The sequence below is a fragment of the Heterocephalus glaber genome, unplaced genomic scaffold, assembly GCF_053883595.1.
Source record: "Heterocephalus glaber isolate CG9 unplaced genomic scaffold, H.glaber_assembly_v1.0 deba00001538, whole genome shotgun sequence".
Lineage (NCBI taxonomy): Eukaryota > Metazoa > Chordata > Mammalia > Rodentia > Bathyergidae > Heterocephalus > Heterocephalus glaber.
In genome coordinates this window covers 34,742,927-34,815,015 of record NW_028258333.1, presented here as the reverse complement: position 1 = coordinate 34,815,015, position 72,089 = coordinate 34,742,927, and the positions used below count along the sequence as shown (strand labels likewise).

At 39.1% G+C, this 72,089-nt stretch overlaps 1 long non-coding RNA gene across 2 annotated transcripts; it reads right to left on the bottom strand.

Annotated features, from left to right (window-relative positions):
- Positions 1-28,605: 28,605 nt before the first annotated feature.
- LOC147824557 (uncharacterized) lies at positions 28,606-59,530 on the bottom strand. Of its 2 annotated transcripts, none has more exons than XR_015442270.1 (3): positions 59,344-59,530; positions 35,659-35,808; positions 28,606-32,119 (listed from the first exon to the last, which is right to left on the bottom strand). It is a non-coding gene; the product is annotated as an uncharacterized LOC147824557 (long non-coding RNA). The 2 variants fall into 2 exon arrangements; XR_015442271.1 differs by lacking the exon at positions 28,606-32,119 and adding an exon at positions 33,314-33,667.
- Positions 59,531-72,089: the final 12,559 nt, after the last annotated feature.

Below are 72,089 nucleotides of genomic sequence, written 5' to 3'. Positions count from 1 at the left end.
CTTGGAACCAGGTGCCTAGAACGTAAACACCACATCTGCAGTGGTGGTTCTGCCACATTAGTTCTAGGATCTCCTCTGAATTTTTTCTTAATGTGGCTACTGTTCTCTCTTTGCTCCATAACACATTGCTGCATTCTGAACACTCACTTGCCCTATTTCAGCTTCCCAAGGTGCCCATAAGCCAAGCCAGGGTGGGTAGCCAACTTGTACTTTGATGGTAGTTAGGGAAGGTTGGATGTTTGCATGTTCCCCAATTTCATGTGTTGAAACCCACATCCTCAATGTGATGGCTTTTGGGAGGTAATTAGATCATGAGAGTGGAGTCCATAAGAAGAGAGTCAATAGAGCTTGCTACCTTTTGGCATGTATGTATCAAGGAAAAGCCATGTGAAGACATAACCAAGAAGAGGCCATTCTGGCACTTTGATCTTGGACTTTTAGACAAAACCATGGAAAACAAATGTTTATTGTTTTAGTCACCAGTCTCTGGTAATTTGTTTCTTTCTTTTTTTATTTTTTGGTATTGGGGATTGAACCCAGGACCTTGTGCTTGCGAGGCAGGCATCAGAACCACTGAGCTAAATCCCTTGGCCCTCTGGTAATTTGTTATAGCAGCCCAAACTAAGAAAATAAGGAAGTTATTACACAGTATCACTGAAGAGACAAAAGGAGAAATAAAACATTAATCTTTACTTCTCAAACATTCACTAATGATTTCCTAATCTTCCACATTTTTTTTGCTGTCTATATGTCTTCCTGAAGTTTTGCCTGACCTTGGTTCTATCTTTGGTACCACTCTAACTTCTAGCCTTCAACTCCCAAATTCTTGTTAATTTTTTGTCAATATAATTTAGCTTCCTGCCCCCAGCCCTTAACTAGGTATATGATTGAGCATGTTTTAATATAAAAGGCATTCTACTATGGATAAATGCTACAGCACAGCACAAAAGTTTTTCAGAACTCTGCTAGTCTCAAAGGCTCTCTGTCACAGATGTAAAAAATCTAACAATGTAAAAACCACACAAAAAGTCAAACAGAGGTTCTGAAATTTTATTTTGTTTTAATTTTAACATAATCTATAACAGACAAGAATCCCTCTACTTGGTTAGAGCACAAGACATGGAGTAGTGTGTTCCTTTCTCTGTAATCATTTTTCCTTTTTGTCATAATGGATTTTGGGTTTAGTTAAAGAGTTTTTTTCTGCATCTATTGAAATGGTCATGTAAATTTTGTCCTTGTTTTTGTTTCTCTGGTGTGTTACATTTATTGATTTTTCTGTGTTGAACCATCCTTGCATCTCTGGGATGAAGCCTGCTTGGTCATGTTTTATGGTTTTTTTGCTGATTTGTTGCATTCTCTTTGCCAGTATTTTTTTGCTGGTTCATTTAAATCAACACCCATTTATTATCTCACAGACTCTGTAAGAACAAGAACAAGTATGGGTTAGCTTGTCTTTTGTTCAAGGTCTCAAAATGCAGAAGTAAAAGAGTTGGCCAATGCTGTTATTCTATCTAAAACTTGGGGTACTTTTCCATCTCATTCAGATGATGAAATTAAAGTCTTTGACTTCATTAAAATTTTTGAAAAGTACTGGTGTTTTATCCTCCCTGAAGGTCTTGTTGAATTCAGTGGTGAATTCATTAGGTCCTTGGCTTTTCTTAGTTGGTAGGTTTTTTTTTTATTATTGCCTCAATTTCATTGCCTCTTATTAGGTTGTTCAGAGTTTTTCATGTCTCCTTGGCCCAGTTTTGGTCATTCATGTGTGTCTAGGTAGCTTTCAATTTCTTCATGATTCTCCTAAAAATTTTCATAGAAGTTATTAATGATCTTCTGTATTTTCACAATGTCCATCGTGATTTCAACATTTTCATTTCTAATTGCTTTGATGTGGGTCTTTTCTTTCTTCTGTTGTTAAATTTGGCTAAAGGTTTTTTTTTTTTTAAATGTATTAAATTCTTTTATTGGTACATTGTAGGTATACAACACAATTACATTTCTCTTTGGGAATTGTACCTTTACATAATGCATCTTGGTTCTTCTTTTTCCCCATTCCTAGCCCTCCCTTCACACCCTCCACCCTTCCCTATTTACAAAGACTTTATTTCCATTTTTTCCATTTCTCAGCATTTTTCCTTTCCCTTCTTTCCTTTCCCCTGACCCTCCCACTACCCCTACCCCTTTGGACCTTTTCTTCCTATTTTACATTATCGATTATTCATTCTAATCATTGTACATTTTAGGTATACAATATAATGACATTCATCATTGGAAATTTGCACCTTTACATAGTCTCTCTTGGTTCTTATTTTTCACCCTAGCCCAGCCCTCCCTTCAACCCCTCCATTCCTCCCTATTTACAAAGATTTTGGTCCTATTTTTCCATGTTCTCATATTAATCTCATTCCCTTCTATCCTTTCACCTAGCCCTCACACTTCCTTCCCCTTTGTCCCTTTTCTTCCTATTTCACATGCCCTATTATACATTTAGTCCTTATTTACACTTTCAGTTTTGCACACCAGAGAAACTATTCGGTATTTATACATGTGTGCCCTATATATTTCACTTAAGAGTATCGCCTCAATGTCATCCACTTAGCTCTAAATGTCTTTAATTTCTCATTTTTTATGGCTGAGTAGTACTCCATTTTATAAAAAAACCACATTTTCTTTAGCCTCCAGATGATGGGCATTTGGGCTGTTTTCAAGTTTTAGCTATTACAAACTGTGCTGCTATGAACATGGGCACACATATATCACTGTGGTATGATTCTTTTAATTCTTTGGGGAAGATCCCAAGCAGTGGAATAGCGGGGTCAAATGGGACTTCCAGTCCTAGTTCTGTGAGGTATCTCCATACTGATTTCCACAGTGCTTGCACCAGTCTACATTCCCACCAGCAGTGGAGCAGGGTTCCTCTTTCCCCACAGCCCCACCAGCATTTGTTATTGGTTGATTTCACGATAACAGCCATTCTTTCTGGAGTGAAGTGGAATCTCAGCGTTGTTTTCATTTGCATCTCTCAAATGACCAGTGATGTTGAATATTTTTTCATGTATCTATTTGCTATTTCTACTTCTTTGTCTGAGAAATGTCTGTTCATTTCAGATGCACATTTTTGGATTGGGTCTTTAAATTTGGGAGGTCTGATCTTTTTAAGTTCTTTATAGATTCTAGATAGTAGACCTTTGTCTGAGGAAGAGCAGGTGAAGATTTTTTCCCACATTGTGGGTTGTCTCTTCACACTGCTGGTGGGTTTTCTTGCTGTGCAGAAGCCTTTTAATAAGAAGAGATCCCACTTGTTGATTGTTTGTGCTAGTTCACGGGCAACTGAGGTTTTGTTCATAAAATCTTTTCCTACACCAATGTCTTCAAGGGTTCTACCTAACCTCTGTTCCAACTGGTTCAGAGTTTCTATTTTAATATTTAGATCTTTAATCCATTTTGATTTTAGTTTAGTGCATGGTGAGAGATACAGGTCTAGTTTTAATCTTTGGCAAGTTGAAGCCCAGTTCTTCCAGCACCATTTATTAAAGAGGCTATCTTTCCTCCAGTGAGGGTGTTTGGCTCCTTTATCAAAGATGAGATGGCTGAGTGTGTCTGGCATTGTTTCTGCATCTTCTAATCTGTTCCACTGATCCTCAAGTCTGTTTCTTTGCCAGTACCATGCTGATTTTATCACAGTACATTTGTAGTATAGTTGCAGGTTGGGGATTGTGATACCTCCTGCCACGTCCCTGTTACCTAGAATTGCTTTTGCTATTCTGGGTCTCTTCCTGCTCCCAATGAATTTTTGGATTGTTTTCTTGAGGTCTATGAAGTATGCTGCTGGGATCTCAATTGGAATTGCATGAAATCTATATAGCAGTTTTGGAAGTATGGCCATTTTCACTCTATTAATCCTTCCTACCCAGGAGCAGGGGATGTCTGTCCATTTTCTGATATCCTCTTCAATCTCTCTTTTCAGAGTGCCCCAGTTTTCAGAGAAGAGGTCTTTGATTTCTTTCTTTAGGATGATTCCTAGGTATTTCAGTTATTTGGATGCTATTGTGAAAGGAATTATTTGCCCTGTTTCTCAGTGACTCTGTCATTAGTGTAGAGGAAAGCTATTGACTTTTGTGTGTTGACTTTGTAACCAGCTACTTGACTGAATTTGGTTATTAAGTCTAGAAGACTTTTGGTGGAGTTCTTGGGGTCTTCTATATAGAGTGTCATGTCATCTGCAAATAATGACAATTTGACTTCTTCATTACCTATCTTTATTCCTTTTATTTCTTTCTCTTGTCTAATTGCTGTGGCTAATGTTTCCAGAACTCTATTGAACAAGAGTGGTGATAGTGGACATCCTTGTCTTGTTCCTGATTTGAGTGTGAAGGATTTCAGTTTTTGACCATTTAGTATGATATTGGCTGCTGGGTTTTGAAAGATGGCTTCTATCAGTTTGAGGTAGAGACCATCTATTCCAATTTTTTGTAGGGTTTTTATCATAAATGCATGTTGGATTTTGTGAAATGCTTTTTCTGCATCTATGGAGATAATCATATGGTTTTTGTCCTTGGCTCTCTTGATATAGTATATTACATTGATTGATATTCACATATTGAACCATCCCTGCATCCCTGGGATGAATCCCACTTGATCAGGGTGTATGATCTTCTTGATGATCTTCTGCATTCTGTTTGCCAGTATCTTATTAAGGATTTTTGCATCTATGTTCATTAGTGAGATTGGCCTATAGTTCTCTTTTTCGGTTGGGTCTTTCTCTGCTTTGGGGATCAAGGTGATGCTTGCTTCCAGGAATGAATTTGGGAGTATTGCTTCCCTTTCAATTTCATTGAAGAGTTTAAACAGTAGTGGCAGCAGTTTCTCTCTAAATGTCTTGTAGAATTCAGCAGTGAAGCCCTCAGGGCCCGGGCTTTACTTAGTTGATAAGTTTTTAATTACATTTTCAATTTCATTGCTTGATATTGGGTTGTTCAGAATTTTTAGGTCTTCTTTATTCAACTTTGGTAATTCATATGTATCTAGGAATCTGTCCATTTCTTCTGTGTTGTCCACCTTATTGGCATATAGGTTCTCGAAGTAGGTATTGATGATCCTCTGGATTTCTGCTGGGTCTGTTGTAATTTCACCCTTTTCATTCCTAATTGCATGGATTTGGGCCTTTGCTTTCCTCTTTCTGACAAGGTTGGCTAAAGGTCTGTCAATTTTGTTGATTCTTTCAAAGAACCAACTCTTGGCTTCATTGATTTTTTGTATCGTTCTCTTAGTCTCCATTGCATTGATTTCTCCTCTGATCTTTATAATTTCCTCCCTTGTATGAGCCTTGGGGTTGTCCTGCTCTTCTTTTTCTAGAAGCTTGAGGTTCAGCATCAGGTTGTTTAATTGGGCTCATTCTGTTTTCCTAATATGAGTATTCATTGCTATGAATTTCCCTCATAAGACTGCTTTCATTGTGTCCCATAGATTCTGATATGTTGTATTGTCATTGTCATTTAATTGAAGGAACTGTCTGATTTCTTCTTTCATTTCCTCTGTGACCCATTGGTTATTCAGAAGTGTGTTGTTCAATTTCCACGTGTTTATGAAATTTTTTTAGTTTCTTTTGCTATGGATCTCTAATTTCATCGCACTATGGTCTGATTATATACAGGGGATAACTTCAATTCCTTTGCAGTTACTTAAACATTTTCTATGTGTGAGTATGTGGTCTATTTTTGAGAATGACCCCTGTATAGCTGAGAAGAATGTGTATTCTGATTTTGTGGGGTGGAAGACTCTGTAAACATCTGTTAAGTTCATTTGTTCAAGAGTTCGAATAAGTTCTAGCATTTCATTACTTATTTTTAGTCTAGTTGATCTATCTATTTGTGACAGTGGGGTGTTGAGGTCCCCCACTACAATTGTATTAGTGCATATATGACTTTTCATGTCTGTTAGTATTTGTTTTATATAGTTGGCTGCACTAGTGTTTTGTGCATAGATATTTATGATTGCCATCTGTTCCTCTTGGATTGTTCCCTTTACAAGGATGTAGTGCCCTTCTTCATCTCTCTTCATCAGTGTTGGTTTGAAATCTACTTGATCTGCCAAGAGGATAGCTACTCCTGCTTTTTTTTAGGTTCCTGTCACATGCAGTATTGTTTTCCACCCTTTAACTTTCAGTCTATGAGTTTCCTTTTGAATGAAGTGTGTTTCTTGTATGCAGCATATTGTTGGATTTTGCTTCTTCACCCATTCTGCCAGTCTATTTCTTTTGATTGTTGAATTGAGACCATTAACGTTGATGGTTATAACTGAAACGAATTGACTTGTCATTGCCATGACTTTTTCTTTTTGTTAGGTTCTCCCCCTTTCCATTTAATTTCTTGTCATGCCAGATGGGTTCATTCTGCTTTGCTTCCTGGGGTTGTGATCCTCAATGTCTGTTCCTAGGATATTGTGTCAAATTCTTTGGAGTGCCGGTTTGGTATTCACAAAGTTCCTAAGGTGCTCTTTGTCATGAAAGTATCTTCTTTCTCCATCCAGTTTGAAAGATAGTTTTGCAGGGTACATCAATCTGGGTTGGAGGCTGTTTTCTTTTAGGGCTTGGAATATGTCACTCCAAGCTCTTCTTGCCTTGATGGTTTGTGTTGAGAAGTCTGCTGTGATTCTGATGGGCTTTCCTTTGTATGTGATTTGTTTCTTTGCTCTGATTGCTTGGAGAACTTTGTTCTTCTGTTGTGTTTCTGGAATCTTAACAATTATATGCCTATGTGTAGATTTTTTTTGATCAAGGCTATTTGGAGTCCTATATGCCTCACTTATCTGTATGTCAAGCTCTTTTCCCCTGCTTGGGAAGTTTTCTGCCTTTATTTCTGTGAAGAGATTTTTTATGTCATCTGCACTCTCTCCTGTTTCTTCATTGAGCCCAGTCAGTCTTATATTATTCTTCTTTGCATCATCTAGCAGCTGCTGGATTGATTTCTCATGTTCCCTTATAATTTGGAAGCAATTTTTCTTTTCCTGGTCACTAATTGCATTCTTATCTTCTCTATCTGAAATTCTGTCCTCACATTGGCTCATTCTGCTGTGTAGACTTTCAATGGAATTTTTCATCTCCTGGAAATCTATTTGCATCTGTTTTAAGGATTCCATTTGTTTCTTATGTTGTGATTCCATCATGTTCCTGAGCTCCTCTCTAGATTTATTAATCATGTCTTGCACTAGGGGCACAATCTTTGCTGTTATCTGAGAAATTATTTCTGATTTCATTTTTTCCAGATCCCCTTTTTTTGCCAGTTCAGTGGGTCCAGGTGGTTGAGTATCAGAGTGTTCCATCTCATTTCCCTTTGGGGTTGGTGTAGGTGATCTGGAAGTCTGGTTTTGAGACTTATTTATGTGTTTTCTCATTTCACCTGGGGCGGGGGGCTGTTAGTGCCTGCACAGATTACCTCCTCTAAGCTGGGAGAGGTGGGTCAGGGGCCGGGAGCAGCCATAAAGATGGTGACCCAAAAGCCCTTTCCTGTGGGCTGGGAGCAGCGGGAGGGATTATGGCTGGGAACCCCCTTCCTCTGGACCAGGAGCAGTGGGATGGTGGCTTAGAAACCCCTCCCTCTGGACTGGGAGCAGTGGGAGGGATGGTGGCCTGTAAGCTGCTTCCTCTGGGCCAGGAGCAGTGTGACAGAAGGTGGTCCAAAAGCCCTTTCCTCTGGGCTGGGAGCAGCAGAAGGGATGGTGATCGGGAAGCCCCTTCCTCTGGACCAGGAGCAGTGGGACGGCAGCTCAGAAGCCCCTACCTCTGGGCCGGGAACAGTGAGACTCAGTACCTTGGTCTGGTGGTGTGTCGTCCTCTGCGTCTTTGTAGTGTGGAACCAAGTGGCTGCCTGTCTGCAGTAGGGTGATTCAGTGTCTTCTGCATGACTCAGGACCTTGGTAGGGTGTGCACAGACCTTCCTGTGTGCAGTGGATTTGACATTTTCTGCATGACTGGGGACCTCGGTAGGGCATGGGCAGACCTGCCTGTCTGCAGCAGAGTGATTCTGCATCTTCCACGTTACTTTTGGCCTGGGATTTAGCTCAGTGGTTCTGCCACCTGCCTTGAAAGCTCAAGGTCCAACAGTCAGTGGTCAGGTTGACTTTCACCACAGTCCTTGTCACCAACTGACTAGAGCACAGATACAGACTGTCTGTGGCTGGAGGCAGTGCTGATTATAAACCTGGCATGCACAAGGCACAGGGTTCAATCCCCACCACCAGGCTCAGCTCCCCCTCCGTTTCCACCCACGTCACAGCTGCCCACAGCCACTGTGGCTCTCAGCTTGGAGACACTGGGCAAGGGGTCCCGTGCTCCCACAGAGGGCTCCCGCCTCTGTCTTTTTTTTTTTTTTAAAGAACCAGCACTTTGGTTCATTGAATTTTTGTTTTTGTTCTTAATCTCAGTTTCATTCATTTCTACCCTGATTTTTATGATTTTGTTCCTTGTATTAAGTTTGAGTTTGGACTACTCTTGTTTTTCTAGGATCTTGAGATGCTTTATTAAGTTATTTATTTCAGTTTGCTCTATTTTTGTAATGTGATCATTCACATCAATAAATTTGCCTCTTAGGACTATTCTCATTTTGTCTATAGGTTCTAGTGTGTTGTACTGGCATTATTATTTGATTCTAGGAATTGTTTAACTTCCTCCTTGATTTCTTCTGTGACACATTGAGTGTTCTGTAGTGTGTTATCCAATATCCAGGTGATCATAAGATTTCTGTGGTTTCTTTTGTGATTAATTTCTAGTTTCAATGAGCTATGCTTTAATAGTATGTATGGAATAATTTTGATTATTTTGTATTTAATTAAACAGGCTTTATGGACTAATATGCAGTTTATGTTGGAAAAAGTTCCATGTGCTGCTGAGAAGAATGGATATTCTATTGTAGTAGGGCAGAACACTCTCTAGATATCTTTTGAGTCTATCTGTTTGAAGGTGTGGTTCAGCTCTGATATTTCCATATTCATTTTTTGGTTAGTTGATTTGACTATTTATGAAAGTGGGGTATTGAGTTCACTCACTATGATAATGTTGGTATTATTTGACTTTTTATTTCCAGTATTGTTTGTTTTATGAAATTGGGTGCACTAATATTTGGTGGATATATATTTAAAATTGTTATCTCTTCCTGTTGGATTGCTTCCTTAACTAATATGTAGTAGTGGCCTTCTTTGGGTCTTCTAATCAGTTTTAGCTTAAAATTTATTTTGAAAATAAAATTACTACCCCTGCTTGTAACAGTATCAAGAGGTATTCTAGGGAATAAATGTAATTAATATGAGTGAATAGTCCTTTCCTTCATCTACAAGAGGGTTGAATTACTGATGTGCAGTTGGGATATGTCAATACTAAATGTATATTTATACTTTGTTCCCTGATCTCACTCTCATTTTGTGTGTGTGTGTGTGTGATTCTTGTTTTTTGCATCAATTTCTGAGCTCCCCTTTGCAGTACATATTTTTATTGGTAGGTAAAATGGGGAAAATAGAGAAAGAAATTCATGAGGTGGAGTTGTTTTACACCAGTTGCTTTACACAAGAGAGAGAATGTGAAGGGATAAGAAAGAAAGCAAAAACTTTACGTGCTTTGTGTCAGAGATAACATATTTTGTTTCAAAGTTGTGAGAAGCAAACTCACAATTATATAGAAGAGTGTTAGTGAGAGAGAACTGGAGACCAGAAGACCAGGTGGTAGGTAGCTTAGAATTAGGAGTAAGACAAGGAAAGAACAAAATTTATTTCAATGATTCTTGTTTACTTTACTGTTCTTTTTCTTTGAATGAGACATCTTGGCAAGGCTTGGTGCTCTGAGGTTTGTTTGGATATATATTGTAGGAAAGATACACTGTTCCTCAAGATTGATTCATGTGGGGCTGGATCAATGGGGATGTGGCCAATGCAGTAGTACAGGAACTTGTGCTCAAAAAGATCGCATGTGTTGCTGATTACAGTGCTGAAATCTTTAATAATTTTACCTTTGAATTTATATTCTGTAACTTCAATGCCATGAGACCAGGGTACCTGAAAGGGGATTTGGGCTGGACACAGTAGGGATCTTGGGCTGGAAGATTGCAGGCAGATGGCAAATGGAGATGGAGGATGTCCCAGCAAGTGTGATAAGATACTTTAGGAAATAACATGGCAGGGTCTAACCTCATGTTCACCCCTGAGCTTTTCTTTGTGTAAAGCAGGAAAGATCATATGGGTTGCCTGTCTGCCCTGAGTTGGGCTAACAGGAAGGAGAGATTCCTGAATGGACTTCCTCCACAGCATCTGGTGGGAAGAGAACCCAGCAAAGCTGGGTCAAATGTGTATCACATGCTGCTTGTCACAGTATTGGGCTTCTAGAGCCTGGAAGTAAGGAGTTGGAGTAGTGTAGAATACATCTGGCTGCTCCTGCCAAAGATTCATGTAGTTTGATTGCTAGCTTGATGATTTTTTTTTTGAGAGATAGGCTCTTCCTATTTTCAACCTCCCTGAGTCTAGCTTGTGTTTGTCTCTTCTGGTCAGCTCAGAGGACTTCCAAAAATAAACCACTCAATATAAATAGTAATTTTGATGAATTCTTTACTAGTTACATATTCTATTTGTATTTACAATTGGTAGTGTAAGACACAAGGATGGATGTTAAAATTTATGTTAATAATTTAATTTAAATTTTTTCTTTATGTCTGATTACATTAGATTGAAAAATTTTAAAATGTCAAGTGGAGAGATCATTAGAAGAAGAAAAGGTTTATACTCTAGTACCTGGAATGACACCTTTTCTCTTTTTTTTGAAAAGAAGCCCTGGGTTTTCACTTTGTACTGGGACAAATTATGTAGTTGGCCTTGAGGAGGGAAATTTGTAAAACATAAGATGTGGGAGTGCTGGAGGAAACTGCTTCAGGCTTTAAATGGAAATGGAGTCAATAAGCTTTACCGCTGAAATTGATGGGACTACATTGGGTAGATAAAGTGCTGTAAAACACAGAATCTCTCTTGAAATCTGAGAAAGGTAAATGTATTAGCCAGATTTTGTTGCTGCAATCAACACATAACCTAAAGGAAGAAAGTCTTAATTTTGCTCACAGTTTCAGAAGATCCAGTCCATAGTCAGCTGGCTCCAAGGCAGGAACATTATAGTAGAAGAGCACAGTGGAGAGCAGCTTCTTAGTTCATGGTGGCTGGGAAGTGGGGGAGGGAAAAAGCACTAGAGAAGAAGGGCCTAAGAATGAGATAGAGTACCTAAGATCACACCTATACAACCCATCCATATACACCCAGAAGTGTGCTTCACTAATCCCCTATATGAGTCTCAAACCAACCAATTCAATAATTAACCTTAACTGTCATACTATACCCCTTGTCAACTTGACAAACAATCAAACCTCCTTAAAGCATACTTAATCTGCAAATAAACAAAAGGCCATAATTCCTCCTCTAACATAATATAATAATCCTGAGTACAACTGAACTGTAATAATCCCTTCTCCAAAGTATCTAAAGTTCCAGTATTACTCAAAAATACAGATCAAAAGTCTCTTCTAAGACTCAAGGTAAACTCTTAGCTGTGAACATCTGTAAAATTCAAAAGAAAGTTAATCCCAAATACAGTGGCATAAGGTAAACATTCCCCTTCTAAAAGGGAGGAATAGGGGATAGAAAAGAATTGGACCAGAGAAAGACCAAAACCCTGAAGGACAAGCATTAAATCCTGTAGCTTTATGTCCAGCATCCAGGGCACATAGTTGTAAGATGTGATTCCCATAGAGGATGGGCAACTTCACTTCTATGACTTTGTTGGGTTCACCTCATACAGCCACTTTCTTAGGCTACCCATGTTTTCATGCACGGTCCTTCATGAGCTCCTTGCTTAGCCTCACAGGTCTTCCTTTAAACTGTGGGTGAAGCCTCCATGACCATACAATTATTACATTCTGCATGCCTGTAAAACAAGCATACTGTGGATGATGTGAAGGTCTGCCAGTAGCTTGATCAGTAGCCTGGCCTCCCTTGGACTATAGATGCAGTGGCTTCTGAGCACTTGGACAGCCAAGCAGAGTAAATGACTCCCAGGGGGTTATTCCTTAGGCAGCCTTTTGGGAATAGGGAAGCCAGCAACTTTCTTCTCAAATGAATGGCTTATGCATTTGCACCCTTGATTCTGAAATTATTTGGGTCTTGCTGATTCTTGAGGCGCCCTCAGAGCATCTTTATTCTTGTCCATGTTCAAAGTTTTTGGTATCTTTTTAATGGTGGTGATCTTATTAGCAACTATACTATTCTTGGCCCCAATTTTACAGGTACTTCCTTTCTGGCCAGGCTGCAAATTTCTTCCATTTTTGGCTCTGCTTTTTGTGCCTGATTCTACTGTAGAGCCAGTTAAAAGTACCCAACTATATCTGTGACATCACCTGAATGTTGGGCTACCTTGATATTTCCTTTACCAGGACAAGTAGTCTGTTGCCCTCAAACTCAGCCTCCCTTAAAGTTTCAAGACATGGGAAAAAGGTAACTTTTTTTTTTGCCAAAGTGTAACATACATGGTGTCTAGCACAATTTCCAGTAAAATCCTCATTCTCAACTGAAAAGTTATTAACCTGGCCTTTACTGTTCACGTTCATATCAACATTCACCTCTTTTGAGCTACAGCCAGAATCATCCATTAAACTCTGTGTACAGCATTCTAGGACTTTTCTAGCCCACCTGTCCAAACCTTTCCCAACCCCTCCTGGAAACCAGTTTCAAATGTTTGTGAACCACATGGTTACGTATAGTTACAACAACTACTCCACTTTTCTAGTACTAATTCTGTATTAGTCAGCTTTTCATTCCAGGGACTAAATATTCAACACACTACTTAAAGAAGAAGGGTTTATTTTTGCTCATAGTTTCAAAGGATTTAGGCCATGGTTGGCTGATTGCAATGTAGGAACATCATGACATAAAGGAATGGTGGAGGAAAGCTGCTTAGCTCATCAGGTCTAGGAAAGAAAGCAAGGGAACAGCAACAGAAAGGAAAGGGCCAGGGACCAGATGTAGCCCTCAAGATCTTGCCTTCATGACTCACCCAGATACCAAGAAGTGGGCTTTAAAAATCCCCCAGGTGGCTCCCAAGCCGATGAAGTTTATAATTAAGCTTATTCATTGCATCAGAAAGCAGCTCAAACCTCAACTTTCTACATGTTTTTATAGAGCTTCATATTTGTTGGGAAGTGAACCATTCCATCAATTGCAACACAAGATGTTACTTGAGTATAGCAGTTATTTGAATATGTAAGTACTTACAATTTTCTGAAGACCTTTGCTTTTTTACATAGAATTGTGGACTCTAAAATGGTATTTGTAGGTTTGTTAGTATTTGTTTTCCACTTTCCATAAAATACATTATCACTGCAAAGTGGCAGGACATTCACAAACATTTCCTGATGCCACTTAAAACTAGATAGGATCACATAATTAATTCTGTCTAATAGAAAGTAAATAAAAATAGATACATTGTTTCTACATAAAGATATTTAATAACTGTTCTAGTCTTGCTTTGTTTTTATTCACCCTTGGGCCAGATGCAGAAGAATCCAAAGATCAGGAAATGGGAATGTTACAAGATTATGGAAACCTCAGTTCCTCAATCAACACACAGAAGAGAGCTTCCTGGAACATACTCACTAGACTTGGTCATGTAAAGACCATGAAATAAATACTTGTGTTAATCTGTGAAATTGGGAGATTTGTTGTTATGACAACTAGCTGATTCTAAACAGTTTTCTCTGAGACCAATTAATAGACTGACTCAAGTGTTTCAAATAATCTTTAAAAATTTTTAATCCAAATTTCTAATTTTACAGCTGAGGAAATTGAGATTTTAGAAGTTAAGTTACTTTCTCACATAAGTGTAAATGACATAGCAGAAACAAAAATAGATGTGTGAATTCCTGTCCTGTGGTCTAGCTCAGTTTCCTCTTTGTTAGTGACAAGTTCTAAAGGAAATTCTTGCAGTAAATATTTGGATGTGCCACAGTTTCAGAGCTATTATTGAATACAGAATTTCAATAACATTCTTTACTTTAAAATACAAATAGAAGCTAGTAAATATGTATTTTTATGCTATATTGAATATTTTGTTAATCAAAAATAACTTTTTCCTTTAAATGTAATTTTAAAGGTTTTGTTGAACTCTAACCTCTTGATATGCATGTTTAATTTTAAATGAAAATCAGAGGACAGCTTGGTTCATTTCCAGCTGTAATAAATTTTGTTAGAATATATTTATTAAGTTCTCCCAATTGAAAAATAATGCCAGTTTTTAATGTCATAGTTTAAAGTTGAATAGCACTTTTGGAGAATGTCAAGAAATTTCTATGAATTCCACCACCAAAGACCTTGGTCCTAAAAACAAAGGAATTAGAGAAAGAAAAGAAGGAAAGAAGTGAAAAAAAAGCACAAAAGAAATAATATGGAAGTTTTCTTTCTCTATTTGAAAATTTTATGAGGAAGGGTAAAAGTATTCTAGTGCTTCTAAATTTTTTGTAAAAAATCTTGACCAAAGAATAATTTTATAGAAAAGGGAAATATTAATATGTAGGACATGTGTAGAAATTGATATACAGTGAATGTTGAGAATAATTCTGTATTAAGAGGAAAGATTAGGAGGTTTTCATCTCCTATGTTAAGTGTTTCTGTAAAAATAGAATTTACAAGAAAAATACTGTCACCATGAGACCCAAATCAGACCAAGCATCACATCAGTTCTGTGGGGAACTGATTGAAGGGTTCTCAAAATGTCTGTCATTCATACCTAAGAAAACTATATGACAAGGTCATAAGACAAAGGTATCTATGCAGGTGAATTTAAAAGCTTGTGATATAGGGAGGCTTCTGCAAAAAATAAAAATTTGCTAGGACTGTATTCAAATCTTTTTTCTGATTATTCAAATTTTCTCATAACTATTTTCATAGTTAATACCAGTTTTACTACACACTTGGTTGGGGGTGGAGATGGAAACAGGAAGAAGGACTATTAATGGTGGGAGAGAGCATTCCTCAAGGCAGGCCATGATCTGCAGAAATATCTCAGGAGTGTCTCTCTGAGGCACTCCTGGTCTTAATTTTGGTTGAAACCATGCATACCCTTTGATGTACTGGGTTTAGCAACATTCACTTTCTTCCTTTCCAGCCAGCCATATGAACTTATTTATATCACAAGCTTCTGCCAGAGGCAAAGAAGGAGATGTGTACAGTAATTCTAAACATGGTCAAAAAAGCAAGTGGCCCAGTGGTTTTCATAAGTCAATAACATGTATCATATGGTATTAGAAATATTTAGGAAAGAATATTCACAGTTACTTCAAATTGACATGATAGTACCTGCCTCAAATGAAACTATACTTTACTGGATGGTCTTTTAAACATTCACTCAAAATCATGTAGTCAGCAAGATAGTTTCAACTGCTTAGAAAAACAGATGTTAAGTACTGATTTTGCTTTACTGATCTTACTGATTTAGAAGTGAAGTTGAGGGTCTTTTATTGCTGTTGAGTAAGTCAAGCTGCCTGAAAAGAAGAACAATTTAAATAAAGAACATTCTTTTTAATGGTGTTGTCTTTGTGTGCATCACTATCTAATATAATTAAAGATAATTCTAAAAGCAGGGATTGAATATAGAATTACTTGTAAGCCTAATGGTACAACATTGGGCTCCACCTACTTTGTTGTGTTATACTAGAAGGCAAATATTAATTATAAAAAAAACTTCTCTAGCTGGTGGATAAGCATAAAGTTATTTATTACCTGTTAAAAAATTTTATATTAAACAACAATTAATATACCATTTTGCTATACATTGCATTTTTTAAAAAAAGATTCTTTTTAATTTATAAAAAGAAATGGATTCTCAAAATAGTAGTTCTATTTTTTAAAAAATTTTATCATATTACTAATGCTTTAGTGCTGAGTTCAAAGATGCTACAAAGTACCAGGAAGCAGTTTGCTACTGAGCATATATCTTTGCTCAAAAATTTGTATTCTTTTAATAAGTCTTAGGGTACAAGTCCTCCAAATTTAGTTTGCTCTTATATTCTATTCTCTATAATATATAAGTCCGACAGCTTATAGCATCTCTCATTCACTCTATGTATAGAAATCACCGTCAGGCTTTACTAAATAAGAACAGAAGATTCATTCAGCTTTGGTTTCCAAGTATGTAGTAATAGTGACCTTTCCTCTTTGAGAGCAGCCCAACCTCATGATTAAGATGAAAAACTATTTTCATGAATGTAGGACTAATGTCTTGTTCCAGCATTGACTACCCAAGACAGCCTATTCAACTCATGTGTATGTATGTATGCATACATATTTTATGCATCTGTATCCTTAGATAAGCAACAGAGATTTATAGATTATACTGATTTTAAAGGATCAGTTAATTTTTAAGTATTAATATATTCACCATGAGTATACAAACCTCTGAGGTCCAATTTAGTCTAATACTATTTGGACTAAATTGCAAGGCACTAACAGCCAAAATCCTGTTTACCAAATCTTGCGCTGTTATTCACATGTTTAAAACAATATTCCATATTTTAAAACTGAATTGCAGCACTCCCTTAGAGACTGAATATTTTCAAAAATTTGAAAGCCAAAACTTTAAAATAATCTGCTTGATATTTTCAAATACCCAGATGTTTGGCATTATATAGCTGAAATGTCTGGCTATTGTTGAAAAGAACGCTTCATCCCATTGCTTGAAGTCAGGTAGCAATGGTCTAAGTCGACCGTCAAATAACCATGGGGGCAGAGTTTACCCAAAGTTTAGAAGTGATCAGTGTGTACTCAAAGGAATCAAGCAAAGTACTTAATGAGAATCCGGTGTCATTCCCTAGAGACATGAAGTAGATGCTCTTCATCTCTAAAATATAGAATTTTATGTTTGGAGGAAGCACAGACTGCTATTGCCACCCATACATAGTAGTATTTTATTACATTAGGTTCTATTAAATGATAAATGTATAATATCTTTTTTAAATCAGGTGACAATTTTAACAGTTGTATTCCTCCCCTTGTGTCTCCCTTTCATAAAATTTGGCTGGAAATTTCTGTTCTGTTTTATGTTCCAAACTTAGAGAACCAAAATCATCATTGGGAACTTGTACCTTTACATGATGTATCTTGATTCTTATTTTTTCCCCGTTCCCCTCCCCTCCCTTCAATCCCCCCCATCCCTCCCTATTTACAAAGACTTTGTTTCCATTTTTTCATTTTCTCATATAAATTCCATTCCCTTCTTTCCTTTCCCCTACCCCTTCCATTTTCCCTTCCCCTTAGCCCCCTTTCTTCCTATTTCACATTATCTATTATACATTTTAGTCTTTATCTACACTTTTAATTTCTCACATGAGAGAAACTATTTGGTATTTACACGTGTGTCCTATTCATGTCACTTAAGAGTATCACCTCAATGTGAATCCATTTAGCTATAAATATCTCTAGTTTCTCGTTCTTTATGGCTGAGTAGTACTCCATTTTATATTTAAAAAAACCCATCTTTATCCAGTTTCCAGGTGATGGGAATTTGGGCTGTTTCCAAGCTTTAGCTATTACAAACTATGTTACTATAAACATGGGTACACACATATCGTTGTGGTATGATTCTTTTAATTCTTTTGGGAAGATACCCAGCAGAGGAATAGCTGAGTCAAATGGGACCTCTAATAATAATTTTTTGAGGTATTTCTATATTGATTTCCACAGTGCTTGCACCAGTCTGCACTCCACCAACAATGGAGAAGAGTTCCTTTCTCCCACAACCCTGGCAGCATTTGTTATTGGTTGGTTTCTTGATAGAAGCCATTCTTTACAGGGTGAGGTGGAATCTCAGTGTTGTTTTCATCTGCATCTCTCTAATGACCACAGATGTTGAACGTTTTTTCATATGTTTATTTGCTGCTTTTACTTCTTTGTCTGAGAAATGTCTGTTCATTTCAGATGCCCATTTTTGAAATGGGTCTTTATATTTAGGGGGACTGATTTTTTAAAGTTCTTCATGTATTCTAGATAGTAGACCTTTGTCTGAGGAACAGCTGATAAAATTTTTTCCCACATTGTAGGTTGTCTCTTAACTCTGTTGGTGGTTTCTCTTGCAGTGCAGAAGCTTTTTAATGAGATCCAAGTTGTTGATTCTTTGTGCTAGTTCCCATGTTACTGAGGTTTTGTTCATAAAGTCGTTTCCTATGCCAATGTCTTCAAGAGTTCCATCTAACTTATCTTCCAGCAAGTTTAATGTTTCTGTTTTATTATTTATTTATTTATTTATTTATTTATTTATTTATTTATTTTTTGGTACTGGGGATCGAACTCGGGTCTTTGTGCTTGGGAGGCAGGTGATGGAACCAGTGGGCTAAATCCCCTGCCCTCTGTTTTAATTTTACTCTTTACAGAGTGCTATAGTTTTCAGAGAAGAGGTTTTTGATTTCTTTGGTTAGGTTGATTCCTAATAATGCAAATAATGACAATTTGACTTCTTCAATTCCTATCTTTATTCCTTTTCTTTCTCTTGTTTAATTGCTGTGGCTAATGTTTCCAAAATTATATTGAACAGAAGTGGTGATAGTGGACATCCTTGTCTTGTTCCTGATTTTAGTGTGAAAGTTTTTAGTTTTTGACCATTTAGGATGATGTTGGTTGTTGGTTTTTCATAGATAGCCTTTATCAGGTTGAGATAAAGACCTTCTATTCCAATTTTCTGTAGAGTTTTTATCATGAATGGGTGTTGGGTTTTGTCTCATGATTTTTCTGCATCTATTGAGATGCTCATATGGTTTTTGTCCTTGGCTCTATTGATATAGTGTATTACATTTATTGATTTATGTATGTTGAATCATCCTTGCACCCCTGGGATAAATCTGACTTGGTCCAGGGGCATGATCTTTTTGATAACCCTCTGTATTCTGTTGCCAGTATCATATTGAGGTTTTTTACGTCTTTGTTCATTAGGAAGATTGGCCTGTAGTTCTCTTTTTGGGTTGGGACCTTCTCTGCTTTTGGAATCAAAGTAACACTTGCTTTCAGGAATGAATTGGGAAGTATTGCTTCCATTTCAATTTCATTGAAGAGTTTAAAGAGTAGTGGCAATAGTTCTTCTCTGAATGTCTTGTAGAATTCAGCAGCGAAGCCATCAGGATCTGGGCTTTTCTTTGTTGGTAAATTTTTAATTATGTTTTTAATTTCACTGATTGTAATTGGGGTGTTTAGAATTTTTATATCTTCTTCTTTCATCTTTGGTAATTCATATGTATCTAGGAATCTGTCCATTACTTCTGTGTTTTCCATTTTATTCTAGTACAGGTTCTTGAAGTACTTAGTGATGATACTCTGGATTTCTGCTGGATCTGTGGTAACCTCACCTTTTTATTTCTAGTTGCATTGCTTTGAAGTTTTTCTTTTCTTTTTTTGATAAGGTTGGCTAAGGATTTATCAATTTTTTTTATTCTTTCAAAAAAACAACTCTTTGATTCATTGATTTTTAAAATCATCCTCTTAGTCTCCATTGCATTGATTTCTGCTCTGATCTTCATATTTTTTCCCTTGTAGAAGCATTGGGTTTGTCTGGGTCTTCTTTTTCTAGGAGCTTGAGGTTCAGCATTAGTTTCTTTATTTCAACTCACTTTGTTTTACTAGTATGGGCATTCACTGCTATGAATTTCCCTCATGGAACTGGTTTCATTATATCCCATGGATTCCTGTATGTTTCATTGGCATTATCTTTTAATTGTAGGAACTGTCTAATTTCTTCTTTAATTTCCTCTGTGACTCATTGGCTGTTCAGGAGAGTATTATTGAATTTCAATGTGTTTATGGAGTTCTTGATGTTTCTTATCCTATTGCTCTCCAATTCAGTTGCACTATAGTCTGGTAATATACAGGGGATAAATTCAATTCCATTACATTTTCTTAAATATGTTCCATGAGCTAGCATGTGGTCCATTTTGGAGAATGACCTGCGTGCAGCCAAAAAAAAATACATATTCTGATTTTGTGGTGTGAAACACTCTATAGATATCTATTAAGTCCATTTGTTCAAAAACTTGGTTCAGTTCTAGTATTTTGTTGTTGATTTTTTGTCTAGATGATGTGTCTGTTTGTGACAGTGGGTTATTGAGGTCCCCCACTATAATTGAATTAGTGCTTATTTGGTTTTTTATGTCCATTAATATTTGTTTTGTATAGTTAGGGGCATTCGTATTTGGTGCATATATATTTAGAATTGTCATCTCTTCCTCTTGGATTGTTCCCTTTGCAAGGATGTAGTGACTGTCTTTGTCTCTCTTAATTAGTTTTGGTTTGAAATCTACTTTTTCTGCAAATAAGATAGCTACCCCTGCTTTTTTTCTGGTTCTTGTCATATGAAGCACTGCTTTCCATCTTTTTACTTTCAGTGTATGAATTTCTTTTTGAATTAGATGTGTTTCTTATATACAGCATATTCTTTGATTTTTCTTCTGAATCCATTCTGGCAGTCTATTTCTTTTGATTGGTGAATTGAGGCCATTAACTTTGATGATTATAACTGATATCTATTGACTTATCTTTGTCATGTTATTTTCCTGTTTATGGCTATTTTATTTGTTTTTCCCTCTCTCCATATAATTTCTTGCCTTGCCTGATGGCTTTGCTCTGTTGGGTCTCATGGAGTTGTGACCTTCATTTTCTTTTCCTATAATATTGTTTAGAATTGTTTTGAGTGCTAGTTTACTTTTCATGAAGTTTCTCAGGTGTTCTTTGTCATGGAAGAATCTTATTATCCCATCAATTTTGAAAGACAGTTTTGCAGGATACACCAATCTGGGGTGGAGGTTGTTTTCTTTTAGGGTTTGTAATACCTCACTCCAGGCTCTCCTTATCTTGAGGGTTTGTGTTGAAAAGTCTGCTGTGATTCTGATGGGCTTTCCTTTGTATGTGATTTGTTTCTTTTCTCTAACTGCTTGTAGTATTTTGTTCTTCTGTTGGGTTTCCAGGATCTTGACTATTATATGTCTAGGTGTAGATTTTTTGATCATGGCTAGTTGGAGTCCTATATGCCTCACTTATCTGTATGTCAAATTCTTTTGTTCTGTTTGGGAAGTTTTTTGTCATTAATTCTGTGAACAGTTTTTAAATGTCATTTGTACTTTCTCCTGCTTTTTTGTGAACTTCTATCAGTCTTATGTTATTCTCCTTTGCATCATCTAGGAGCTGCTGGATCAATTTCTTATGGTCCCTTACTGTTTTTCCTTTTTTTTTTGGTACTGGGGATTGAATTTGGGACCTTGCACTTGTGAGACTGGTGGTGGAGCCACTGAGCTAAAACCCTGGCCCCTGATCCCTTACTATTTTTAAGAGATTGCTCTTTTCATGGCTAATAACCACAATCCTGTCTTCTGTATCTAATATTCTGCCTTCATATTGGCTCATTCTGCTTTGAATACTTTCAATAGAGTCTTCTTTATATCTGATTGAATCTCTTTCATGGATTCCATTTCTTTCCTGTTGGGCATTCATGGTTTCCATTTCTTCTATATGCTGGACATTCATGGATTCCATCATGGTTCTGAGCTTATCTTTTTATTTATTTTTCTCTGTTTCTGTTCTAGAGTCTCTAATCATGTTTTTCATTTTTCTCACCATCTCTGTAGTTATCTCAGAAAGTATTTCTGTTTTGAATTTTTCTAGAGCCTTGTTCATCTGTTTTGTTACTCCACATGGTATCAGTTCATGGTGTCCAGGTGGTTGATTATCAGATTTTTCCACCTCCTTTCCCCCAGAATTTGCCTTTGGTGAGCTGGAAGTCTGGGTTTGCACCTTCCTTAGATGTCTTCTCATTTTTATTTTTGTAGTTGGTGCTGTTTTTGGTTTAATTCCTGGGTTGATACTTCAATATTGCTTATTGTAAGTATCTTTGTTGCTTGTATTTAGAACCCTTATGGAATGACTCCTTTCTCAGAGGTGTCATCCCAATATAGCTGGTCTTTTTTATTTTCCCCATTAAGTTTATTGGTACATTTTAGGTATAAAATACGTCTACATACATCATTGGGATCTTGTACCATTACATGAATACCTTAGTTCTTATTTTTTTCCCCTTCCCCTGCTCTCCCTTCACCCCCTCCACCCTTCCCTATTTTCAAAGACTTTGTTTCCATTTTTTTCCTTTTCTCATATTTTTTCTTTTCCCTTCTTTCCTTTCCCCTACCCTTCCCGCTTCCCCTGCTTCTTTAGACCTTTACATCCTATTACACAATATCAATTATACATTTTAAAAATTACAATATCAAGATCTAGGAGACAGGACCACAGATTTTACAGAATTTAAAAGGATATAGAAAGCATATTTCAAAAATCAACAACTTCTAAGAAGTACCTTAGAAGACAAATTAATGAAACTGACTCTGGAGAAAATATAAAATTTGAATAGCACCTATTAAAGAAAGTATATTCCTAGCTTGAAAACCTTCCTATATGACAACAGGCTTGTATATATTTTAACTGATAAGTTATATCATACATTTAAAGCAGAAAAAAAAAAGAACACTTCTCCCCCCATTTTAGGAAATCAACATTGTGCTAGTCCTAAAACTGTATAAAGATAATAGAAGAAAAAAGTATGAATATAGATAGAAATTTGTTTAACACAAAAACTGTTAGAAGTCAGACCTGACAGTATGTAGAAAGTGGTTTTATTATAGGGATGGCAGTGTTGGTTCAGCATTGGAAGATCCACCCCCAAAAGTCATCATTTTAACAGAAGAAAGGGAAAAGCCATATGATCCTGTCACTAGTCAGAGAAAAAGTATTGGACTAAATTCTACAGCTGTTTATGGTAAAAGCTATCAGGAGACTAGAAGTAGAACAGAACCTTCTCAACAGATTAAAGACATGTACTCCATACTTCCAGCAAGAATGCCTTATATGAATGGAGAAGATACAATGTTTTCTCCTTAAGGTGGGGAACAAGGGCAGATATGGCTACTCTTCATCTGTCCATTAAACTTTGAAACATAGGCCCAAACCAAAATAGTCTGGCAATAAAATGACACAATTATGATAGGATTGGCAAGGTAGAAGTAAAATCTTTATATGTAGATGAAATGATCATCTACAGAGAAAATACTAAGAAATCTCTAGGAGCCCCTAGAACTTGTATTTGAATTTAGCAGGATTAGAAAACATAAAGTATATATAAAAATTCAGATCTGTGTATACTTGCTATAAATGAAGAATTGGATATTGAAATTTAAAAGTTATGTAGAAGTACAAAGGACCTAGAAAAGTAAAAAAAAAAACACCAAAAACATTGTTGGAAGATGTTTAGTACCTAATTTTAACACTTCCTCTAAAGCTACAGTACTCAAGGCAGTGTTGGTGTAAGGAAGGACATATAGATCATTGGAATAAAACAGAGAATCCAGAAATAGAACCACACATATATGGTCCACTGAGTTTTGAAAGATTACTTAACATTAACATTTTATAGAATATAAACTCAATTCAAGAACAGAGGAAAAAATAGTGTTTTCAGCAAATGGCACTGGAACACCTGGTATCTGTATATAAAAAATTAACCTCAACCCTTTATTTCCATACATAAAAATAACTTGAAAGGATCTATGAACCTAAATATGAAAGCCTAAAATTGTAACACTTTAAGAAGAAATTATAAGGGAAAATGTTTATGAATTTAGGGTAGGCAAGAACTTCCTAGGATACAAAAAACAAGATGTATAAAATAAAACATTGATAAATGAGATTCCATCAAAATTTAGAACTTTAGACATCGTTAAAGTGAAAAGTAGTCCTTAAACAGACCATATTTACAATGAATATAACCTATGACCAGAATATATAAAGAACTCTTACTGCTCATTAATAGACAACCCAATTAAAAAGTAGATACAAGAAGATGATAAATAGTACAGCACAAGGAAAGGTGTGCAACACTAGAATCAGAAAAATACTAATCATGAACAATAACAGGATTGAATTATACACTCATTAGGGAGATGAAGTTAAAAGTTTTAAAAGCCTTGTCATGAATTTTTCTTTTTGTTGGATTCTCCCCCTTTGCATTTAATTTTTCACACCCAACGGATTCATTCTGCTGGGCTTCGTGGGGTTGTGATCCTCATTGTCTTTTCCTAGGATATTGTCTAAAATTTTTTGGAGTGCTGATTTGGTATACATGAAGTTCCTAAGGTGCTCTTTATCATGAAAGTATCTTATTTCTCCATCAATTTTGAAAGATAGTTTTGCAGGGTACATCAGTCTGGGTTGGAGGCTGTTCTTTAGGGCTTGAAATACATCACTCCAAGCTTTTCTTGCCTTGAAGGTATACATTGAGAAATCTGCTGTGATTCTGATGGACTTTCCTTTGTATGTGATTTGTTTCCTTTCTCTAACTGCTTGTAGAACTTTGTTCTTCTGTTGGGTTCCTGGAATCCTAACTATTATATGTCTATGTGTAGATTTTTTTTGATCAAGGCTATTTGGAGTCCTATATGCCTCACTTATCTGTATGTCAAGTTCTTTTCCCCTCCTTGGGAAATTTTCTGCCATCACTTCTGTGAACAGCTTTTTTATGTCATCTGCACTCTCTCATGTTTCTTCATTGACTCCAATCAGTCTTATGTTATTCTCCTTCACATCATCTAATGGCTGCTGGATTGATTTCTCATGGTCCCTTACAATTTTGAAACAATTTTTCTTTTCCTGGTCATTAATTGCAATCTTATCTTCTATATCTGAAATTCTGTCCTCACATTGGTTCATTCTGCTGCTTAAACTTTCAATGGAGTTTTTAATCTCCTGGAAATCCATTTGCATCCATTTTATGGATTCCATTTGTTTCCTATGTTGGGATTCCATCATGTTCCTCAGATCTTCTGTTGTTTTTTATCTGTGTCCTCTCTAGATTTATTAATCATATCTCGCACTATGGGCACAATCTTTGCTGTTATCTGATAAATTATTTCTGATTTCATTTTTTCCAGATCCTCTTTTGTTGCCAGTTCAGGGAGTCCAGGTGGTTGAGTATCAGATTGTTCCATCTCATTTCCCTTCGGGGTTGCTTTAGGTGATCTGGAAGTCTGTTTTTGAGGCTTGTTCATGTGTCTTCTCATTTCCACGGGGGTAGGGAGGTGGGGGGGGTTGGGGGAGGTGCCTCTGGCTCCTGCGCGGCTCACCTTCTCTGCCCTAGGAGCATGGAATGGCAGCAGGGGGCCTTTTCCCAGGAGCTGGGATTGGCTCACCTTCTCTGCCCTAGGAGTATGGAGTGGCCTGATATAGCTGGTCTTTAGGTTTTGAGTCTCTAATGGCTCTTTGGCAATCTCGTTTTCAGTATACCAGGAAGGACAATTGCTCAGCTCAATTACAACACCTTAGCCCAAGTGATACAATTGGCAACAACTATAGCATCAAGAACAGCTTAGCAAATGACAATTTGTAGTAGCTATTAATCTATCACCTTTAACCATGTGAATTAAATCAAAATTGAGGACCAGCCCAAAATGTATTTATAGAGAATAAACTCTTCAATATAGTAACTTTATCCTTCAGGATGAGCACTTAGAAGAAGTTGAGGAGGAAGGGCTAGATAAGTAGAAGGATAGGAAAAGTTTATAAGTGAGGCCAGAGGGCACATGAAGATCATGCAAACTTTGGGGAACTGTTGAAAACAAGAGGAAAAGACAGAATGAAAGAACAAAGACAAAAAAAGAACAAACTAGCAGCATTAGGGAAACTAGAAACTGTATCCAGTTTCCTATAAAACTAATGACAATTGAGAGAAGGAAAAAGAGAGAAGAAAAGAAAAAGGAAGGAAAAAGAAATTCAAATTAGGACAGAAACAGGAACAAAATGGGAGAGAGATGAAGAACAAGTTGGGGGGGGAGAAGAAAAAAGAAAAGGAAAGGGAAAATATAAATTTAAATTAAAAATTAGAATTAAAAATAAGAGAAAAATAACTTTAAAAAACATTAAAATGAAAATAAATGCTCTCCTTCAGAGTTTGTTTCTGCTGTCAAAATAGACAAGGTGGGCAGCAGTGTGCACATCTGAGTCAATTAGTCTCAGCAAGCCAGCTGCAGTCCACTGAGATTCTGGCTGATTTCTGGCTGCAAGTTGAGCTCCCTGATCTCCTGCTGGATTGAACTCTGCAAGGTTCTACTGCAGGTTCCACCTGCCCTTACCCTGAAGATAGTCCACGTTCTGATGGGAGGTGATAATCCCTCCAACTTAACAATTATGGTGGTCTGGTGTGCCTTTATTGCAGAGATTTTCTTCACTTTCCCAGTGGGCTTCAATTTTCATCAAGGAGGCTCAGAGAAGCTCTCTCTCTGTTGTTCACTTCTGCTCTATCTTCTGGAGCTCAGAACAATGGCCTTTATGACCCCTTGCACCTCTGCAGTGTGGATCCTGGTAGTAGCATGACCCAGCAGCCAGAGGCCCAGAGGGTGGTACTGCTGGCAGCCCACTGGGCTTGGCTCCCTGGAGGCCTGAGGGGGTGATTAGTTGGTAGCTAAATTTTAAAGACAATACTCTCTACATCAGCTTCCAGAGAGTTTATAGAGTGGAACTGAAAAAACGCAAAGTATAGCTAAAATATTTGGGTTAAATTCTGATTTTTCTACTTCATTCTAAGATGCAGCCTTGCAAATGTTCAGTGTTCTCATCAATAAAACAGACAATTATACTTCCTTCAAATGTAGTGAACATATTTTGGGGTTATCTGTTTATAACCATCCAACTGTTCTGCAGTTTTTTCTTGTCCACGGGTGTGTTTGCAGTGTGTCTCCACCTTGGTGGTCAAAGACAATTGAGCAAAGAAGCCATACCTCTACACTGTCCTGGGACTTTAGGATTGAGAACAATTGTCATTCAGTTGGTCCAGTCACTTGGCCATAGAAGTGATCTGGGAGGCACTAGTCCAGTTGGGTTCAGTGAAACAACTATACAGAGAAAAGAAGAGCAAGGGATGAAAACCATTGCTCTTGGTTCCTTCCAGCCTGACGGATCCAGTTTTCAGCCTTTCTGGAGACTGAATACCTTTTAATTTTCATGAAATGATGACGATAATGATAAAATATATTTTTCTCATAAAGTTTGACAGAAATTTCTTTTTCTTTGTGCCTAAAGGGCTTGAGTAAGACAACATACTATGATGAGCAAATGATATAACATCTGAAAGACTTTGCAAATCATGCAGAACTATGTAAATACTTTTTATGATTATTATTAGAAAATATCCTATACTTGGGAGGTAAATATGAGATATTCAGTGCAGTAGTTACTTGGAGGGGCAGATAAGATCCTCCATTAGAACCTCTTCAATATGACATATAGATAGGTGTTACTGTACCCCTTCAGGTTAATTTCGTTTAGTGATGATATAAGAAGAGAAAACAAACTCAGTCTAGATGTGGAGGAAAGTAGCCCTAAAAAATTGAGGAATGGCCTAATTTAACATTTTCAGTCAAATAATTCATGTTATCAGCATATTTTAAGTGATTATAAAATCTAAAACCAAAGCAACCCAAGAGAAGTAATAAAAGTCCTAAGCCTTTATATATCAGAATAAATAAATTAATGAAACTGAAATTAGTGATTAAGAAATGAAGCATAATAATAATTGATAAGTATACTCCTATTTAGTTTATTAATCTGTGACATAAATATATTTCATGTCAATAGTTTTCAACCTGAAGATCAAAGATGTCTGTCCTAAAGTCAGGAGGGAAGAGTGGATTAAAAGAAAATGCCTCTTAAACCCATATTTATTTATTTCTTCAGGCATTGTCCATACATAAAATAAATACTTTGTTTTATGTGAAATAACCAACATTTATTAATTATTTACATAAGAAATATAATTTAGTTTTCACAACCAGCCAAGATAATATCCCCATGTTATAAAAATGATGTCAGAGCCTAGACTAAATTAGTAACTGGTTCAGTGTCAAACAGCTAGTCAGTGGAAGAGCTGATTCACATTTATTAGGCATGGCTTCCAACCTCCATAACAGAATTCATACCTTATAACTAGCAGCATAAATATCAATAGGTCAAACCATATGATATTGTCATATCTTACAAAAAGAACACTTAGACACTAGCAATTTTGTTATTCAATCTCATTATGTTTTAACTATTAGGTTATTTAGAAAAAAAATTGAATTTTATCATTTTAGCTACATGTAATTTCTCATAATGCAGAAATTTAAAATGTAACTACTATCTTATGGGGGGGTCTTATTCTGGGTTTCCTAAAAATTAGAATCGACCACAAAGATTAACTGCTGTGGCTTTATTGTAAGTGATAATTCCATTATAGCAAGAGTAGGGGGACGTGAAATGAAGTAATATTAGGAGGAAAAGCACTGAGTTGGTCCTCTGTCTACTCAGGGTTTATGTCTGGATTTAACTCACCGTAGAGACAATTGAATATATTCAGCAAACAATTGTATCTGTACTGAACATGTAGAGACATTTTTCTTTGTCACTGTTTCTCAAACAATACAGGATAACAACATTAACATAACATTTATAATGCATCTGTATGAGAATTATGGTTGAGGTAATTTAAAGAATACAAGAAGATGTGTGTTGATTATACACAAAGGTTTTATTTTTTATAGGTGGGACTTGAGCATCATCTGATTTTGATATTTTCAGGGGTCCTGGAAGAAATCCCCTGAATATACTATACTAGATTGTAAATTTCTGGACTAGCCACAGTTTAAATTACATACAGACAAATACACACACATACACACACACACACACACACACACACACAGCAGGTTCATCAGGAATTTATTTTTTAACAAACTATCTCTAGAACAATCTCTCAGGGAAAAAAAGGCAAGGAATTTGTCTGGTGATTCTTTTCCATTTCTTGATTCTCATTGTTGAACTCTTCCAGGTTATCTACCCTCTGTGAAGAGATCCCATTTTTATCATCTCAGTCTGGAAGTTGTGGGAGAATCTAGAGTCCACCATGGGTTGGGTTGAACTGGCCCACAAACTGCTGTGGCTTCTGATAGAGCAATTTGGCTGCACTTGTGCTAATGCTCAGTTTTTACCCATGGAATTCTGAAACAACCCACAGAATTAATATATGTGATGATGCTCAGTGCTCCACTAAGCAAGCCTTTGAAGCCCAGGAGGAAAGATGAAACCAGTAAACCTGGGCACAACCCTAAACTAGCTCTGATACCAGAGTACCACATTTTTTTTAAAGTGTGAAGAATTCCTGGCAATTTAAAAAACTGAATACTAAAGAAAAACATGACGTTTTCTCTGGTTAATAGTTTGGTAAATAATACCTACTTTATGTCTTGCTTTTAGTTTTTATCATTCTTAATGAAACCATAATGTACTAATATTATACTTCTAGAAATAATAAAAGGGTAAAAAAGTCCTAAATAATAGCAAACAAAACAGCTACTCTGCCATTCAGAAAAGATGGATTAAAATTTTATGTGGTACACATGCCAGGGATCATCTCCATTTGAAAAAAGTTATTTGCTATTTTTAGGCCCTTCCAGTAATGGTGACTGCCTTTTTTCTCCCATTGAAAATAGAGCACCTTTCATGACACAGTGCTCCAAACACTGCTGGATGGAATAGATCCAGAGAAGTACTCAATTCTCTAGACAGCGTTTGACCACATTTCTATTGTTCTTGGAAGAGTCCCATTGCTGGATTGCCTAGAACTGACCTTTCATAGTTGATACATTCTGAGCAGCCCATGGCTTGAGGTGTTAGGATGTCAGCCAATTTGAAAGAAATATAATCCTAGAACACAGTGTATTGTTAATTTTTTTCTCTCTTTAGATAGATTTTTCAAGAAGAGTCTAGGGATGAGAAAGTTAACTAGGGAAAGAGGAGAGGAGGGGAAAGAGAATAAAAGACTTTTTTCAAAATCTCTGGCTCTGAAGCTACCGTCATAATGAGAAGCCATCATGACAATTGTCAATAACACTGTCCTTACTGCCCGACTGAAAGTATTGAGACAAGTCTCTTTAGGTGGAAAATAAATGACAATACAACATGTTTTGTCTGCTTGAGTAAGGAAACAAATACAAGTATAACAGAGCTACACACTTTTAGAAAAATCTAGCTTGGTTTTTTTCTCTCCTAAACAAAATCTTTTTCTTACCTAAGACCTGCCACAGAATACAAACATAATGGGAAGTTTCTCACACTAGGAAGTTCAGGGTACCTGGAAAACTTGTTTACTTGGCATGTGCCTTTCAAAATTTTACCAAGTTTTCTAGTATTAAGACTATCTGTTAACTTTAACTGTGATTCACTGTGAAGCTGGCAAAAATTCAATAGCTAAAAGGGCTAAAATTCAATAACTAAAAGTCAAAATAGAATTACATAAGGAATGGGCAAGCTTGACCAGTTTGGAATTGGCTAAAAGTTTCATCTTAATTTTGCAATATTCCAAATTTGAGTACTGAAGTTTAGAGCAGAATAGTTTTTGAAAATCTACAAGGAGAAAAATAAAATTAATTCCCAATATTTTGTGGTGATATGACAACTCACAGTATAATTTTTTAAAGTTTATAATAAAAACTTGGACAATATATTATGGACTTACAATTTTCCTTCAGAATTATACTACTTGAGGCTGTTTCAGTTCCTCTGTATTCATTCATTTCTAAAATATTAGAAACCTGGAAATTGTCTGAATGCACACAAGTTGAAAAAAATCTAAAATATGAATATCTGACTACAGTTTATTGATCAGCTTCTGACAAAAATTAAGTCCAAGAAATAGTATGGGTCAAAGTCCTAGAGATTTTATAGGAATTGCTAAGCCCTAACAACTCAATTTTTAAAAAATGCTTCGTGAAAAAACATGCCAGTGACAGGCAATCTGGAAGATTACAGGTGGCATGGAAATGTGTCATTGCTCTTGAGTTAAGCAATACCCAGGAAATAACTAGTAACACTTAGAAGGAAAATTGTGATGTTCTTCTTCCTTTCCAAAGCATTTCGCATTTCCTCAAAACTCACTTTGTAACAATTCAGTGACACAGATGGGTCATGTGCTATTTTTTTCACTTTACTAATAAGAAAACTGAAATTCCAATGGAGTACTTAACTTGCCTATGGTAAACCAGAAATATATGATATGCTAGGACTCAAATATGTCTGTGGTTACACAGTTTTTCAGTATGGGATACCCATAGTAATGAATGCAGATGTTATTAAGAGACATAGAGGAAGATATGACCACTTATACAAAGTTGCCCACATAAAAAAGTGTGGGCTATTAATGGGAATTATTTATGAATTTCCTAAATGGGTTGTCTCCTTTCCTTCATATTTAATCCATAACAATGATTTTGAACAGGATCATCCAAAAGCCAGTATGAATCTTAATATTTGATGGGAGGATCACTCTAGCAAAACACAAATCAGCATTGGCAAGATACTGGCAGCACTTCATCTTGCTTTTTATTGCCTGTATCTATACACTGAATGTACTTATCAGTGAAGAGTGAAAGAGTGTAGACAAGGTACACCATTCTGAACAGAGGGACCATTGTTATTCATGTGTCCTGTTTGATATACCTACATTTATCTGAGTCACTTTTCTTGTCACTGAGAAACAATTTTCAACACCTGCTACTTAAAGGAGGAGAGGTTTATTTTGGCTCACATTGTAAGTTCATGTTTGACTAAGAGAGAAACAACCCCAATGAAAGGGTCTGAGCAGAGGACAACTGCTTGTCTTGTGGCAGTTAGGAAGCAGAGAGCCAAGAGATGAGCTGGGGAGGGAGATATACTTTTCCAGGTCATATTCCCTGGTGATCCACCTTTTTCTATCAGGCCCCATTTCCAAACAGCGAGCCAGCTATAGCACCCCCATAATCCAATCACATTCCATACATGTGAGAATTTGAGGGAACATTCCAGATCCAAAACATAAAATTCTGCCTCTGGCCCCCAAAAGACTCACATCCATCAAGGATTTAGTCCATCTCTGAGAGTTGCCAGTTTTACTAGTTCCAGGATTGTTGAAAAGTCCAATTCCAAAGTCTGCTCTGAGAGACAAGGCAAACTCAGCTGTGAGCCACTGTAAAAATCAAGAAGAAAGTCAAACACTTCCAAAATATGATAACATATGGTAAACATTCACACTCCAAAAGGGAAAAATAGATAGAAAGAAATGAGACCAAAGCAAAACCAAAACCAAACAGGGAAAACTTTAAATCCCCTAGGTCCATATCCAGCAACCAGGAAAAATACTAGTGAGATGTGAACTCCAAAGGACTTGTGTGACCCCACCCCTATAACATGCCAGTTGCAGCCCTCGTAGCCTGCCTTGGACTGGCTCTGCTCACTGCCTGTAGCTTTTCTCAGATGTTCCTCATTCCTAGTTTCTTCTACTTCTTGGGTTCTCCACTGTACCTTGGATTTCACTCTCATAGCTTCACATATTGCCCTCCTAATGGCACATTGCCTGACCTCCTAGGCTTTCTTTTAAAATCTGAGTGGAAGCTTCCCTTATCCCAAACTCTTGCATTCTGCATAACCACAAAACCAGCACCATATGGAAAACATCAAGGTCTGATGCCAGTTTAAACTGTAGCCAGGCCCCTGTGCATCATGACTTCAGCAGCCTGTAATTGCCTAGATGGCAGAACTCTGACAAATCCTTTCCTTATTGGTCAAGAATGAAATGGGCTCTCTCCTCAAAGCAAATTCTTTTACTTTTGTATCTTTGAGCATGCAAAGGATGGGGTCTTGTTGATACCTGAGATGGCCTCAAGGCATCTTTTGAAATGTCTTGATGCAAAGTACTTGGCTTCTTTTTAATGTTAATCTTTTCAACAATAAAACTCTCCTCAGGACACACCTTTACAGACCCCAGGTTTATACGCATTTTCTTTCTGGAGAAACTGAAAACTTTTCAAATGGGCTTATTAATCCTGATTCTCATGGTAGATATGGCTAAAAGCAGCCAGCAGTACCCATGCCACAGCCTGAAGATTGGGCTGTCTTGTAGTTTCCTTTGCCAGGTGATTAGTCTGCTACCATCATTCTCTGTCTCCTGCAGAGAATGGGCAAAATATACAAAATTTTTAAATTTTTGTCAGAGCATAGTACACATGCCCTTTGGTCCAATTGCCAATGGAATCCTTGTTCCCAACTGAAACCTCCTAAGCCTGGCTTTTATTTTGTATATCCCTAAGAGTCTTCTGAGTTCCAATCAGAATCTCCTGTAAGACCCAGGGCTTTACCAAATGCTCCAAGGAGCTGACTGCAGTGAGGATCACCTGGGAGGAAACACACCAGACAGATTGAGATGGAAAAAACAGACCTTTATTAGTCTGGCCAGACAGCACCCTCCAAGCAAACAAGCTTAGAGAGGCCCCGAGCTCAGGGGCTTGGAAGGTTTTATAGGGGCTGAGGGGAGCTTAGCAAGTAGAACTACAGAAGCAGAATTTTTGTGGTTAGGGGATGGTTAGGGGAGTTTGGAGATGTTCTTTACTTATCTACAGGATGTTCTTTACACAGAAACAATGGTACATTCCATGGTGTCTTAACAGATAAACAAGTACATTCCAGGAACTCTGTGTCCTTTAGTGACCCCGAAACTCATAGGGACAAGATGGAGGGCCTGTAACAAGATGGCGTTACTTGTGCTAAGTCTCACCTGGGTCTTACATTCCCCACTGATTTATCTAGGCAAATAATCTTACGTGCTGCTTTCTTTTTCCTCAAGCGGTAGCGGCCTATATCTAGCTTGCTGGTTTAGAACCATGAGATGAACAAACACTACTCAGGCCTGAGTGTAGGCCATGAGCTTGTTGATGATACATGGCCTGAAAGTTAGTGCCAGCAGCAGGATCATCAAAGGTCCTGCCAGGGCATACACTAGGGTAGTCAACCAGGGAGACCAGTTAAACAAAGACTGATATCACCCCAAATTTTCTTCTAATTTGTCAAACTTTTCTTGTAGATGTTTGTTTACTGTAGCCAGGGTGTCTTGAATAACTCCTGATTTATTGGCATAATAACAGCACTGTTCTCCTAAAGCTGCACACAGCCTGCCTTCTTTCATGAACAGGAGATTGAGACCCCAGGGTGGTTCTGGAGGACCACTTCCGCCAAGGAGTCCACTTGTTTTTCTAGATGGGATACTGATTTAGTGATCAGGCCCAAGTCTATCCTTACTTGTTGGGTTAGGGCCTTAAAGTTAGCATCCTGCACCACTAATGCTGCTGCTCCTAGAGCTGCGGATCCTGCAATCCCTCCTATAGCCAGTACTGGGATGAGGGCAGGATGGCATTTTATTCTTATAGGCTGAACTTTTCTGGTCAAATATTCCCATCCCTGTTCTCCACCATATATAAATACCTGGGGCAAGATATGGACCAGCACATAAACCTTGGTCTCCCTTTGTAGGACAGCAACAGAGAGGCAAAGGGTTATGCCTCCTGTGCATGCCCACCATGAGTTGTTTTCTGCTCTTAGGTACTTATCAGGTTCTGCAGAAGCTGCTTGGTAAAAGCAGGCACTATCTAAGTAAGATGAGGTGACCTTAGGGTTTTTAATGCATGACCCTCTTCCATGTATATCCCCTATTGACAACCTCGTCTATTTCCAATCACACCCATCTTGGCTGGTTTCAGTGTAAGTTCCATTGATTGCTATTCCTATATAATATGGAGGCTTTGGGTTTAGACACATCCAACATTCATTAGTAACATTATTGTCTGATCCATTTAACACCATAAACATAGCATCCAGCATTTTTAAGTATGGTTGGATTGGCTACTCTGGGACAGTTATGGGCACCTTGTTGGGAAGGGTGTTACCTGGGTGGCCGGCAGGGTGAGTGCATGTTTTCTTTTTTGGCGGTGAGGAAGTGGAATTTTCTCAGTGCCTGTGGGGTTGGCCACTGTCTCTTTGGGGGCTCAATATCTTATAAAAGTTTCCCACTGGTTTGGGTGGTGTCACTATTACTGGGCTAGGCTGGATAATGAGGTCAGTCATGGGGTCCTTTCCAGATACATACAAGGTTAGGGTCCAGCTCTTGCCCCTCTCCCAATTCTTATATGGATTTTGCCACTGTTTTAAGGTTAACTTAACAGGATTACAATGTCCCAGGGGGCACGAGCTGGTAGCTGTCTGTTGTTCTAAGGCTAGATATGGGTCATAATTTTTCCATGGGGCCAAGCTCTCACAGCCCCATTAGTAACAATGGTGCCCTGGCCCTCCATCACAATTTTTGTCTTTTCCTATGGGACAAGAATAAAGACCCAGGTTCCATAACTGCCGATCCTCTGTGGCTGAGTCCCCACATCAAGCCCACTCGTGACTGTTTGCTGCCAGCACTCCATTTCCCAGTGGGATCCCCAGGGCACATAGGTCCACAACAAAGTGGGGCTGTCTATCAGTAGTAATGGTGGCAATGTGGGCTCCCATTAAGGCATTTTTTAGGGACCAAGTCCAATTTTGGGGGGCATGGCTGGAAGGCTCCAGCCATTGAACTTCTCCTTGTACCCGAGTTGACATAACCAAGGTTCCTATAAGTCCCCACATTACCCATCTCAGTCCTTGATCAATCTTATCTTTAAGGAGTCCTTTGCTTATTGAAAGACTTACCATCCTGAGGCTGGGGTTGGGGGTGGTGCCACCTTCAGATGATTGTGATGTATCCAGGCTGAATGTCCAGCTACCTTAACAGCCGAGGGAGTCACCAGGACAATGGGAAATGGTCCCTTCCAACAGGGTTCCAGGGTCTTGGAGTTGAACCTGTGAATGAAAATCAAATCTCCTGGCTTATAAGGCAAGGGTTGTAGAGGTTTCTTGTTGGGGTCAGGCATGGTCTTTCTCTATCATGTAATTCTGACTGAAGCTGATGGACAGCCTTTAAAGACTTAAGGAGCTGGAGGTGGGAAAGCTTTTCCCCCAACTCCAAATCTATCATGGGGATGTTCGGGGGAGATTACCCATAAATGATCTGGAAGGGTGACAGATTAAGGGGTGGCTTAAGAGTGCACCTAGTGCAGAGAAGGGCAAAAGGGAGAAGCTCTACCCTACCTAGTTCAGTCTCCAGGCATAATTTAGTTAGGACCTCCTTTAAAGTTTGATTTGCTCTCTCTACTTGCCCTGAACTCTGAGGTCTATAGGCACAATGTAAATTCCATTTTATCCCTAGAACTTTACCAATCAATTTAGATATTTTAGCCATGAAGGCTGGGCCATTGTTGGACTCCAGGGCTAGGGGCAAGCCAAAACAAGGAACTATTTCTGTCAAGAGTGTAAGACTGAACAACAGTTACTCCATCTTTGTAATAGGGCCCCAACTTGTCTGCTTCTGTTACAGATCACCAGGTAGACATCGAGTTCCAGGGATGTGCTTGTTGTTGTGCCAGGAAGGTCTGTTGTGTGTGTAGTGTGCTGTCATGCTTGCCCAACTCCATATCTGAATATGTTATCTTAAAGACAACCTGTAAAAGGTCTGTTTTATCTCTCTCCTCCACTTTTGTATTTCTGCTTGCCAACTTCCCCTGAGACCCCCTATAAAAACAGCCTCAGACTCTGAGCCAGTCGCCTCTCTAAGCTACTTTGCTTTGGGAGTGCTGTCTGGCCAGACTAATAAAGGTCTGTTTTACTTTCCAACCTGTCTGGTGTGTTCCTTCCTGGGTGTTCTTCACTGCAGTCAGCTCCTTGGAGCATTTGGTAAGGCCCTCGGTCTTACATTCTGGAGGCCCCAGTGAGACCCCCATGTAGAAACCCCTGATTTGGCCAAGACTTTGTGGCAGGACCAGCAGGAGACTCTCAGGCACAGACCTCAGAAAACCTCTGGAGGTAAGCTTTCGGCAGGTTGCAACTGTTTGTTAAGTCAGGAATGAGGTGGCTGATGAGCCAGGAAGCCTCCCCTGACCCTGAGGTTCCTGAGGAGGAACAAGGGAAGATTTAGTTTCAGTTTGTCATGGCGCCCGTTTGTCTTGTCTTTTGTATGTTAATGTTGTGTCAGTTGTGTGTTTGATTTTACATTTTTTTTTTCTTTCCAATCTTCATCAGGAGCAGAGTAATGAGAGGAACATGTTCTACCAGATCCACTCTGCTTGACTGCTTTCTCACTAATTTTAAATTGGCTTTTTCTCCAGAACAAGATGAATATGGGGTGAAATTTTCTCATAGAAAACTCCGTTCCTTGTGCCAACTGGAATGGCCAGCCTTTGGAGTGGGAAGGCCAGCTGAAGGGACTTTTGACCTCAGTGTTTGCCGGGCAGTTTGGGGCAAAGTCACTGGTCGCCCTGGCCACCCAAACCAATTTCCCTACATAGATATCTGGGTTCAGGCTTGTGAGAAACCTCTGACTTGGCTGCAGCACTGTTCTCTCTGAACAGACACTTGCATTTTAGTTGCTGCCCCAAAAGGACCCCAGGGACTTAAGACCCAGGCTCCCAAGCTGGTACTCTCACAGGAACTTGACCCCCAGACCCCTTGGGAGGGCCTCCACCCTATGTGGAATCCTCCACCCACTCAGATGGCTCCTGCTCTAGGCCCCGCAATCCTTACCTTCCTCTGTTTGTTCAACTTTCGGCTCCTACTCCTCTCTATCCTCCTCTCCCTGAGGGGCCTCAGTCCCCAGACTCTGTGACTTCTCCCCCACACACACACACGAGCTGGGGCTATGTATGGTCCTTGTGAGGTCCCCACTGGGGAAATTAGTTCGGCCCCTCTCTTGTCCCTTCGGGAGACAGAACAAGGTCACTATGTTTATATCCCCTTCACTACCAGTGACATATAATTGGAAACATCCAAATCCTCCCTTCTCAGAGAAGCCCCAAGCAATAATATCTCTCCTAGAGTCTATCTTCCATACCCATGATCCTACTTGGGATGATTGTCAACAACTCCTCCAGGCCCTTTTTACCTCAGAGGAGAGGGAAAGGATCCGGGGACAAGCTGTGAGGTCGGTACAAGGTGGACCGGAAGGCGCCCTAGGTGACCAACAGTGAGCCCATCTGGAAGCACAGCTCCCATCCACCTGACCCCACTGGCAAACTAATACCTCGGGTGGGAGAGAAGCTCTCCAGAACTATCATCAGCATCTCTTGGCCAGCCTGAGGGGAGGTGCTTGAAAGCCTACCAATTTGAACAACGTAAACAAGGTCCTTCAAGGACCAGAGGAATCTCCTTCTGCCTTTTTGAAGCATCTGTTGGAAGCATACCATACGTATACTCCAATTGATCCAGATGCCCCTGCAAATCGGCAGGCAATAAATTTGGCATTTGTTACCCAGTTGGCCCCAGACATTAGAAAGAAGCTGGAGAGGCTAGAAGGATTTGAGGGAGAGAATAGGGAAAAGTTGATGAGTGTAGCCATGAAGGCGTTTAACAATAGAGATCCCCCAGAAGAGAGGATGCCCAAGAGGCTGGGAAAAGTGACCATAGCCACGTTGGCTGATGGAGGATTTGTCCAGAAAGAAAGACTCGAAAATAAGGGAGGGAGCAAGGGAAGAATTCTACCCCTATTAGAGAAAGATCAATGTGCCTATTGTAAGGAAAAGGGCCATTTCAAGAAGGACTGTGAAAAGCTAAAAAGAAAAAGAAAAAAGGAGACCCAAAAGAAAAAAGGTGGAATCCTCTTAGTAGATGAAGAAGATTGACGTGGCCAAGGCTCATGGCCGCTCAACCCTAGTGAGCCAATGGTGACTTTGGAGATAGGGGGAACAGATGTTCAGTTCCTTGTGGACACTGGTGGGGCCCACTCTGTCTTGAAGACTCCCCCCCCCCCGGACCCCTCACTTCCTCAAAAACCTTCATTACTGGAGCCACTGGAAAAGTGGCCTCCTACCCTTGGACCACTAGACAGACTGTGAACCTAGGAAAAGGCACCATCTCCCATTCCTTAGTTATCCCTGAGTGCATGTACCCATTGCTGAAAAGAGACTTGCTACAAAAGTTGGGGGCTATTATTTCCTTTGAGCCTGAAAGAGGGACCTTCGAGCTTAAGCCACCCTCCACCATTATGGTGAGGGTTCCCCTAGAAGATGAATTTAGATTGCTAAAGGAGGGTGCAGAGCCCCCTGAACAAAAATAGGATTACCTTCAGAAAAAGTTTCCCAGGGTATGGGCTGAAGCCAATCCACCTGGGCTGGCCAAACACCATGCCCTGGTGGTGGTCCAGTTGCTGGCCTCTGCTGCCCCCATCAGTGTGCAACAATACCCCCTCTGGCTGGAGACCAAGGTAGGAATCTCTAAGCACATCCACCGACTCCAAGAGGCCAGCATCTTGGTCCCTTGCCAGTCATCCTGGAATACTCCCCTGCTTCCTGTGAGGAAGCCTGGCACCTCGGACTTCAGACCGGTACAGGATTGGCGGGAGGTAAACAGCTGGTTGGAGACCATCCACCCAACAGTACCAAACCCCTATACTCTGCTGGGTCTCATCCCTCCTGCCCATGTGTAGTATTCAGTACTAGACCTCAAAGATGCATTTTTCAGCATACCTCTGGCACCAGTGAGCCAACCCTTCTTTGCCTTCGAGTGGACTGACCCAGACACTGTGACTACCGGACAGCTCACATGGACCTGGCTGCCACAGGGATTCAAAAACTCTCCCACTCTGTTTGGGGAAGCTCTCAGCAAAGATTTATGAGAGGTAAGGAAAGTTTTTCCCCAAGCAACTATTCTTCAATATGTAGATGACCTCCTAGTGGTAACTTCAACCAATGAAGAATGTCTTGCGGTCACTGAGGGCCTCCTGGAAGTTCTCCAAGACCTGGGATATCAGGTGTCCTGGAAGAAAGCTCAGCTCTGCCAGACCAAGGTAACCTACTTGGGCTATATTCTTGAGGAAGGAAAGAGGAGGCTGGCAGAATCACGGGTATCAGCAATTCTGCAGATTCCAGAACCAAGCTCAAAGAAACAGGTGGGTGAATTCCTAGGGGTGATTGGGTATTGCAGAATTTGGATCCCAGGTTTTGCTGAAATTGCCAAACCCCTTCATGAAGCCACTGTGGGGGGAGATACACCCCTCAAATGGACTGAGGCTTGCCAGAAGGCATTCCAACTGCTGAAAACTATGCTTGCTTCAGCACCAACCCTGGCATTGCCAGACATAACTAAGCCCTTCAGTCTGTATATAGCAGAGAAGAAGGGGGTAGCTAAGGGAGTGATAACTCAGCCTTTGGGACCATGGAAGTGGCCGGTGGCATACCTCTCGAAAAGGCTAGACCCAGTGGCTGGAGGGTGGCCCATCTGTCTGAGGATTGTAGCAGCAGCAGCTGCTCTAACCCGAGAGGCTGACAAACTGACATTCAGACAGGATTTGACTTTAGTCATTCCCCATGCCATTGAGCCCTTATTAAACAGCTCCCCTAGCAAGTAGCTATCTAATGCCAGATTGTTGTAATACCAAGGACTCCTATTGGAGCAGCTGTGCATCAAGTTTGCCACCACCGCTAGCCTCAACCCAGCTACCTTACTCCTAGAGTCTGACAAACAGATGCCCATCCATGATTGCCTTGAGACTCTTGAAATTTTAGGGGGAGGGCATCCGGATTTAACTGACCAGGCCCTCCCCCAGGTGGAGGCCACATTCTATACTGATGGGTGCAGCTTCATGCGTGATGGAGTACGATATGCTGGGGAGGCGGTGGTCAACCAGGACCAACAGGTGGAATGGGAGCAAGGGCTGCCTCAAGGGATGTCAGCACAAAAGGCTGAGTTGATTGCTCTGATTAAAGCTCTAGAACTAGGTAAAGGTAAAAGAATAAATATTTTCACAGACAGCCATTATGTCTTTGCCACTGCCCATGTGCATGGGGAGATTTACCAAAACTGAGGGCTACTGACCTCTGAAGGAAAGACAATTAAAAATAAAACTGAGATATTGACATTGTTACAAGCTATTTGGCTGCCACGAGAGGTTGCTATCATCCATGTCCATGGGCATCAAAAGGGGGCTAGCCCTGAGGTGATTGGTAATAATGCAGCTGATCTGGCAGCAAAACAGGCTGCCCCCAAATCAGTGGGGAAACAGATGGTTCTGCTCCCCACACCAGTGCTGCCAGAGAAACCAGAGTACATAGATGAAGAAACGGTAGAAATGACCAAAAAGCGGTGGACCCAAGGTAAACATGGGTGGTGGATGACCGAGGATGGAAAAGTGGTGCTCTCAGCTGCTATAGCAGATACACTGCTACAGGAACTGCATGGGTCCACCCACCTTGGTGAGAAAAGAATGATGGCCACTCTGTGACCCCATTTCATCAACAAGGGAATGGCACAAAAGGCCAAAGACCTAGTGAGTTGATGCCCCACCTGTATCAAGGTAAACACAAACCAGATGACCAGACCCCCAGGGGTCCAATATAGAGGATTAACTCCAGGAGAACATTGGGAATTGGATTTTACTGAAATGAAACCCGGCATGTTTGCATACAAGTACTTATTAGTCTTTGTAGATACTTTTTCAGGATGGATAGAAGCCTTTCCTACTAAGAGAGAGACAGCCAAGGTAACCGTCAAAAGGCTCTTGACAGAAATAATTCCTCATTTTGGCTTGCCCTTAGCTCTAGGGTCTGACAATGGCCCAGTCTTTACAGCTAAATTATCTTGATTCATCAGTAAAGCTTTAGGGATAAAATGGAATTTGCATTGTGCCTATAGGCCTCAGAGTTTAGGACAAGTAGAAAGAGCAAATCGAACCTTAAAAGTGGTTCTAACTAAATTATGCCTGGAGACTGAACAAGGTTGGGTAGAACTTCTCCCCTTTGCCCTCCTTCGTACCTGGTGTACCCCTAAGCTGCCCCTAAATCTGTCACCCTTCCAGATCATTTATGGACAATCTCCCCCGATCATCCCTCTGGTTGATTTGGAGTTAAAGGAAAGACTTTCCCACCTCCAACTCTTTAAGTCCCTAAAAGCAGTCCATCAGCTTCAATCAGAGCTACATGAGAAGCTGAGAAAAACTATGCCTGGTCCCAGTGAAAAACCTTTGCAACCCTTACCCTGTAAGCTGGGGGATTTGGTTTTCATTGGCAGGTTTGACTCCAAGACCCTTGAACCCCGCTGGAAGGGACCATTTCCCGTCATCTTGGTGACTCCCTCGACAGTGAAGGTAGCTGGACACTCTGCCTGGATCCACCACAGCCATTTAAAAACACCCCCGGAGGAAGTGACGTCAACATGGCGGATCAATCAGAACACAAAGGACCCCCTCAAGATAAGATTGATCAAAGACTAGTTTGGACAATATGGGGGTTCTTGGGGCTACTGTTCTTACTAGCCCCAATGGAAGGGGGATCTGGATGCCAGCTGGTGTTGTCCAGCCATACTCCCCAGAACTGGACTTGGTCCTTAAAAAATGCCTTAATAGGAGCTCACATTGCCATCATTACTACTGATAGACAGCCCCATTTTATTATAGACCTGTGTTCTCTGGGGCTTCCAATCATTAGTGGTGGAGGGGCTGGATCAAAGGGTAAAGTTTCATCTGGAAAGATGGGTAAAGGGGGCCACAGAGGGAGGTGTGAAATAGAAGATAAGTTGGAAAAAACCCCTCCAAGATATAGATATTTGTGCCTGCCCCATAGGAAAAAATAAAAGGTGCGATGGGGGACCAGAAAACCACTGTCATCATTGGGGTTGCGAATCTATTGCCCCATGGAAAAATGATGATGCTTATTTGGCCTTGGAACGACAAACACTAAGTGGTTCATGTTCCAAAGGAAAATGTAATCCCATCAAGCTAATCTTAAAACAATGGTGAAATCCATATGAAGATTGGGAAAAAGGAAGATCCTGGATGGTGGCACTCTATGTGGGTAAAAAGGACCCTATGACTGACCTCCTCATCCAGCGTAGCCCAGTAATAGTACTGCCTAAACTGGTAGGCAACATTTATAGGGTCTCCGGCCCCCAAGAAAAAGAAAAGGCAAAAGGAACCTATAATGTGTCATTAGTTGCTCCTAAATCTCCGATCCAACCATACCTAAAAACCCTGGATGCCATGTACACCATGTTAAATGAGTCTAGCTCCAATCTTACTCAAGGGTGTTGGCTGTGTTTGAGTCCACGCCCCCTGTATTATGTAGGGTTGACAGTAAACAGCACCTTCTCAGAAGCTGACTGAAATGAGTGTGATTAGAAACAACTGAGGTTGTCAATTGGGGTTATAAAAGAAAAAGGGTTATGTGTTAAAAATCCAAGTATTACATCATCTTATCTGAACAGTATATGTTCTTATCAGACACCCACCATCAGTAATGAAAAATATTTAAAAGCTGAAAACAATGCATGGTGGGCATGTACAAATGGTATAACTCCCTGTTTATCCATGACAGTCCTCAATCAGAAACTTGAGGTATGTGTAGTAGTCCACATTTTACCCCAAGTCACTATATATGGAGAAGACTAGGGTTGGGAATACCTAGCTAAGAGAGCACACACCCAAGAGAAGAGCCACCCAGCATTGATTCCTGTGTTAACTACAACAGACATTGTGGGATCAGCAGCTCTGGGTGTGACCGCAATAGGACTGCAAGACTCTAATTTCAAGACCCTTGCCCAACAGGTAAAAATAGACTTAGGTCTACTTACCCAGTCAGTGTCTCATTTGAAAAAACAAGTTGATTCTCTGGCTGAGATGGTCCTTCAAAACCACTGAGGACTTGACCTCAGATTTATGAAAGAGGGAGGGCTATGTGCAGCCCTAGGAGAGCAATGTTGCTATTATGCTAACAAATCTGAAATAATAAAAGAAACTCTGGCCACTGTAAATAAACATCTACAAAAAATTATAATAGATTAATAAAACAAGAGGGATGGTTCCAGTCAATATTTAACTGGTCTCCCTGGATGACTACCCTTGTTTCTGCCCTTGCTGGACCCCTGTTAATCTTGTTACTAGCTTTGACTTTTGGCCCATGCATTATTAATAAGCCTATGGCCTATGTAAGGGCCTGGATAGGATCTGTTCGCCTAATGATTTTGAATCAACAGGCCAAATATCATCCTTTAAGTGAGTTAGATGAGAAAGAACAAAGATGAAGGCAAAAATACCAAGATAATGCTGTATAAGATTACACAGCTACAGAAAAAATCAGTGGGGAATGTAAGACTGAACAACAGTTACTCCATCTTTGTAATAGGGCCCCAACTTGTCTGCTTCTGTTATGGATCACTAGGTAGACATCTAGTTCCAGGGATGTGCTTGTTGTTGTGACAGGAAGGTCTGTTGTGTGTGTAGTGTGCTGTCATGCTTGCCCAACTCCATATCTGAATATGTTATTTTAAGGACAATCTGTAAAAGGTCTGTTTTATCTCTCTCCTCCACTTTTGTATTTCTGCTTGCCAACTTCCCCTGAGACCCCCTATAAAAACAGCCTCAGACTCTGAGCCAGTCGCCTCTCTAAGCTACTTTGCTTTGGGAGTGCTGTCTGGCCAGACTAATAAAGGTCTGTTTTACTGTCCAACTTGTCCAGTGTGCTCCTTCCCAGGTGTTCTTCGCTGCAGTCAGCTCCTTGGAGCATTTTGTAAGGCCCTTGGTCTTACAAAGAGCATTTTGATGGTTACTTCAGCTGTCTCTCTCTTAGTGTGGTATGCTTCTATCCATCCTGAAAAGGCATCCACAAAAACTAGTAAATATTTATACCCATACATGCCATGCTTCATTTCAGTAAAGTCCAATTCCCAATGTTCTCCTGGAGTTAATCCTCTGTGTCAGACCCCGGAGGGTCCGGTCACCTGATTTGCATTTACCTTGAGGCAGGTAGGGCATCATCTCACCATGTGCAGGGCCTTTTGGGTCAATCTCTTGCTGACGAAATGTGGTCACAGGGAAGCCATCATCCTTTTCTCACCGAGGTGGGTGGACTCATGTAGTTCGCATAGCAGCGTGCCTGCTACAGCAGCTGGGAGCACCACCTTTCCATCATTAGTCATCCACCACCCATGTTTACCTTGGGTCCAGCATTTCCTGTCCTTTTCTGTTACTTCTTTATCTGTGTATTCAGGTTTTTCTGGGAGTACTGGTGTGGGAAGCAGAACCATTTGCTTCCCCACTGATTTTTGGGCAGCTTGTTTTGCTGCCTGATCAGCTGCATTATTACCAATCACCTTGGGGCTAGACTCCTTTTGATGCCCATGGCAATGGATGATAGCAACCTCTTGGGACAACTAGATGGCTTATAGCAATGCCAATATCTCAGCCTTGTTTTCAATTTCCTTTCCTTTGGAGGTCAGCAGCCCTGGATTCTGATAAATCTCCCCATGCACATGGGTGGTGGCAAAAGCATAATGGCTGTCAGTGAAAATATTTATCCTTTTGTCTTTTCTCAGTTCCAGAGCCTTAGTCAAAGCAATCAACTCAGCCCCCTGTGCTGATGTCCCTTGGGGTAGCCCCTGTTCCCATTCCACCTGTTGGTCCTTGTTGACCACCACCACCCCAGCATACCACACTCTGTCATGCATGAAGCTGCACCCATCAGTGTAGAGCATTGCCTCTGCATGGGGGAGGGCCTGGTCAATTAAATCTGGATGCCCTCCCCTCAAGTTTTCAAGAGTCTCGAGGTAATCATGGATGGGCATCTGTTCATCAGATTCCGGGAGTAGAGTAGCTGGATTGAGGCTAGCAGTGGTGGCAAACTTAATGAGTGGCTGTTCCAATAAGAGTCCTTGGTATTGTAACAGTCTGGCATTAGACAGCCACTTACTAGGCGAGCTATTTAACAAGGGCTCAATGGCATGGGGAGTGATCAAAGTCAAATCCTGTCCAAATGTCAGTTTGTCAGCCTCTCAGGTTAGAGTGGCAGCTGCTGCTACCATCCTCAGACAGGTAAGCCACCCTTGGGCCACTGGGTCTAGCTTTTTTGAGAGGTATGCCACTGGCCACTTCCATGGTCCCAAAAGTTGAGTAATCACTCCTTTGGCTACCCTATTTTTCTCTGCTACATACAGACTGAAGGGCTTAAGTCTGGCAGTGCCAGGTGCTGATGCAAGCACAGTCTTAAGCAATTGAAATGCCTGCTGGCAAGCCTCAGTCCATTCGAGGGGTGTTTTTCCCCTCACGGTGGCTTCATGCAGGGGTTTGGTTATTTCAGCAAAGCCTAGAATCCAAATTCTGCAATACCCAACTGCCCCTAGGAATTCACACACCTGTTTCTTTGAGCTCAGCTCTGGAATCTGGAGAATTGCTGATACCCTCAATTCTGCCAGCCTCCTCTTTCCTTCCTCAAGAATATAGCCCAAGTAGGTTACCTTGGTCTGGCAGAGCTGAGCTTTCTTCCAGGACACCTGATATCCCAGGTCTTGGAGAACTTCCAGGAGGCCCTCAGTGGCCACAAGACACTCTTTATCAGTTGAAGTTGCCACCAGGAGGTCATCTACATACTAAAGAATAGTCGTTTGGGGAAAAACTCTCCTTACATCTCGTAAATCTTTGCTGAGAGCTTCCCCAAACAGAGTGGGGGAGTTCTTGAATCCCTGTGGCAACCAGGTCCATGTCAGCTGTCCAGTAGTCCCGGTGTCTGGGTCAGTCCATTCGAAGGCAAAGAGGGGCTGGCTCACTGGTGCTAGGGGTAGGCTAAAAAAATTAATCTTTGAGGTCTAGTACTGAATACTACACATGGGCAGGAGGGATGAGACTCAGCAGAGTATAGGGGTTTGGTACTGTTGGGTGGATGGTTTCCAACCAGCTGTTTACCTCCCACAAATCCTTTACTGGTCTGAAGTCCGAGGTGCCAGGCTTCCTCACAGGAAGCAGGGGAGTATTCCAGGCTGACTGGCAAGGGACCAAGATGCCTGCTTCCTGGAGTTGGTGGATGTGCTTAGAGATCCCCACCTTGGCCTCCAGCCAGAGTGGGTATTGTCACACACAGACGGGGGTAGCAGAGGCCAACAACTGGACCAACACCAGGGCATGGTGTTTGGCCAGCCCAGGTGGATTGGCTTCAGCCCATACCCTGGGAAACTTTTCCTGAAGGTAGTGCCATTTTTGTTCAGGGGGCTCTGTGCCCTCCTTTAGCAATCTAAATTCATCTTCTAGGGGAACTGTTACCATAATGGCAGAGGGTGGCTTGAGTTCGAAAGTCCCTCCTTCAGGTTCAAAGGAAATAACAGCCACCAATTTTCATAGCAAATCTCTTTCCAGCAACAGGTACGTGCACTCAGGGATAACTAGGAAGGAATGGGTGATGGTGCCTTTTCCTAGATTTACAGTTCTTCTAGTGGTCCAAGGGTAAGAGGCCGACTTTCTGGTGGCTCCAGTAATGGAGGTTTTTAAGGAAGTGAGGGGTCCAAGGGGGGCCTTCAGGACAGAGTGAGTCGTACCAGTGTCCACAAAGAACTGGACATCTGTTCCCCCTATTTCCAAAGTCACTATAGGTTCACTAGGGTTAAGTGGCCATGAGCCTTGGCCTGGTCAATTTCCTTCATCTACTAAGAGGATTCCACCTTTTTCCTTTTGGGCCTCCTTCTCTCTTTTTCTTTTTAGCTTTTCACAATCCCTTCTAAATTGGCCCTTTTCTTTGCAATAGGCACACTGATCTTTCTCTAATAAGGGTCAGATCTTTCCCTTGTTCCCTCGTTTGTTTTCAGGTCTTCCTTCCTGGACAAATCCTCCATTGGCCAAGGTGGCTATGGTCACTTTTCCCAGTCTCTTGGCCATTCTGTCTTCTGGGGGATCCCTGTTGTTAAACGCCTTCATGGCTACACTCATCAACTTTTCCCTATTCTCTCCCTCAAATCCTTCTAGCCTCTCCAGCTTCTTTCTAATGTCTGGGGCCAACTGGGTAACAAATGCCAAATTTATTGCCTGCCAATTTGCAGGGGCATCTGGATCAATTGGAGTATACATACGGTATGCTTCCAACAGATGCTCCAAAAGGCAGAAGGGGATTCCTCTGATCCTTGAAGGATCTTGCTTACCTTGTTCAAATTGGTAGGCTTCTGAGCGGCTCCCCTCAGGCTGGCCAGAAGATGCTGGTGATAGTTCTGGAGAGCCTCTCTCCTGCCTGAGGTATTTGCTTTCCAGCGGGGTCAGGTGAATGGGAGTTGTGCCTCAATATGGGCCTGCTGCTGTTCATCTAGGGGGCCCTCTGTTCCACCTAGTACTGATCTTACAGCTTGTCCCTGGATTCTTTCCCTCTCCTCTGAGGTAAAAAAGGCCTGGAGGAGTTTCTGGCAATCATCCCAAGTAGGATCATGGGTATGAAAGATAGACTCCAGGAGAGAGATTAGGGCTTGGGGTTTCTCTGAAAAAGTTGGATTCTGATGTTTCCAATTGTATAAGTCACTGGTAGTAAAACGGATATAAGCATAGTGACCTTGTTCAGTCTCCCAAAGGGGCAAGAGAGGGGCCGAACTAATTTCCCCTGTGGGGACCTTGCTAGGTCCATACACAGCCCCAGCTCATGTGTGTGGGGGAGAAGTCACTGAGTCCGGGGACTGGGGCCCCTCAGGGAGAGGAGGATAGAGAGGGGTAGGGGCCAAAGGTTGAAAAGATGGAGGAAGGAAAGGATTTCAGGGTCTAGAGCAGGATCTATCTGAGGAGGTAGAGGATTCCACATAGGATGGAGGCCCTCCCAAGGGGTCTAGGGGGTCAGGTTCCTGTGAGAGTACCAGCTTGGGAGGCCAGGTCTTAAGTCCCTGGGGTCCTTTTGGGGCAGCGACTAAAATGAGAGTGTCTGTTTGGAGGGAACAGTGCTGCAGCCAAGCCAGGGGTTCCTCACAAGCCTGAACCCAGATGTCTACATAGGGAAATTGGTCTGGGTGGCCAGGGTGACCAGTGACTTTGCCCCACACCTTTCGGCAAATACTGGGATCAAAAGTCCCTTTGGCTGGCCATCCCACCCCAAAGGCTGGCCATTCCAGTTGGCACAGGGAGCGGAGTTTTCCACAAGAAAATTTCACCCCATATTCATCTTCTTGTTCTAGACAGAAAGCCAATTTAAAATTAGTAAGAAAACAGTCAAGTGGAGTGGACTCAGTAGAACAGGATCCTCTCATCACTCTGCTCCTGATGAGGATTGAAAAAAATGTAAAATCAGACACACAACAGACTCAACATTAACACACAAAAGATGAGACAAATGGGCGCCAAGACAAAATGAAACTAAATCTTCCCTTGTTCCTTGTCAGGAACCTCGGGGTCAGGGGAGGCTTCCCGGCTCATCAGCCACCTAACTCCTGACTTAACAAATGGTTGCAACTGGCCGAAAACTTACCTCTGGAGGTTTTCTGAGGTCTGTGTCTGAGGGTCTCCTGCTGGATCCCACCACAGAGTCTCGGCCAAATCGGGGGTTCCTACCTGGGGATCTCACTGGGCCCTCCAAAATGTAAGACCAAGGGCCTTACCAAACGCTCTGAGGAGCTGACTGCAGTGAGGATTACCTGGGAGGAAACACACCAGACAGATTGAGATGGAAAAAACAGACCTTTATTAGTCTGGCCAGACAACACCCTCCAAGCAAACAAGCTTAGAGAGGCCCCGAGCTCAGGGGCTTGGAAGGTTTTATAGGGGCTGAGGGGAGCTTAGCAAGTAGAACTACAGAAGCAGAATTTTTGTGGTTAGGGGATGGTTAGGGGAGTTTGGAGATGTTCTTTACTTATCTACAGGATGTTCTTTACACAGAAACAATGGTACATTCCATGGTGTCTTAACAGATAAACAAGTACATTCCAGGAACTCTGTGTCCTTTAGTGACCCCGAAACTCATAGGGACAAGATGGAGGGCCTGTAACAAGATGGCGTTACTTGTGCTAAGTCTCACCTGGGTCTTACACTCCCATTAAGCTCAGCTTACAGTATTCTATGGCTGGTCTACCTGGCATCTCTAAATCTTCCCGAACTCCTGTTGTGAACTGGTTGCAAAGGCTTCTAAATCATATAGTCAGGTATAGTCATGGCAGTGACCTTACTTCTCCTATTCCAATATCTGTCTTAGTCATTTTCTTCATTGCTAAAACATAATATTCAACAACTAAAACTTAAAGGATGAGAGTTTTACTTTGGCTCACATTTTAAGGCCATGGTTGGATCCCTCCAAGGCAGAAACCGCATGGTGGAAGGGCTTGGGTGGAGGACAGTTGCTCATCTCATGGGAGTTAGAAAGTAGAGAGTGAAGAGATGAGTTGGGGAGGGAAATGTGCTCTTTCAAGTCATAGCCCCAGTGACCTCCATCTTCCTACCAGGCCCTACCTCCTAACAGTAAGTCAGCTATAGTGTTGTCATGATTCAATCAGCTTCACATGAAAATTTGGGGGAATATTCCAGATCCAAACCATAACAGGAAAGATTGGTGCTTTGACTATGAAAGTACTTTTCATGTAATAAAGATTTAAATTAAATAGTAGAGGAACACACATAGGTATGAGCAGTAATACTTCTTTCACAAGATGTAGGGCTCATAAGTATCTCCAGTTGTTTACTTAAGTGCTACTTTAAAAACAGATGAAAGCAGACTAAGAGCAAATCTAATAGTTAAATAAATTATGTTATGCAAGGGAAATTCAGAAACATTAATAGTAATGATGCCAAGACCAGGGAAAATTGTAGTATACATGTAAAATTCTAAAAAGTTTAGAAAATACTAATTTAATTGAGAATTATGACATATAATTAAATATATTTTGTATTTCAGAGATACAACAAATTTTTTTGGTAAAAGTATTATAATTTGATACAGAAAATATTTCAATTTTAAGAATATACCCATAATAAATATAGTATTTTAGATAAAACTTAAATAATATGAAAATAAAAATGAAGAAAGATTTATCCAAATGATTATAAACCACATATAAAGTATTTTGTTTTGGAAATGTATATTAAAAATAAAAAATCAGTAAAAATGTACTTTTATATTATTGGTTCAGGTAGTTTTGAAATGCTCAAAAGTTAGCAAAATAGTGATACATAAAATATAAATATTTCATAAATATTATATTATGTTAAAACTCATAAGTATGAAAAATATTTTTTAAAATATAAATTTGACATCTGTGTGCTTGTAACTAACATAAACTTCTTCACAAATTCAGGTACAAATTAGGTGAACAAATATTCATTTTCCTTTTGAGCAAAAAGTCCTAGCATTCAAATGCTAGTTGAATAAATAAACTTATGCCCACTATTGATCCTCACCTCCATGTTGCACCATTTTGTTCCTTTGCTAACTACCAGGGTCTTGTCCTTCTGTGATGATGATACTAGGGTGAAGCACTGTGGGCACCAGTGTTCCCTCAAGCATTCCAGACTAGCTAGGACATCACTGCAAGAGGACAAGTTTTTTCCTACTGTCCTGGTGAATTATTAATATCATCCATTTCCTATTTAATGGTGTTATAGTTTGGAGAAAGAAATGACAGTCATTTTAGATTTAAGGTCAGCTGTACTTCTAACTCACACTGTAGCTGTTTTCCCCAAAATTACACACACATAACTACAGTAATTCTTTCCAGAGAACTTCCAGCATCACCTGGGTGGAAATTAGCCTTTACTTGGAGTCCTTAGACATGTAGTTTGGCCTGAATCACACTAGACTTTTCCTTTCTTTCCTCAGCATAATATTATTTTAGAGGTCTCATTGCTACTTGTTTCCCTAATGATTCTTGTGATCTGAATCTTCCCTGATGGATCTCCATAACTTTAGAAGCCAGATTTGGAGACTTCATCTAGAAGTTTTTTTACTCATTATGGAATCAGATCTACCATGTTACTATGATTAATTTCTTGTACCACTTCTCTTACAAGATGTAGCAGTTCTGATGGAGTCCCAAAATATTCTGTAAGAACTGATATTCATGTGACCCTCCACAGGACAATGAAATATGTTATCATTTAAAATAACATATCACTCAATAATAAAAAGAGAAATAATTCCATTAAAAATTTGGCAAAAAATTTGTCTTTCCCCAAAGACAATGTACAAAGGACCAATAAGCACATGACAAGATGCTGTACATCATTAGTCATTAGGGACATTAAAATCGAGATTACAATGAGCTAACATTTGCACTCATTAAAATGGCTATAGTACAGAAGACAGACAATAATAAGTGTTGGGGAGGATGTGAGAAATTAGGACCTTAATACACTGCTGGTCTTGTAAAGTGTTGTAAATGTCACAGCCACTTTATCAAATAGCTTAGTGGTTTCTCAAAAAGTTGAACATTGGGTTATAATATGGCCAGCAATTCTGTAACTAGGTGTATACTCAAGGGAAGTGAATATATATGTCAACACAAAAACAGGTACACTCATGCTCATAGTTCAGTCATTCATGGTAGCTGAAACACAAAAATGGTCTAAATGTCTATTAATTGATGAGTGGGTAAATAAGGGTAGTATATGTACATACAATAGAATATCATTTAGATATAAAAATATAAAGTACTGATTAAAGACACAAAATGGATGAACCTTATGCAAAGTGAAAGAATACAGACACATATTATATTATTTCATTTATATAAAATATACAGACAGAAAGTAGATCTGTCATTTCCAATGACTGGGAAAGGGAGAAGTGAGAGAGAATACTCATAAGCATGGATTTTTGGTGGGAAGGAGGAGATGAAAAAATTCTGGAATTAAATAACAATGATAGCTTTTCAACTCTGTAAATATACTGAAATATATTGAAAACCATTGAATTGTACATTTTTTAAAAGATAAATTTTATGATTATGTTAATTCTATCTGAATTTTAAAATGCATTATGCTGCTTCAAATCATTGAAATTTGGTTTTAGCTCAAGACTGATGGTTACTGCTTATGAATTTTTGGAGGTAATGTTACATCTAGCACAAGAGAAAGAAAGAAATGTTTCACACAGGTAAACTATTGGGCTCACAGGGTGTTCCCTTACCCTTCCCACCACACAACTACACACACATCCACCCCCCACACATTTTATATTATATTTCAGCACATATTTAATAGAATTATTCCTTTTCAGATTGATCTTGTTTCCTTTGTAAGAAAACTTACAGAATAGGTCAATAATTAAGGGTTTCAATTGAATCATGAAGTTCTTGTGACTTAAGATGTAATGATGGTCATAAAAATTAATTTTTACATATCTTAAAATGTGTGACAAAAAAGACCAATGTTATGTTACAATCACTGTTCTGAAAGGATTTACAAACTGACAGCTCCAAAGCAACATCTGGCCTATAAAGCCATTTGCTTTGGATATTAGAAATTTTGCAAACCAAAAACTTTACAAAAATTCTTAATTTACGGTTCCTTGAAAAAAAATTGCGAGACTTGGCAATTGAATTCTATTTTGCTCCAAGAAAACAATAAGCTAAAGATAAAATGATGCAGTTCCTTTTGGATGAAGCGTTCAATCTCTACTTTGTCACAGTACTGCCATTCTCTGTTGTGCCACACATTTGGCTCCATGTTATTTACACCAAATCCATCATTATTTAGACACTTACATTTATGACTCCTTTTGAAAATCCTGTTAACAGAATTTTTTATTTTCTTTTTTTCCCCTCCATATTTCTTTTTTCCCTTCCTTCTTTTCCTTTTCTTCACCTTCTTTCCTGTTTTTTCTTCTTCCTCTGTCTCTGTGACTCTTTCTCTGCCTCTCCCTCTTTATGTACACAAATTTTGGTTTATCACCAAGTTAGCTTGAATTCAGAGAACAGTTGGAATTAGATTCCTGAGTACCTTTATTTTTTAGTCTGTATAGCCTGAATTGGATAATGTGGTCATACAAAAACTCTTCAGAATCGATTTTCCATGCAGGTAGATGATATCATGAATCACGGAGATTACACCTATTCTCTCTGATAATAAAATACTTATGAATTTTATTATAATTGTAGGTATAAAAGCATCTCCATTTCCTCTCCCATTTTAACTAAATCAATCACAGTAATGACTTTGTCACATGACCATATTCAAGCACAAAGTAAAGAGATTGAGAAGTTGGAATGACTAGTGACTTTATGTATATTGGATAGTTTTCATAGGAAAGATAGATTGCCTTTTTCTTAAGAAATGCATTTTTCACATTGTTTACTGCAATAAGACAAAGGACACCTAAACTTGAATCTAATGTGGTTATGTACTCAGTTCTTCTGGAAGGAGACTCAGGGTTTAATGTGTCTGATGTTTACTGAGAACTGTGCTGGTATCAATGCCCAGAAGGGAGAGGTGAAGTTATTATACAGGCCTAAGGACAGCCATGACCAACCCCACCAGGGCTTTGGAGATGGAATAATTTTTCAGAGTTCCTCATTAGGCTACAATGGCAGGCCTTTGTACTCCTGAATTAGTAAGTCATTACTTGTCAGAGGCCCCAAGAAAAGATGTGACTTTGGTGAGGAGATGGTGCAAAGCATACAGCTCCTGAAGGAAATTGCAGATGCAGGCATCTGGGACAATAGTTGCTATATTTGGCTGGTGTGTAGGTGGTACATTATAGTCACCACCACAAATCACACGATCAGTTTCAAGCAATAATTCATAGTAGGGATTAGGGTGAATGGACTACATTTTGTTTTCAATTGCTTAATGAGTAGTCTCCCCCCCCGCTTTCTCTTCTCATTTTTATGTTTGGAGTGGAAAGTGCAAACTAGCACAGACTAGAATGCCAATGACATATGCATCAACTCTTTTGAAATCATAATTGGCCTGTCCAGGAATCTTCTTACTTAAAATACCAACACACTTATTAAGAAGGGGAAGAAAAGCAAAATAAAGCCAATAAAATGTGCTCTGGGGACATCCCTGATCTCAGGAAGCATGAGCTCTTCAGGATGTGTCTCAGTCCTGAGACATCTGCTTTCAGTCTTGAGGAACTGAGTCCTTGTGAGTCTGAGTGATGTTGTGAATAGTAACAGATTTTCTGAATCTGGGCTGGACTCACTGATGCCCTGAGACTCCCTGTGTCAACTGAGTAACCACTGCTTATGTATTTGCTCTTTTTAAATATCTTTCCCTTTTCTCATTTACTGGGACTCTCCATTCAAACAAAAATGCAGAACTTTTGATTTAAGTGATCATATATATTCCAAACTAAATATTGTTTTTTCCTTTCTATGCTTTATTTGAAATGATATGCATAGGACCTTCTTCAATAGTAATCTTTATGTTTCAAAAGTGATATATTTGATTTCAAAATAGGTTCACAACTTTTGTCTTCATAACTACTTAGTATCTTTATAAATGTCAAGCTCTTATGTAAAGCCTTTCCTTATTTCTAGTTTATAAACACTAAATATATATACATGATTAAAAATTACTTTAGGTTCCAATTTGAAATATCATTAAACTTTCTAAATTTTATTTCAAAGATTTTGGATATCAGTAGGTGCATAATGTATGTAGTCATTTAAAATAACCCTCAACACATATTTATAATCAAATTCAAAACTATTCAAAACCACAGTAGAAATGTAGAATTTAAATTTAAGCTAGGTAATCTACTTTTATATCTTCTCTGCAAAGGATTTTGTTCTGAATCCTTTTCTTCACTTCAAGTGTCGATTTTATGTGTCGTCATTTTTTAGTTCAAGTGCTTTGGATATTTAAGAGGAAATTATCTTCAACAAGACAAAGTCTATTTCTCTCCAATGTGCCCTTTGTATCTACTAATTTCTTTCCATCTCTATTACCTCTGTAATCCACACTACTTATAATACTGTTTCAAAGTTTAAAAATAATAATTCAATTTGGAGTATGAATTCATCTTTGTATTGCAACATCTATTCACAAAATATACTTTAAAAGTTTATTAACTGTGGAACTTCTATTCATCTAGTTATAATACATATAGAGGTATGTTTTATATTGTAAAATATACAATATGTACAATACACATATAATACATTAAGAAAGTAGAGAAAGAAAAGGCAGTATCAACTAAATATAGACTAAAAATGCCAATGAAATCTTGTATATCATAAGGATATTTGGGAGTGATTTCTATTTAGATATTTGACTTATGTTTGTTAGTGGGCTGGGTTGTAATGGTAACATGTTGTAAAAGGGGTGTGAAATGATTTTTAGAAAATAGTTTAGGAAATGACAAATAGAAATAAATTACCCATTAAATTTTATATGTTCAAAAGGCAACATTTAAAAGCATACATGTATGTTATATCTACCAAATTAGAATTACCTATTTCCCATTAAGTCTTGCAGTACTATATCTGAGTCTTTCCCTTTTCTACATGCAGAAAAATGCTGGAGATTGATGACTCAGGATTGGCAAAGAACCCTCCAAAGGCTTTTTCTGAAAGTGAATCATGTGATAATGTCATGTTAGGTGGCAAATCATTTAATTGCCCTTGGTATTTTGCAATTCAAGTGGTCAGTTTATACTTTGGAGTTGTGAGATGTATAAAATATATTCATATCATCATATAACATTTGAGTTTGCTTTTTCCATAAAATCTGAATGTTTTTCTCTGTCTTTGAATACTAGAGATGAATAATAATAATTAAAAAATCACTTTTAGGCACTTTGTTGGTCCTCAATTTCTTATTGTATATCCATGTTCTCATTGTTTTTAAACTCTTCTTCAAAAAATGCTTCAAATAAAATGCATGTTGTTATTTTTTGAGATACTTTCTTAAGACCAATCCCAACTTCAGTTTGTATTTGAAGCTGTGAGAAATTTAGCAAAATTAAAATATATTTCCTACTAGGCATACCCATGGCCTATAAAGTTTGCCTATGAACAGCTCGGCACAAGGCCCAGAACTGGAGAGCAGAGGTCAGTCTAGATTTCAGCCTCTGCTTAACCCTCAGCTGGACACTTTATGTAAATGTGACTTGACCAGCAGTTCATGAGATCGGGTTCTATTTTCCTTTAAGGAGCCTTCACTAAAGTTGAGGAGAAGGATAGATAGGAAACAAAAACAATTTAGTAGAAATTAGAAAACAATTTAGTATGTAAGTAAATGAGAGATAATGTGATATAAACTTAAAATAACAATTTTAAGAAGATTAAAAAAATAGTGGAAAGGAAGGATGGATTTCTATCCTAAGTAAGAATTTCTGATTTTATTTTAAAACATGTAAGTCTGTGTGGGTCTTGGTACACGTAGTTCAGCACAGCATTGGTGCTGTTGTTTGGATGTGGTCTATCTCTCAGATGTTCATGTGCTGAGTCTTGGTGCCCAGTGTCATGGCGCTGAGGTGGTGGAACCTCTAAGAGGTAGAGCCTAGGGGAAGGTAACTAGGTCAAAGTAGAGGCATCCTTGGAAGGGATTAATGCTGGCTTCATGGAGTGAGTTAGTTCTCAAGAGAGTAGGTGTTATAAAGGAAGATCATTCATGTACTTGCTGCACCTGACTTCTCTGCCATCTTTCAATGCAATCAGAATACTCTCATTAGGATGTCAACAACATACTGTTTTGGGTCATCCAGTCACCCAAATTGTGAGACAAATAAATCTCTTTTTTTATACATTAAGCAGTGTTAGGTATTTTGTTACAGCAATACAAAACAGACCAGACATGATTTGTTTAGGAGCAGCAGTACAGAGGCCCCTTTCTTAAGGGCACTACTTTCTAGTTCTGTAGTGCCCACAGTGGGAAGACAGGACTTTTCAAATGACTGGCAATGGCCCTCCCATCATGTTTTGAGGTGGAGATTCAAGTCAGTTCTGGTTTAACCTGAGAAAAATCAAGAACTGTGTCAGGTACTATTCTAAGTATTTAATGGATGTCTGTTCAAATGATCTCCAAATAACTTTATGGAAAAATTACTATTCAAGTCATCGTCATCTTACAGATGAGGAAACTGAAGTTTGAAAGTTCAGTAACTTGCCTAAAGCCACTAGCTGATAAATAACAGAGTCTGAATTCAGATTGAAGCAGTGCCTACAAATAGTGGCACAACTAGAGGTCTTGCCACCAGGGGCTGTTCTTCAATTTGCCACCCTCTAACATATCTGAAAATATTAACCTATTTAAGTACCACCCAAAAATGTACAGCTCACTCCAAATATTAACACCTGGCTATGCTGCCTGATGTTACCTCATTCCTCAAGGCTTACACTTCACAACAGGCTGACAGTAGCAGCCAGCAATTTCATGAACAACAGTCCTAGCCAAAAACAAACAAACAAATAAACAAGTCAGGACTTATGTTCAAATACTGCCATTATGATCAGAATGAAAATAGCAATGTAAACCAATTATGTGCTTGTTATTTCTTGACGTAGACAGACACTAAATTGTTTAGTTATGGTTGGTACTGTAAGATAGGCCGATGTACAAATGACAAATGTAGGCAGAACTTTTGGGAGATGATTTTTTTCTACACATGCTAATAATGATATCCACAGTACCAACAGAAACATTTTTTTAAAGTTCTTAAAATCTTTCCTGATCCTATTCACTAACTGATAACTTTTTCATTAACATTTAGTTTATATCTTTTCATATGTTTTTCATTTGTGTGCTAGTACTAAGGCACAGGTATAGAAGAACAGGTAGGAATGAGTTGTTGGGTCTGTAGTCTGGGGCCTTGCGTAAGAGCCAGTAGGAACTAACACAGTCTGGAAAAAAGGAGCTTGCTGGCCCAAGTAGAAGGTTTGAGTTAGAGGCTCTGGGCATGAACCCACAAATTTCTTATACTATCTAAGGCAGGAAGGGAAGACCTCCCAGGTGACAGATGTTGGCCTCCACACCAACCAAGGTTTTGCAGATGTAGATTCTAGTTAGTTCTAATTAAATCCGAAAAAATAAAGAAAACAAAGGAATGTGAAATTACCTCCACTCTGAGTATCACAGGAAGGGAGGCCACATAGTTTATCACCCAAACTGAGATCCTCTTGAGGGGAAAAGGGACTTCTATTATAATAGAGTTGAGCCTTGTCAATTCCAGACAAGTTGGGATATGTAACTCACAACTACCATATTTGTGGGGTTTTTTTTTTGTATTTTGAGCTTGGTAATGCATCCATTCTTACGTACAGAATATAGTACCTATTTCACTCTGCATTTCCATCATTTATAAAGTAAGCCCCTGAGCACCAAGCACCATAAGGCACACTTGGACATCCATATCATTTTTTCTGTGTCATTATTAAAACTTCTAAGTGAAATCTAGCAAAATTCTTTTTATCTTATCAATATGTATTTTAGTCATTTTTATGAATTAAGTTATCTAAGATTTCGGGCATAAAGTCAATGTATCAGATAAGGCAAGCATAATGTATAAATCCTCCATTATACATTAATTAACTAAACACCTTTCATCTGGCTCTTCTGAGCCCTTGATAATGAGTCCATTTAATTATTCCCTTGCCACCCTGTTCTCTATAGCTCTCTGTCCTAACTGTTACTATACTTACCTTAATCTGCTTTCTGTTCCTCAAAACATTCTCCTTTAGACCTTTTGGGAAGATTATCTTCTCCTTTCCCAGAAATAATTATGTTTCTGCTACATTATTTACTATAGCCATTCTTCTCCCTATAGAGTGAACATATAATTTATCAGCTGTGTCAGCATCCTATGGCTATGACAAATATTTGAGATACATCAATTTAAAAGGAGGAAAGATTTATTTTGGTTCATGGTCTCAGAGGTTTCAGTTCATGGTCACTGGGCACTGTTGGCACAGTACACCATCATAGATGCACATGCAGATGATGGAGATGGAGACTTTGTGGTGGCCAGAAAGGAGAAGGAGGGATGGAGGGAGGGAGGGAGGGAGGGAGAGAGAGAGAGGCAGAGAAGAAGAGAGTTAGAAAGTTTAGGGTCTCAATATCCTTCAAGGGCATGCCCATGGTGACTTGACTTTCTTCTCCCAGGCCCCACCTAAAGTTCTTTAATACAAATAGTGCCACAGGCTGATGACCAAGGCTTCAATATATGGGTGTTAGGGGGATGTTTGAAATCCAAACTATAGCATCATCATCCAATCTCGGGTACTTTTGAAAATGAAATGTGCTAAAATTAATTAACAGCTGTTAATCTATAAAGAAGTATGAAGCAAGACTATTCTCAATAAAGGGGACTCTATCATCAACCAATTACATTTTGTGCGTGTAAGTTTCTGAAAGGCAAATATATTGATTAATATAGCTCAGGTTTAGGGTTGAGTAACAAACGTCTCCAAAATTTCAGTAGCCTAATTGTAGAGAAAAAAAAAGATTACTTATCACACTATATGTCCAACATGACTTAGTGGGAATACAATTACTGGGAATTCTAGGAGGCTCTATCACTGTGGCTCTGAACCTTCTAGAACATCTTTCTTGATGGTCAAAGAAGGAGAAGAAAAATAAGGAAGATAAGGAGACAGCTCTTCTATTCTTTAATCACTCACCCATAGATTATTGGCAGACCTAGATATGTGGCCTTCCCTAACTCCAGAAAGACTGAGAAATTCAGTAAACCAGATAGAACATTTGCTGGGCACCAGTATCTCTGTGCAAGTAAAAATCTTTGAGGGATATATTTATATGACCAGAGCACCTAGCATAATGCTCTACACATGGAAAAGACCAAAGAAACATTCATCCTATTGAATTTGATGATTGATTAGGGTCATTCCATCTTGTTTTTCTTTTGCATATTGTTTGCCTACATCAAGAGGAAGCCTGGCTTTTTGAAAGCCAGGTTTTATGTGGAAAATTTACCTCTATATATCAGAAACAAATGTTTTTAAAATAAAACTGCAAACAAAGATGAGGAAAGGGTGGGAAGTGGTTCTCACTATGAGATACTGCCACTCATAAACATATGGAGGCTCTTCTCTTTGCCAAAACATCTGTTTGCTGTTGTGTAGACATGGCATATTGATGTGATCTACATTTAAAAGTATGTTATTACATATTGATCTATGACTAAAGGTTACATGTGGAATCCTGTGAAATTTACTGATGGCTTTGTCACTGGGAGGTAGAGTTTAAAATCCATTCAAGCAAGCCTCACACTGAATCTTTAAAATTGTGGGGAAGGAGATGTGGTTGGAAACACAGACTTGCTATAAAACTGCATGCACAAGCAGAAGTATTTCATGTGGGACACAGGACTCCTCATGCATCTAATTATGGGAGGATTTCATCTATGTCTGTCTCTGGATGGAACGGGCATGGGAAATATAAAGGGATTAAGGAAGAAATGATCTTTGGTGCTGTTGACAGCCCTTTCCTCTTTGGAATTTGAGGGGTTTTCTCTCTCTCTTTTTTTTATTGTGACTCTAACTCCTTCCTGAGTCTCCTCTTACCTCTCTAACCACTTTATTTCTCTTTTCTTCTCTGGTTCCTCATCTCCCAACTCTTCATTTAATGTAGATAGTCCCCAAGGGAAATTTATCAACTCGCATGGTTTTATGTGTCTCCTTTCTGCAACAGATCAATCTATATTTGCAAGCAATAAATGTAGGAGTCCAGCTCCCCAATGCACAGTGTCTAGGAAATACTAATATAAATTGCAGAAGGGATAATTCTGGTTCTGTCTTTGGCATTATGTATCTCCCAATGAGGCCTTGAGGCAAATTGTTTAATCTCTCTGAGTTTTAGTTTCCTTTTGTATAAAGTGAAACATAAAATAAAATTTTCCATGCTTACCCTTGCAGAGCTATTGTGAAAGTAAAATGTTAAAATGGTGAGAAAATAATTTGCTTAATGTGTACCACCATAAAAATTACTCAACATTAGTGAGAAAAACAAACCTAAAGTTATAGCCCTGGCTATTTTTCTCAGGTACCTAGTCTAAATTTCTACCTTTTTCCAAGTCATCTATCTCCATAGTTATCTTTAAAACACTTCAAATTCAATATATTCAGAAGTAAATTTTATCTCATCTTTCCCATGGGATTTGCCTTCTTCCCCATGACCCCTGTCTTCTTCATTTCCTCTATTAGTATGACATTACCACTCACCCATTTTTCTCAGCTGGGAACCTGAGAGCCATCTCTAACAATACTATATTAGCCCCATCCGATCAGTTTACTTATCTTGTGCTTCTTTCTCTGAAACTATTCTTGAGTGAACCCACCATTCTATTCATATTGCTACTATTCTTCTATTCCAATGCAGATCATGATCCCATCCTCTTCTTCCAGTTCATCTTAAGTGCCTTACCTCTGTACCTCTTTGTGAGGGAAGATTAATGAGCATTCCTGGGCCTTTTTCCTTGACAGTGACCATGGAAACAATGTGCTAAGTGTAAGATAGACCAGGTAGTCTGGTCCCGTGGACATGGGAATGTGCTTAGTCAACCAAATTTTTAAAACCTCTTTGAATAAAATACAAAGACATCCTTTTGCTCCTAGTACAGGGATTTGGTGCACAGTAAACCTACTGGGGAAAGAAATGGGCTAATATATTCTCTTCAGTGGCACCATTTTATCTGCAATGAAGGCCAATATTATGTGATAGCTGTAAATCTACAAAAGTATAATGATATCACTTGCTTCCCAGTTACTGCTATTCATGAACTAAAGAGGAGTTTTTGTTTACTTAAATTCAGGCAATGGTATTTGCATCCTAAGTCTCACGCTGTACATCTTTATTCCCTGAAGCATTTGTTCATTACAAAACAATCTAATGTTTACCTTGTGAGACCAGAAACGAAGATAAAACAAAAACATAGCCCCAAAACTTTTAGTGTGTTATTCTTTTATTCATCCATCTCCTGAAAAGCCTCAGTTTTCACTTATTATGTAAGAGCTTGTGAACCAATTAAAAACAATGTCAGGTCTCACAAGCAAACAGAGAGTTTCACTTTCTTTTCCACGTGTTTTAAATTAGTCAAATTTGTTCATCAGTGAAAAACAAAACAGTAGACTGAGTTCCTGGCAGGGGCTAATCTAGAAATATCAAAGCATTGAAAGATTATTACAACATTAACACACAGAGTCAATAAGTATCTTTTCACTTCATAAATATCAAGGTAAACCACTATGGAAAGTCTTAAGTTAAATTCCAAGGAGAGGTGTATCTTAGTATTTCTGACATGCTTTTTTTCCTGATTTTGGACTGAGTGAATGAATATATATATGTATATTGACCTTCCCAGTTTTATTTTGCTACTGATGGGAAACTAAATAGCCATTGCAAAGTTATCTTTGTCCTCTTAAGATTAGTTTCATTTTCTACCAAACCTCAACATTATAAAATTTGACTATAACTTCATTATTAAAATTAATTTCAGTTTATAGAGGATAGATTAAAATTTATGTCATTTCTTTATTTACTTTCAAAAGAAGCCTTCCCTTCTTATAAACAAGAGATTATAAAAATAGAGTATATGGACATAGTTCTTTGTGGTAGAACTTATTCTAGACCCTTTTCTTATAACAGCTCATTAAATAGTCACACTAACTCTCAGAGTAGATACCATCATTATGCCTATGTTCCTATGAAGAAAGCAAGGCAGTGTACAAAACCAAAGTTGTGCCTCATTATTTTGTATCCTACCTTGTTCAAACATGAAATTCCAAAGACCATCATTCTTACTGATATTAACCTATTTATTCTTGTGTCCATGTAGGAGTTAAAGTAGCATAATTCATTCATTCATCAGGTATTTTTAAGTACAGACTTGTAGTGGACACAAGTCTGGGGAGCAAAGATAAGGTACAATCCCCCCAGTAGAGCAGCTCATACTCCAGGGAGGAGAAAGGCAAACCAAAGAACAACTATATGATGAGAACAGAGCAAAAGGAGCTAGGAGTTGGGATAAGAAAAGAAGGTGAAGGGAACCATGGTCTTAAGGTCAAGTATGAGAGGACATGTGGCTCTGTCTCTTAGTTTCTTCATCTATAAAATAGGAATAACAGCTACCTCAAAAAGTTGCTGTGAGGAGTAAATGAGAAAACATATGTATATTAGATTGCTGTAGCAGCTGTCAAAAATATAAATGTGGTGGCTTACACAGCAGAAATGTATTTTCTTGTAGTTCTGGAGACCAAAAGTTTGAAATCAGTATCATGCTAAAATCAAGGTATCAGTGGGGCTGCACTCCCCCTGGAGGTTCTGAGAAAGAATTCATACCATTTCTTGGAGTTAGTGGCATTACTTGATTTGTTGTCACATAATTCCAATCTTTACCTCCATGGCCATACTATATATTCTTCTCATCTCTTTTGTAATCCTTCTCTGCCTCTCTCTTACTAAGCCATCTGTGCCTGTAGATAGGATCCACCCGAATAATGAAAGATCCATTGCAAAGATTCCTTTCCCATAAGGTGACATTGAAGATTCTAAGGATCAGGTCCTAACAGCTTGGGAGTGTATGTATGTGTGAGGTATTATTTAGTCTACTGCAATATGTAAATGGTCTTGGCACATCAGAGGTATTTAGCAAATGTTAATACCCATCTTTTTTATATTGTACTTTTGTTGTGGCATCCAGGGGCTTTAATCTCAAGAGTCAGACTCTATATATACTGTCCTTTCTATTTCTAACCAAAGGTTAGACAGCTTTGGTCTTCCAGATAATCTTGTTACTATAAAAAATTTTTAAAAGTCATGAAGATGAATAGCATTGTGTTAATGGAGGAAATAATTGTTGTTTATTTTGCTAATGCAGTCTAAAACATTAAGATTATTCTGTTGAGGACCCAGTGGTACATTTCAGGGAGGATTTCTTTTCCACAGTTCATTTGCCAGGCATGGTAATTGGCTCTGTGCTTGATTTAAAGTAGTTATATATTGATTCTTTTTTTCTCTAAGTGTTACTCATTTTACTTTACTCATCAGTGTATGGGAAGAATTATAATTGCAGAGGTCAAGTAGCACTTAGGAGCAATTTAAGAGTCAAAGCACTAGGCTGCATGCTTTATTATTGCTCAACTCTACATAGACTTATGAACACTTACATTTATTCTGACAAAGTGACAAATATTTTTATAACTTATTGGCCCTAAAGTCAAGAGAGAAATTTCAAGGATTTGAGATGAAATATTTGTCCTGAAGAAGCAAAGCCTTGAATTCACTTAAAAAACAACTCTTAAAGGAATAATGACCAATTGTGTTTCTGGAATGAATAATGACTAAAGGAATACAAAATGTCAAGGAGGTCCCGCCATGACCAGTCCAGAGGAAAGGGATTTTGGGCAGCCATCTGTCCCATTGTTCCGGGCCCAAAGGAAGAGGCTTCTGGACCACCATCCATCCCACCACTCCCAGCTCAGAGGTAGGGGCTTCTGAGCAGCCGTCCAACTGCTCCTGGTCCAGAGGAAGGGGCTTCCAGGCCACCATCCCTACCACTGCTCCCAGCCCCTGTCCCACCTCTCCCAGCTCAGAGGAGGCGAGCCACACAGGTGCCAACAGCACTCCACCTGCCCCCCCAGTCGAAATGAGAAAACACATAAATAAGCCTCAAAACCAGGCTTCAAGATCATCTACAGCAACCCCAAAGGAAAATGAGATGGAACACCCTGATACTCAACCACCTGGACCCACTGAACTGGCAACAAAAGGGGATCTAGAAAAAATGAAATCAGAAATAATTTCTCAGATAACAGCAAAGATTGTGCCCCTAGTGCAAGATATGATTAATAAATCTAGAGAGGAGCTGAGGAACATGATGGAATCCCAACATAGGAAACAAATGGAATCCATAAAACGGATGCAAATAGATTTCCAGGACAAGAAAAACTCCACAGAAAGTCTACACAGCAGAATGAGCCAAAGTGAGGACAGAATTTCAGATACAGAAGATAAAATTGCAATTAGTGACCAGGAAAAGAAAAATTGCTTCCAAATTATAAGGGAATATGAGAAATCAATCCAGCAGCTGCTAGATGATGCAAAGAAGAATAACATAAGACTGATTGGAGTCAATGAAGAAAGAGGAGAGCATGCAGATGACATAAAAAAACTGTTCACAGAAATAATGGCAGAAAACTTCCCAAGCAGGGCAAAAGAGCTTGACATACAGATAAGTGAGGCATATAGGACTCCAAATAGCCTTGATCAAAAAAAATTGACACATAGGCATATAATTGTTAAGATTCCAGAAACACAACAGAAGAACAAAGTTCTACAAGCAGTTAGAGAAAAGAAACAAATCACATACAAAGGAAAGCCCATCAGAATCAAAGCAGGCTTCTCAACAAAAACCATCAAGGCAAGAAGAGCTTGGAGTGACATATTCCAAGCACTAAAAGAAAACAGCCTCCAACCCAGATTGATGTATCTTGCAAAAGTATCTTTCAAAATGGATGGAGAAATAAGATACTTTCATGACAAAGAGCACCTTAGGAACTTCGTAAATACCAAACCAGCACTCCAAAAAATTTTATGCAATATCTTAGGAACACACATTGAGGACCAAAACCCCAGGAAGCAAAGCAGAATGAACCCATCTGGCATGACAAGAAATTAAATGTAATGGGGGAGAACCCAACAAAAAGAAAAAGTCATGGCAATGGCAAGTCAGTATGTTTCAGTTATAACCATCAATATTAATGGTCTCAGTTCACCAATCAAAAGAAATAGACTGACAGAATGGGTCAAGAAGAAAAATCCAACAATATGCTGCATACAAGAAACACACTTCATTCAAAAGAAAACTCATAGACTGAAAGTTAAAGGGTGGAAAACAATACTCCATGTGACGGGAACCCGAAAAAAAGCAGGAGTAGCTATCCTCTTTACAGATCAAGTAGATTTCAAACCAACACTGATGAAGAGAGATGAAGAAGGGCACTACATCCTTGTAAAGGGAAGAATCCAAGAGGAAGAGATGACAATCATAAATATCTGTGCACCAAACACTAGTGTGCCCAACTATATAAAACAAATATTATCAGTCATGAAAAGTCATATATGCACTAAAACAATTGTAGTGGGGGACCTCAACACCCCGCTGTCACAAATAGATAGGTCAACTAGACTAAAAATAAGTACTGAAATACTAGAACTTATTCGAACTCTTGAACAAATGAACTTAACAGATGTTTACACAGACTTCCACCCCACAAATTCAGAATACACATTCTTCTCAGCTGCACATGGGTCATTCTCCAAAATAGACCACATACTCACACATAGAACATGTTTAAGTAAGTGCAAAGGAATTGAAGTTATCCCCTGTATATTATCAGACCAGAGTGCGATGAAATTGGAGATCCATAGCAAAAGAAACTCAAAAAATTTCATAAACATGTGGAAATTGAACAACACACTTCTGAATAACCAATGAGTCACAGAGGAAATGAAAGAAGAAATCAGACAGTTCCTTCAATTAAATGACAATGACAATACAACATATCAGAATCTATGGGACACAATGAAACCAATATTTTAAGGGAAATTCATAGCAGTGAATATGCAAATTAGGAAAACAGAACAAGCCCAATTAAACAACCTGATGCTGAACCTCAAGCTTCTAGAAAAAGAAGAGCAGGACCACCCCAAAGCTCATACAAGGGAGGAAATTATAAAGATCAGAGGAGAAATCAATGCAAGGGAGACTAAGAGAACGATACAAAAAATCAATGAAGCCAAGAGTTGGCTCTTTGAAAGAATCAACAAAATTGACAGACCTTTAGCCAATGTTGTCAGAAAAAGGAAAGAAAAGGCCCAAATCCATGCAATTAGGAATGAAAAGGGTGAAATCACAACAGACCCAGCAGAAATCTAGAGGATCATCAATACCTATTCCAGAACCTATACGCCAATAAGATGGACAACACAGCAGAAATGGACAGATTCCTAGATACATATGAATTACCAAAGTTGAATGAAGAAGACCTAAAAATTCTGAACAACCCAATATCAACCAATGAAATTGAAAATGTAATTAAAGCTTATCAACTAAGAAAATCCCGGGCCCTGATGGCTTCACTGCTGAATTCTACAAGACATTTAGAGAGGAATTGCTGCCACTACTGTTTAAATTCTTCAATGAAATTGAAAGGGAAGCAATACTCCCCAATTCATTCCTGGAAGCAAGCATCACCTTGATCCCCAAAGCAGAGAAAGACCCAACCGAAAAGGAGAACTATAGGCCAATCTCACTAATGAACATAGATGCAAAAATCCTTAATAAGATACTGGCAAACAGAATGCAGAAGATCATCAAGAAGATCATACACCCTGATCAAGTGGGATTCATCCCAGGGATGCAGGGATGGTTCAACATATGCAAATCAATCAGTGTAATACACTATATCAATAGAACCAAGGACAAAAACCATATGATTATCTCCATAGATGCAGAGAAATTATTTGACAAAATCCAACATGCATTTATGATAAAAACTCTGCAAAAAAATGGAATAGCTGGTCTCTACCTCAATCTGATAAAAGCCATCTATGAAAAACCAACAGCCAATATCATACTAAATGGTCAAAAACTGAAATCCTTCACACTCAAATCAGGAACAAGACAAGGATGTCCACTATCACCACTCTTGTTTAATATAGTTTTGGAAACATTAGCCACATCAATTAGACAAGAGAAAGAAATAAAAGGAATAAAGATAGGTAATGAAGAAGTCAAATTGTCATTATTTGCAGATGACATGATACTCTATATAGAAGACTCCAAGAACTCCACCAAAACTCTTCTAGGATTAATAACCAAATTCAGTAGAGTAGCTGGTTACAAGGTCAACACACAAAAATCAATAGCTTTCCTCTACACAAATGACAGACTCACTGAGAGAGAAATAAGGCAAACAATTCCTTTCACAGTAGCATCCATAAAACTGAAATACCTAAGAATCAACCTAACAAAAGAAATCAAAGACCTCTTCTCTGAAAACTATAGCACTCTGAAAAGAGAGATTGAAGACGATATCAGAAAATGGACAGACATCCCCTGCTCCTGTGTAGAAAGGATTAATATAGTGAAAATGGCCATACTTCCAAAACTGCTATATAGATTCATTGCAATTCCAATTGAGATCCCAGCAGCATATTTCACAGACCTTGAGAAAACAATCCAAAAATTCATTTGGAACAAGAAGAGACCCAGAATAGCAAAAGCACTTCTAGGTAACAGAGACATGGCAGAGGGTATCACAATCCCCAAAATGCAACTCTACTACAAAGTTACTGTGATAAAATCAGCATGGTATTGACAAAGAAACGGACCTAAGGACCAGTGGAACAGATTAGAAGATGCAGAAACAACACCGGACACACTCAGCCATCTCATCTTCGATAAAGGAGCCAAATCCCCTCACTGGAGGAAAGATAGCCTCTTTAATAAATGGTGCTGGAAAAACTGGGTTTCAACTTGCCAAAGATTAAAACTAGACCTGTATCTCTTACCATGCACTAAACTAAAATCAAAATGGATTAAAGATCTAAATATTAAAATCAAAACGCTGAACCAGTTGGAACAGAGGTTAGGTAGAACTCTTGAAGACATCAGTGTAGATAAAGATTTTATGAACAAAACCTCAGTTGCCCGTGAACTAGCACAAACAATCAACAAGTGGGATCTGTTTGTATTAAAAAGCTTCTGCACAGCAAGAGAAACCACCAGCAGTGTGAAGAGACAACCCACAATGTGGAAAACAATCTTCACCTGCTTTTCCTCAGACAAAGGTCTACTATCTCAAATCTATAAAGAACTTAAAAAGATCAGACCTCCCAAATTTAAAGACCCAATCCGAAAATGGGCATCTGAAATGAACAAACATTTCTCAGACAAAGAAGTAGAAATAGCAAATAAATACATGAAAAAATGTTCAACATCACTGGTCATTCAAGAGATGCCAATGAAAACAATGCTGAGATTCCACCTCACTCCAGAAAGAATGGCTGCTATCATGAAATCCACCAATAACAAATGCTGGTGGGGCTGTGGGGAAAGAGGAACCCTGCTCCACGGCTGGTGGGAGTGTAGATTGGTGCAAGCACTGTGGAAATCAGTATGGAGATACCTCAAAGAACTAGGACTGGAAGTCCCATTTGACCCTGCTATTCCAATGCTGGTTATCTTCCCCAAAGAATTAGAAGAGTCGTACCACAGTCATATATGTGCACCCATGTTCATAGCAGCACAGTTTGTGATAGCTAAAACTTGAAAACATGCCAAATGCCCATCAACTGGAGATTGGATAAAGAAAATGTTGGGTTTTTTAAAAAATAAAATGGACTACTACTCAGCCATAAAAAATGAGAAATTAGAGACATTTATAGCTAAGTGGATGCACATTGAGGCGATACTCTTAAGTGAAATAAAGAGGACACACATGTATAAATCCCAACTAGTTTCTCTGGTGTGAGAAACTGAAAGTGTAAATAAGGACTAAAATGTGTAATAAGTAATGTGAAATAGGAAGAAAAGCATCAAAGGGGAAGGAAGTGGGAGGGGTAGGGGAAAGGAAAGAAGGGGATGGAATTAATATGAGAAAATGGAAAAATAGGAACAAAATCTTTGTAAATGGGGAGGGATGGAGGGGTTGAAGGGAGGGCAGGGGAAGGGGGAAAAATAAGAACCAAGAGAGATTATGTAAAGGTGTAAACTTCCAATGATGAATGTCATTATACTGTATTTCTAAAATGTACCAATGATTACAATGAATAATCGATAATGCAAAATAGGAAGAAAAGGTCCAAAGGGGTAGGGGTAGTGGGAGGGTCAGGGAAAAGGAAAGAAGGGAAAGGAAAAATGCTGAGAAATGGAAAAAATGGAAATAAAGTCTTTGTAAATAGGGAAGGGTGGAAGGGGTGAAGGGAGGGCTAGGAATGGGGAAAAAATAAGAACCAAGATGCATCATGTAAAGGTACAAGTTCCCAATGAGAAATGTAATTGTGTTGTATAACTAAAATGTACCAATAAAAGAATTTAAGAAAAGAAAATGTCAAGGATATGATCAGGTTTCAATTTTGGCTGACTTGAACTCCTTGGCCACAGGACTAACTTCCCACGTTTGCAATTTAGCTGTCTCCCGAAACCTGTGCCATCTAGTGGATTTGCTTATCGGTATACAGCTCTTACTTGGGTAGGCATTTTTACTGCTTCCTTTTCTTTTGACTCAAATTATATCAATAAATATGTCTTTGATATCCTTAAGGTACTACTAGAGACATCAAACTTGTCATCAAAGAACTTTTAGGCTGTCTCTGACAGCCTGAGTATCCCCTAGAAAGTAGAAGCTGAGGCAAGTGCTTGAGCACAGGTGGTTTATTTGGGGAATTCATCTCAAAGAGGGGAAGTGGGGGATTGAGAAGTTAAACCAGAAACTGAAGGACCAACCTTTCAAGAGTGGTGATCAAGCTGTGAGCAATAGGGGCTCTAACATCCCAAAGAATGAGAGTTCATGTAGAATGTGCCTTGGAACTTTCAGCTAGAGAGGCAGTAAAGGGGAATACTTACTCATCACCTCATGTTCCTCACTGTTCGAGGAGTCCTTGTACCTCCAGCCTTCCTCATGCAGCAGAATGAGTGAGTTCCAACCGATGGTACAGAGAGATTCCAGGGAAGAAAGTGAGAATTGGCCTACATAGCAGAGACAGCTTGCCCTTACATGTAGCTAACTGCTGCACCAGTATCTGAACTGAAATGATACATCATGAGAACAAGAGGCAATACCCAATAACCACATAGAACAAAAGTATAAATGGTAGTTTATTTACAACTATAAATAGTAGCTCAGGTTATCACATCACAGGCTGTGCTAAATTTCTTGTTAAGGGAGAGACAGAGACAGTGATGATATTTGGGAATTCATTGTAGAGCATTTCAAGACTGTGAGTTTTCAAAAGCATGACTGGAAAGAGTCGGTTTTGATTCTGGACTTGAAGGAAGGATAATATAGTAGACATCAGTTGTGTTTGAGGTTCAGCATGTTTACCTTTCTTCTGCCATCTAACCAAATCAAAATTTCCTCTAAAGCAATGCCTTCTTTCCTCTCAACCCATGTGCTTGGGCTCAGGGGTCAAGCATGTGACATGCACGCAAATTGCAATATTGTGTTCCCTGGCCACTGGGATTGACATGTGACTTAAGGAAAGCTGTTATAATGAAATGAAACTTCTGCTAAAAGTTTTGGACAAGAGACTTGGTCTTATCTCTGGATTTAAAGCAGCAGATGCAAGATATAGACTTATTGAAGTTATCCTGCTCCTTTGAATGAGGTATGAGGTTACCCAAGGAGATTGAATCAAGAAGTAAAAA